A 72,089-nucleotide genomic window follows, 5' to 3' on the forward strand; every position below is an offset into this window, starting at 1 on the left:
GTTCATTTCCCCGTGTCGGGCTGTTGTGCCCCTGATGGTGATCCCTGAGTGACCTCTCCCTGCCCTTGTCCCGACCCACGAGGACTTGGATTTGTTTCAGTTCAGTGGAATTCGTGGTGATTTGGGGGGAGCTGGAGCAAAGCATCTGGAAAGCACAGTGGGCTTGAGAGGGACTGAGCCAGGGCAGGAGTTGGGGCTGCCTCGAGTGAGCTCTCACAGTGTGAACCTTCATGGGGTCTTTAAGGGAATTTTGTTGAAGTTTGACATTCTTTATTAAAAAGCAGAGTCACAAGTGGAGCTCTGCTTTCAGTTTGAAATGAGGGGATGGAACGTGGGCACTGGGACTTCCATAACCTCAAGATGTTCCTTGATACTGGACACTTTAGCTTTGGCAATCTGAAGCCCTTCAGCAGCAATGTCTCTGCCACCCCCTGGTTTCTGGCTCAGACCCAGCTCGCAGCTTGGACAAGGTCTGGGCTTTGTCCTCTTGAGCTTCGGGAGCCTCCCGGGAAGCATCAGCCCTCCCCAGCCCACCCTTGGTAGCACTTTTTCTTTTCTCTCTCCTGACAATTTTATCCCCAAAACTGCCATGGGAACGTTGTATCCAAGCACATCCTCCAGCGCTGCACTTTCCTCCTGTGAATTCCCTGTGCAGGGAATGTGTCTGTGCTTTTCCCTGCTCTGTTCACTGACAAACAAACCTGAGCCCGTGGGACTGTCAGAGCTCCTTCATGCCATGAAATCAGGTTGTGTTTCTCATGGCATGTTCTGGAGGAGCTTTTCTTGGTGTGTCTTGTGCTGCTGGAAATGACACAAGAGCCAGGAGGGAACAGAAGCTGCTGCTGCCCGTTGGCTCAGGGCCAGGGAACCAAGTTGTGCTCCCGGGCAGTTGGGCCCTGCTGGAAGCAGAGCCGCGTTTCCCTTGAGCAGCTCAAGCTTGTGACAGCTCCAAACAGGAAACCTCAGCAGAAAACTCTTCCTCCAAACTCAGCTGCTTTCCCTCCTGCAGCTGTTTGGGAAAGAGCCTCAAAGCACAGACTCTGCTGGGAGCCATTGGTGCATTTCCTCCCTCCCGGCAGCAGCAGCTCCTGAGCCCTTCACGGGCTCCTGGCCCTTCCCAAACCCTTCAGCTCCCTTGGAACTCTCAGCACTCACTAACATATGCATTTCTTTCATATTTAAACTGCATTTAAACTTCTCTTTTTCTCTCCTCTCTTATCTTTTTAATCTCCTCTTTATCTCCTTTAATCCTCTGACCACCAGTAGGATGGGGATGGAGTCTTGGGGTGGGTGTGCGATGAACTGAGGATCCAGCAGAGAAGGGCAAGGCAGAGGGGAGAGGACTCAGCCAACCCTTCTCCTGCTCTCTCCTCCCCCAGGCTCCAGCTAAAGCAAGTCAGACTGGAAAGGATCCCACAAATGCTGTGTTCTCCTCCCTCTGAGCTTGGCTGGGGATCCTCAGCTTCAGCCTGGTGCAGTGATGGCTTACATTCGCTAATTTGATTTTTTGGCTAATGCACTAAATTGAAAAAGTTTATTATTACTTAATCACCTTTCACCTTTGCCAAGTTCTGCTGCACTGTGTCTGCTTTTCACCCAATACACTGCTAGCTCACCTACACACTTGTGCTTCTTAGGATAATATTTAGATTCATAACTTACTCTATAAAATCACACAATTACAGTTGAAATCTCTCCACCATCTCACTCATTGCAGTTTTTTATTTACTTATGGCATATTCTTACTTGCAGCTATAGGAACATAAGCTTATGAATTCTCGACTAAACGTCTGTGAACCTTTAGCATTGCATGAACCCAAGCTCCTTCCAAGGCTGGAAATCAAACCCTTCAGTATCTGTGGAAGTTTCTGTCTTTCCATTTCCCACAGCCCACCAAAGGATTTGTGACCCTTTGTGACCCTTTGTGACAGAGGAGAAGCTCCCAGGCAATTTTGTGTTTGCTGTAGGGAAGGTTGGGTTGCTCTGCATCAATTCCCAGAGCAGCGCAGAGCATTGGCTTTGTGATGTCAGGGCATGGATGCCACCTTGTCGTGGTGACATCCCAAGGTTGCCTTGGTGCACGGAAGGCCTCAGGCTCAGAGCAGCTCTTGGGCTTGCTCAGTGCAGGAGCATCCTCCTGCTTGAGGCGTTTGTCAGTGGGCAGCTGCACACTGACAGGAGCCTTGTTTGTTTTTGTGGTGGAGCAGAGTGTGCAAACTGGCACAGCAGTGCTACAATGATGGAGCAGCTCGCTGTTGCCGTTTGCACCATTTATGTCATCGGATATTCTGGCTATTACCTCACCAACCTGGCACGTAAGTAGAGGTTTTCCCTGGCTGGAACCTGAGCTGGCTTTTGTAGGTCTCCCTGCTCTTTCTTAGTGACCGGGCTGCTATTGAAACAGAAAGACCATGAGGATGCCCCTGGTTTGGTAAAGCTCCTGTCAACACCTTCAGCAAAACACGGGGTGTCAGTAGCCAGGGGGCTGCGGGCAGCATTTGCAGGGCTTCTGTTCCCTCCACGGGAGAGCCTGTGGCAGCAGAGTCTGTCATTTCCTCACTTTGCTGGCTCAATCTCTTGGGGTGACTTTACTTTTAAGATAGCTCTGAGAGCTGGGGAAGTTGAAACTGCTGGAGGCTGATGGGAGTTTTTTCTCCTGACTAATTCCTGGCCATGGGTGAGAATTGGCAGCGGTTTTAACTATTGAGAAGTGAGATCAACCTGTGAACACCACCTGAAGATGTGAGGCCGGGAATTTCTTGCTCTCTTTGGTTTCTGGCTTCTGACGAGGTCACAGGGCTCTGTCTCGGCCTCCTCCCCCCTCCAGGCCGGACAAGGCTGCAGAGGGCGGGGTGGGGGGAGAAACGGAGCCGGCCAGCCTGACTTGGTTTGCAGTTTCTGCCACTGAACTGAAACCTGACACCATCAACATCTGCAGCTTTAGCAAGATTTTAACTCTTTTACTGCCTGCATGAGACTTGCAGATTAATCCTTTTTTTTCCCAGAGAGAGAGAGAGGGAGTGATCAACCATCAACCCATCAAAGAGAGTGAAGGAACAAATTAAATTGAGAGGGGGAAGAGAAATAAGGAGATGCTTTAATAAGCTGAAATATTTTTCTGTTAAAGCTATGGAGATGGACAGTAGTGTTCTGAAAAAACCTCCTTTAATTCATGACAGAGTATATTGGGAGGAATGGAGTGTTTCACAGTGTGGATTTTGAGCAAATGATGAAGTAGTTGTGACACTGTGAGATGCTGGAACAGAGGGGGAGAAGTAAGAGTTGAAGATTTGTGTCTTTTAAGAAGCAAAAAAGAAAACTTCTGTTTCCAGGAGGGCTCAGAAAAACAGATAAAGAGAACTTTTGCCTTTGAATAACTCATTCATAAAAATGACATCCCTAGACTCATGACCCATAACACACCTCAGAGTGATGGGAAATGGGAGGAGACAACTGATGGCAGATTTCCCGGCAGCTGGCATCAGAGAAATAGAAAGCTATGAAGAAAAATAGTTTTCTTGTGAGAAACTCCATAGATAGCAGAAGAAGACTTCTGTTTCTCTACAAAGACTGATGAAAAGACTCTAGCAGGAATTGGGACTGTTGTAAAGACCAAAGTTCCAAAGTATTTTTGTCTCTATGTTGTCATGTGAACAAGAGAATGGTTGGGTAGTGGGGGAGAAAAGGGTTGTTCTGGAAGTTTTATTCTGGTTTCTTATTCTTGTAGTTTTTGTCAATAAACTTTCTTTATTCCATTTAAGTTTTAAGCCTGTTTTGCTCTTGTTCTAATCCATATCTCACAGCAAGAAATAAGTAAGTTTCCTAGTGATTTTTTAGTTGCTGCTTTAAACCACACCAGTCAAGCAGGACACCTTTGAAAATGCAGACTGGGAGATCTTCTCAGATGCTGCTCTAAATAGGCCACGGTTCTCTCCAGTTTTCTCAAAGAATTTGGTTCCTTTTCCTTGCCCACTGCAGGTCATCTGAGCCGTGTGTTCAGAGGTGCCGATCCTGAGGTGAGTCAGAAAGGAACATTTGATGCTCCTGGTGTTTCAGAACTGTGTAGGGAACTGTGAGCTTGGCCTGTGGCAGTAGAGTGCAGAGGGCCAGCTGAGTGGGCTGAAAGAAGATCCATTTCCATGTTTACAACAGCAATAGCAAAGGCATTGTTGGCTATTTCCTAATTTTCCATTGCAGAGCTTTAAAAGAACTCAAAGCTCAGATTTGCAGAGAGAACGTTGCTTGCTGATAGTAGCCAGGGTGAACTCTCTAATTCAGAACTATTTGCAGCCTGGCTGAATTAACCCATTTTGATTTAGTTGGAGAGACTTAGAATCCCATTGCTATCAAAGCTGATGATTTGTGCTTGGTAGAGCTGGTTGTAGAAATCGAGCTGAAGAGAAATAAGGTTCTAAATGATAGGGAGCTGCCTGTCCCTAACTCCACCATCTGTCCACAGAGCCCAGAAGCAAGAGCAGACTCTGCTGGGGCTCCCTCTGCTCCTGGAGAAGAGGCCAAAGAGGAGCAAAATGAGCAAAAGGAGCACGAGCCTCCAGCTGTGGTCACAGCCCAGCCTGACCATGCCCAGACAGTAAGTGCCAGTGCTGGGTGCTGCTGTCTTTAGTGCAAGGCAGAGCTGCAAGTTTCTGAGCAGCCAGCACTTGCTGTTGCTGGCTGAGGATGCTGAGTGCTGGAGTCCTGCCAGCACCCAGCCATTCCCCCATCCCGTGGCAGCTGGAAATTGGGCTTTGAGCTGTCGTGCTGAGGCCCCAAAGCGCTGCTGCCTGCGGGTGAGCAGCTGGCTGCTTGGCTCAGGGAAGCTCTGTCTCTTGGCTTCTGCCAAGCCATGGCCAAGGGCTCATACGGCATTTCTGGGGCTCACAGGGCTTGCTTTGTTTGCTGTCCCTTTTTGGAAACCTCTGCATGAACTGGAGAAGTGTTCTGCAGTTTTCTGGAGTAATTCTTCACTTCTGCAGAGTCTTTTAGGCCACCTGTCTTTTGGCTTTTGATAAGCTGCAAGGAGATGATTGTGTTGTCCATGAAGCTGTGGCCGGCCATTCTTGTCCTGTGTGGCCAAAGAAACAAACTGTGTAGTTCTGAACCCTTCTTCTGAGGCAAAATCCACAAGTGGCAAGTTTCTCTTGATACGTTTTGTGGTGAAGTCTGCAGCTTTGGAAACTGCATTGGAGCCTAGTGTGGGGGCAAAGCTGCAAGTCCTTGAGTGCTGTCTTGTGTTGCTAAGAACCCCTTTAGAGATGGTTGTTTTTTCTCCTCAGAGCTGTTTTCCTCCTCCTGCCTCTTCTGTCCTGACACTCCCTGTTTAACCTCTAAATTTCTGCCTGTCCTAGTGAGGTGGGACAATTCCATGGTTTAGGTGGTTTTTGCTGACTTTGGTCATACATGCATTACATGACCCATGGCTTCCTTCATTGGCATCCCTAGGGGTGTGTCAATTAATTTGTTGGTGGGGCCTTTTGAGGATCTCTGTCAGTGCCACTCAGAATTCTCAGCTGACAAAAGAGGGAGGAGAAACACCTTGGTCCTCTTCCATATCCTGAGGTGGCCATAGAGGCTCTCTGACCTGCAGCAGAGGATCCAATTGCACACATCCTTGTCCCCTGAATGAGCAGGATTTCTAACAAGAGTGTAGATGTCGGAAGGGCAGGAGTGGCAGTGCAGGCCTGAAAAGGGCAGCTCCCAGGCACTTGCTCTCCATTTGTGTGTACAGAACATCGAGGCAGAGCCCCAGGCAGAGCTGCCCGAAGCTCCGAGGGCCATCATGGCAGTGAAGAGGAGGCCTGAGGAAGACAAAAGCATCGAAGAGGAGATGAATCTCCCCTGGCAGAGAGGAAATCAAGAAAACCAGGTGAGTGAAAGTGTGGCAGACACTCCACTCATGGACATTCCTCTCTCTGGTTCTTCACAGGCCTCTGAGGAGGAGCTTCTGGCAGAGCTGCAGGAAACTGAGGCTAGGATCAGGGCAAGGGAGGAGAGGCTGGAGGAAGAAAGAAGAACAATCGAAGAGAAATTCCATCTCCTCGTTCAGCAGCAAGAGGCTCTAGAAAATCGAGTGAGTGAAAGAGCGATAGGCACAGCAGTCACTGCAGTCTGGTGCTTTCTGCCCTTCTTGCCTTTCCTCTGCAGAGCAGCAGGGGGCTGGGCTGATGCCTCTCAGTGCCATCCTGCTGTAGTGTCTATCCCAGCTGCTTGGAAGGACATTTCCTGCTGTGCTCAATCTCAGCTGCTGCCCTGGACAGTGGCACCAGTCATTTGCCCCTTTTGCCAGCACTCATCTCAAGGGATTCCTGCTGGCCTGCTCCTGCTCTCCTTGTTTCTTCAGGGCTTTTTGCAAGTGAACACAGTCCCCCAGACAGATTTGGAATACAAGCTGCAAGCTGTCTGTATCCCTTGGTGAATCTGCTGCTGTCCTGCTCTTTCCCTTTGCTCACAGTCAATGAGCCTTGGCACACAGGGACAAGCTGTGGTCTCTGACTGCTTTGTTCTCTTTGACTTGAGGTGGACGTGTTGATATCTCACCTGGCAGCCTGCGAAGGCTTCCAGCAAATGCCGGCTGATGAAGAGCCCCAAGGTCGGCGGCAGGCACAGGTACTGTCCCAAGCACAAGTGCTGCAGGCTGAGCACCTTCTGAAGATGGTGCAGGAAAAGAGGACTGAGGGGGAGGAGCTCCAACATTAGAACAAGGAGCTGCAAATGTGTCTGCAGCCCTTGGAGGGGGAAAGGGATCCTTGGGAGGAAGTGCAATGGTCGTTGTTGCAGTCATCCTTCAGAAAATCCAGGAAAATGGAATATGAAACTGGCCATCGACTTGATTAAAACCAACCTTGGGTTTTGACCATTTGGTTCCAGAAGTGGGCATCCAAAAAATCCAGCTGATGAGCTTTGCATGTGGCTAACAGCAACTTCCTAAGGGCTTGCATTTGAAAAGGGAACTCGGGGTAATCTCTGCCAGCCAGCTTCCTGACACAAACTCCTTTCTTCTCGCAGATCTACACAGGCTCTTCCATTCAATCTGCTGCAGCAGCAGCAGCAGCAGCAGCATCTAAAGGAGCCTTTGTTCCCCAAGCTGAGCAGTGGAGCCGGGGCAGTTTGTCCATTTCCAGCAGTGACACATCTGCTGCTCAGCTCCAGGAGAGCCTGGGAGACTTCGTGGAGCAACTGAGTACGTCTGGTGTATTTCTTGTCTGAGGGACAGTGTATTGTGTGCACGTGCCAGCAGAGCTGTAGCAAATGATCCTCCTCACTTTGGTGTCCCAGAGACATTTAGGACTCCCCACAGGAACTGCTGTGCTCTGAGGCAGCGAGAGAGCGCTCTGGCTGTTCCTGCTGCCTCTGAGGGCAGCTTGGACTGGCTCGGCTTTGCCTGGCATTCCCTTGCCACTAAAGGCAGAAGCAGGAATTGTTCTTGGATCAGCAGAAGGCTGTGGCCTAGCAAATGATCTATGCAAGTTCTGTGTGCTAGTGGCCAAACTGAACAGAATATTTGATTCCTAAAATCTCCTGATTCTCCAGACTTCCCACCAGTCGTCAGAACCAAAAGACTTCACAGAAACTGATTTGGGATTTTGTCTTTTTGTTGTGGTTGTGTTTTCTGTGTGGTGTTTTTTATAGATTTTTGTTTTGGGTTTGGTGGTTTTTTGGTAGAGTTTTTTTTTTTTCCATCCTGAAAGAGCTGTTCTGCCCCGTGTGTCTTACTGGTGTCATTTTTAGGACTGTTTTTATTGCCTCTACTACATCTACAAGGTTTTTATGAGAATGCTGTATTTTTGTCAGTGAGGACTCCTTTGAAAGAACATCAGGTGACAGCAGAAACAGAGAGCAAGAGATGTTTTCATTGGGCCCACAATGAAGAAACAGATACTTGTATAACAACCTGTAATTAATATCCTAGTTTTATTTTTCTAAAGATGTGTCCAAGAGACACATTCACGTGGTGTGATCAGATAAAACAGCACTGCAGGCATTTCTCAGGAGCGAGCCTGCAGCCCCTGTGCTGTGTATTCCTCAGATCCATGGCACTTTTTCATACCTGATTCCCAGCCATTCCCATGACTCTTAGAATCCTACCTATTGGCCCAAGCCCTGCTCAGATCAGTCTCTGGGAAAACACATCAAGCCCTTTGTGATTCTGCAGCACAACCCATTTAATCTGCTTCTTGCCCATGACAGCTGCCAGTGCTGTGCTCTCAGAAAAGACCTGGTGGGGCTGAGAAAAGATCCCAGCTGATTTGGTGTCTACCTTCACCTGCTGGGACACAAAAGGGCCTTGACCTGCACCTGGCTGTGTCTGATCTCCAAGGCAATGCTGGTGTGTCCTGAACGGGGGCCACAGCTTGTCAGGGGCTCAGGCTGGCTGTGTCTTCTTGCCATTGCTTGTCAGTGCTCATGCTTGGCCTTTGCCAGCCTTGTGCTGTGCCCTGCTGTGCTCTCTGCGCTTCATTTCCTTCCAAGGACTGGACAAAATCAGTCTCTCTGCTGCCCATTTGTACTGCACAACTGCCTGTCTTGTTGCTGCTGTGCTTGCTGCCCAGCTGACCACAGAGGGTTCAGAGCCCCAGACAGCGGGGCTGCCTTTGGCATCTCCTGCAAGTTCGGATCTCTGCCTGAAAGTGAGCATCTTGCATTTTGTTTCCCTCAGGGAGAATGGTGAACACGGAAAATCCCATCACAAAATACATTGAACTGGAAAGTCTTGGCAGCGGGTGAGTCCAACCACAGTCACTTCTACACAGCCATGGGCCAGGTGTTTCACTGGGGGAATATCCATCAAGTGGGAAGTCAGACAAGTTGTCCACATGTTTAGACAGCGGGCTTAGTCTGCCCCATCTCTCAGTACTGGCCAGAATTTGTCAAGTGTGCTCAGAAGGCATTGTCAAAGACATCTCCATGCTGCCAAGGTCTTGCCTGCAGCAAGGAACAGAACCTGGGAAATCTGCTTGTCTCTCAAGTGTGGGACAGCTCAGGATTCATTTCCTTCGCATTTTTGGATGTCTCCAAATCATCTGCCCACACTAATGAAAGGAGAAGAATCTTGCTTGCCTGAAAGCACAACCTACCCCCAATGAGAGCTGTCAGATAACAGTTCTCAGGAACATTTCTCTCCAAGAGTTTGCTAAAGGAAATACTCCGTGCTCAGGATTAGAATTGCACAGTTTAGAAGCTGATAGCCGAGATGAAGGAATAAGCTGCCTTTTGGAGCTGAGGCAGTAAATCCCAAGGCTTCAGGAACAGGCCCAGTGCCCAGGCACTTGAGGGGAAAATGCATCATCTGCCTTCTGGCAGACCCCTCCTGCAACCTGCAGCTTTTAGGCATTTACAGCAGAGCTCTCCAGTCTGGACTGGCTTCCACTGCAAGATCTAAATGGCTTCTCCTTTCTTTGCTGCTGTTTTGTTTCTAGGGGTTTTGGAGAGGTTTCCAGAGCACTTGACATTGCAACAGGAGGAGAGGTAAATGTCAACAGCCCCTGCAGCCTCTGCTGCTCTCCAGGCCTTTCCCCACTGCTGACAGCTGTGGCTGGAGCTTTGAGGAGAGCTGTGCTGAAAAGGTACAAGAAGCACAGACTGGAGCCAGCCTGCAAATTGCACTTGGAACAGGCTTTGTGGACAAGGCAAATTGCCAGTGGCCACATGTCCTGTAACTGACCCCCAAGGGAGCAGAGAAATGGGCTGTTGGAATGTCACTTCCTAATTACTCCAGTGATGAGGTCTAATCACAAGGCACTTTGGCACAGCTTGGCTGTGCCATTCCAAAATCACTTGCTCCATGTGTGTTGTGGTCTCATGCTACCAATTTTCTCAAATTACTCCTTTTCAATGTCATTTGAGGTGGCCATCAAGAAAATAAATGTGCAAGGAGTGAGTAGGAAGATACTAACCATGAATGAAATCAGGATCATGGAGAGTAATAGGAGTCCCAGGATCGTGAATTACTTAGCCAGGTGAGTGTTCACGGTCCTATCCCTTGAATGTTTACATACTACAAGCATGAGAGCTTAAAAACCCACTTTGGTCAGTGGCAGGAAATAGAGCTGTTAATGATTATTTCTCTACTTATCTCCAATGGATGGGAAGAGACTGCATTTTGTCTGCATGGCATGTCACCCTGGCAAATGCAGACTGGACATTGTTCAAAAACCTGCATCAGCCCTATCTTAAGAATTCAATACCTTCTAAGTTCATTGCCTCCACAGTTCTTTGGGCTTGAGTTTTTCAAGTTTCTTAAATGCTGATGAACCATCCAAGAGAGGATTGCCCTTGCATTGTTGCCCCTCTTTTCCATTGCTGTGCATGCCAGGAAGACTAGGTGCTTATTTCCAGAAATGCCATGCGTGACAGGTTTTTTATCCGGGCTCTTCCTAAACTGCCTTTCTCCTTGAGACAGCACAGACTGCAAACACTGCACAGCCTAGAGGCAATGTCTATGCCTTTACTTCTGCCCTTGTCTCACAGGGACCCAGAAACAAGACTCAAGCAAAAAACCAACCTAGCCGTGCATGTTCACCTGCATGGCCTTGTTTCCTTTTTTCAGCTACCTTGTGCATGAGGAACTCTGGCTGGTGATGGAGTACATGGATGGAGGCACTCTGAGAGATCTCATTGATGAGATTCAAATGTCTGAAGGAGAGATTGCAGCTGTCAGTCGGGAGGTCAGGGATCCCATCTGTGCTTCCAAGGCCTTGAGCTGCATTGTCTGGGAAACAGGGGCTCAGAACGGGAGGGATTTCATGGGCCAGGCTTGGTTTCTGTGCTGCTGCTTGGCTATGGGCAAGCAAGAGCATCTCAAGTGAACTGTCTGCCAGTGCCCCTACACTCACTGGACTCACTTCCTGTACTCTTATCCCCTGCTCTTGTATTCTAGCTCTGTCTCTCGCATTGCCATTTGCAGTTCTCCACCTTGCCTAGCTAAATTTTTGCCTGTCTGCACTACATTCCTTGTCTCTAAAGCAAAGGTGTACTGGCAGGATTTGAAACAAACAGGAAAGAGAAAAAAGAGAGACATATTTGTTTTAGTTCTCAGCTGAAAAGGATAGTAGTGCAGCCCAAATGCTGTTTGCTTCTGAGCACATGCACTGCAGCTGCAGTCACCCTGGCTGCTTTGCAGGGGACAGTCTACAACAGCAGTTGCTGGTGCTCTTTCAAAAGCTGACATGCCTTTCCTGGGAAAGGTGCTGCTCTGCTCCTGTTGGAGCAGCAGGCTCTTGCTCTCAATGGCGCTGTGTTCTGCCATTCCTCCCCATTCCCCTGCAAAGGGAACCTTCCACAGCTGTTTCCTTGCTTGTGCGATGAACTCACAGCACTACTTTTTGCCCCCCTGGTTCTGTTTTCTCTCTCAGTGCCTGCAAGGACTGGATTTTCTTCACTCCAACCACGTGATCCATCGAGATGTCAAGAGCAACAACATCCTTCTTAGAACCGACGGCTCTGTCAAGCTGGGTCAGTGTATTCTTGCTCAGCTTCAGCCTTCCAGGAATGGGGGGTGTGGGGCTGCTTTCAGTGACTGCCAGCTCCCCAAAAATGCTGCTGCTGGCAGTGCAGGGGTCCCCCCTGCTGTGGGCTGAAGGCACAGTTGCAGGGTGCACACAGCTATGACAAGGAACCACAAGCAGCCAAGAGTGCTATTGCTCTGTGTGTGTCTGTGTGTGTTCCTTCCAGAGGGAGGGAGCTGCAATCTAAACCTTCAGGGGAACAAAAGGCACTGCTGGAGGAAGTGTAAAAAATGGGGGGATGTTTGAAGTAGCCAATTCATATTGCCTTGGCTAAAGCCCCAAGGAAACAGAGCAGGGATTGTTGTCCAGGAAATTCAACTGCACATTCTCAAACTTCCACTGGGGAATTCTCTGGCTTGGTTTCCTAATTGAGAGTATTAAAATTAAAAGAGTATTTTGCTTTCTCCTCAGCTGATTTTGGCCTTTCTGCTCAGCTCACCCCTAAGCAAAATCAGCGGTGCTCGGTGACCGGGACTCCTTGGTGGATGGCACCTGAAGTGGTGAAGTGTCAACCATATGGCCCCAAAGTGGACGTGTGGTCTTTTGGAATTGTGGCAATTGAAATGGCCGAACAAAAAACTCCTTATGACAGTTTCACTGCTCAATCGGTAAGGAGCAAATACTCTCTGATCCCGCTGTCTTTCTCACCTGTCCCGTGTTCTCTGCTCACTGCACAAAATCCCATGGCCATCTGCTGGAAGTACTTCCACCAAGGCCCCTTCTACAAATGGCCCTGCAGCACATCAGCATCTGCTGGAGCTTTGGTTGCAGCACTGGGGGAACTCAAGCCTTACCTCGCTCAAACCATCTCCATTCTCAGGCAGCATTTTGCTTTGCCTTAGAAGTCGTTCCAGCTCTTTTGGCTGTGTAGATGGCCCCAAGAATAGGAAACAAGCATCTCAGAGCTGCTGTTATCTTTCCAGAAATGAAGCAAAGAAACTCAAACCAAACCAAGTTTCAAAAACAGTGCTTTTGAGAGAAGAGGTGCAGCCCCATTCTTCTCACAGGGAAACTTGCCTGAAACCTGGAGATGAGGCTGTAAAGCCAGAGTCTCTTCTGCTTCTTGTGCAGTGCTGCTGAGACACTCAGTGACCACCTTCTTTCCTAACCCAAGCCACTTTCTCCATATCACCAAGCTGGAGCCTGGTGACGGGGAGAGCCTGCCAAAACCTCCTGTTTGTTTCCTGGCACTTTCTGGGATGGGCACAGCGTTAATGCATTGACTTGAGAATCCAACGAGCACAGGGTTACCACAGGGATGACACTTCTGATTTCACCATGAATATTTTCCTTTTGCCACCTAAGGGAACCTGAAATTTTCAGAGTGCTGAGAGACAGAGCTGCAGGTGGCTCCTGTGTGCCCAAACAGGCATTTTCAACCCAATACATTTGTGGAGGCATCTTAATGTGTCTGTGTTGAAAATGAGATTCCAAAGGTTTGTTTCCTTCCCTGAGGAACACCTGCTGCATTTCCTTTCTTTTCTTCCAATTACCATCATTTTCAAGAACAGGACAAAAAGCCTGATGAGTTTTGTTTTATGGCAGCTGTGCTTAAGGGACCAACAAGCACTGCAGAGATTCTTTTCATGTAAGAATCCTTGGAAATAGTAGAGTTAGTTAGAATAGCAAAATCCCTCTTCCAAAAAGGCTGCCAAGCTGCTGGGAATCCTTTGAGAAGGAAACACGTATTTGCTGATGTAGTTGCCACTAACTAGATCAGGCAATGAAATCAGCTGCCAAGGCAAGATCTGCTGGATGTTGGCAAAGCTGTGGCTTTGGGGCTTGGGTTTTTTCATGATACAGGAAAGTCGTCATCCAAATGCTACAGGAAAGTCATGTCTGCCTCTCTGCCAGGGCAAAAACTGCCACTGCAGAGTGGAGCTGGAACAATGGGCTCTGGGAGAGCAGTTCCAGATGGGAAAGAAGCAGGTGGAGCCTTGTGTTTCCTTTTTCTCCAGGCTAAATTCCACATAGCCACAGAAGGGAGCCCACAGCTGCGGCAGCCCGAGCAATTCTCGCCTTTGCTGCGTGACTTCCTGAGCTGCTGCCTGCAGAAAGGCGAGGCGCAGCGCTGGTCTGCCAAGGAGCTGCTGCAGGTAAAATGCCAAAAGGGCTGCAGGTGAAACAGTGTCCCAGGGATGGGCTCCTCCTCCACTGAAATCCAAGGCATCAGATGAGCCCCCATCCTCCTCCCTTCCAACCTTGGTGCTGTTCAGCTGACAGTGGGGAGCAATCCTAGACTGGGCTGGGCTGGCAGGGAGTGCTGGGTTTTAGTGCTGGCTAAAATCATCAGGGCACTTACTCATTTCTTGCTGGGAGCTATGGATTAGGAGAAGGGCAAAAGAGGCTTCAAATTTCAAAGGAATAACAAATGTTATTATCAGGCCCACAAGAATAAGAAAGGTCTCATCTGTGCAGTGAAAGGGTTCAATCTCACCCAGGTCATGGCAGTCACGGTGTTGGATTTCAGGCTGTGCTGGGCCCCTCTCTCTGCCCGGGAGCCGCTGGGAGGGGAGGCTCGGCCTGGAGCCGTCGCTGCACGCCGGGGAGAGGGTTTAGTGTGGGCAAGATGTCAGCAGCCGTGGCCTGGCCCAGCCTGGGGCCGGGGTCCCGCAGCCTCCATCCCCCGCCCGGGAGCCGCTGGGCTCTGGCCCGGCCTCCCCCAGGAGCACAGGCCGTGGGCGAGCAGGGCCGGCCTCACCAGAGCTCCGTTACCTTCGGGCTCCGGAAGCAAAGAGGGCCAGTGCCCGGGCTGGTGGTTTTCAAAATGTGCATCATCACAGAGGCGCATCTCATTTCTAAATGGTGCAAAATGTTGTCAGTTCTCAGAACTAGCCAGCCATTGGCCTGTCTCAGGCACAGGGGAAGCTCCCAGCAGCTTCTCTCAAAGAAATCACTTCCGTGCGGGGTTTCTTACTTCTTTCCCTAAATGTCAATTCATCTCAAACTAACACACAGGGACATGGAAAGGTCATCTAGTCTGTGTCCTGCAATGAGCAGGGACATCTTTCAAGAGATCAGGATACTCACACCTCAGATATTTCCAGGGATGGGCCTCCTACCAGCTCTTGGGGCAACCTGTGCCACTCTTGCCCCATGCTCCTGACCTACTCTGACTCAATCCCCTTTCCATTTAAAAAGTATTCCCCTGCCTTTGAAGCTCTTAGCTTGGAAAATCATGCTTTCTTGTTGCTTTCTTTTCCTTTCTGCAGCATCAATTTATAACATCGGCCATGCCTGGGTCCAGCCTGGCACCTCTTATCCTTGCAGTAAAGAAGTGGAAGGAGGAGGCAGGAATGCAACAATCAATTTATAAACTGTCTTCTCCATGAAAAACTTAGAGTAGGATTATAGAGTAGGACTGCAGAGTAGGATTGTAGAATAGGATTATAGAGTAGGATTGTAGTGCAGGATGGTAGTGTAGGTATGTAGTGTAGGATTGTAGAGTAGGATTTTAAATAAAATTTCTAAAATCTCAACTCCTTTGGAACATTTCTCTCCTTCTGACCCTGTGAGAAAGCTCAACATTTCCTCCTGAATTGTCAGTTTTTTCTTAGAGGTGGAAAGTGACATTGATGGCTTCTTTGGTACAGTTTGTAAGGGGGGAAGGCTCCTCTTCATTCATCCTCTCCAGACCACACTGCCTTTGGAATATGGCCAACTGGACAAGTTTTGCCCAGCTCTGGCATTTCTATTTGAGGCAGAAACAGCAATGGCATTTGCAGGAAAAACCAAAGGAGGAGCGGTGCAACGGAAACATCCTGTGCAGATGCAGGTTGTGCAGATGTGACTCGAGAGTATTTGGGTTCCTGCCACTTGGATTTGTATCCCTAAGAGAAATCTCTTTGGCTGGAGGAGAGTCTGGCTGAAGAGAGAAAGCAGAAAGAGCAGTGAGGGTGCTGTGCAAGGTCTCGTGTGGTGCAGAGCTGTCAGCGACTGTGAGGTGAGAGCAGGCCCGGCCTTGGCCAGGCTGGAGCCCCAGCAGAGCCCTGGCAGAGCCCGGAGAAGCCTGAGCCTCGGCACAGGCAGGCTGGAAGGAGGCCCTTGGAGCTGCAAGAGGCAGCAGCCTGGCCCTGGCTGCCTCTTGCTGGCACCAGGCAAATCCTCCGCTCTCAGAGCCAAGCTGGCAGCTGGCTGCTCCTGAGGGGAAGCGGCGCCGTGCTGGGCACAGCACACACTGGTGCCATGGGCTGTCTGGAGTCTGCACAGGACGAGAGAAAGGCAAAGAGCAGCCCAGGGCTGCTGCCCTGCCTGACCATTGCTGCTCTTCTGCCGCCTGCCCTGGAACTGCTGGCAATGGTCAGCAGTGTGTGCAGCACTCTGGGCACAGGGGGAGGGAGCCGGGCTGCTCCGCAGGCTCCAGCACAGGGCAGTGTCCTTCAGGCACGGCATTTCTGCCAGGGGAACCGAGGCCAGCGTGAGGCACTGACAGCAAGTCAGGGCACATCTGCACGAGCCAGTGCCTCACACAGCTCTGGGACCAAGCGCCTGCAATCCTGGAGCTCTGCACTGAGCCACAGCAAAGGTGTGAAATGCAGAGGGTTTGGCAGAAATATTCAGGGGCACCAGGCCAGCCTGCTTGGTGCTCTCTGGGGCACAGCAAGCACTGTGCAATGCAGCTCGGAGCTGCTGGCAGAGAGGGACTATGGGCATGTGCCTGAGGCTTGTTCTTGAGTAGTGATTTGGGAGGGAGCAGAAGGGTCTCAGTAGGCAATTTGTGTTTTCTTCATGAATTGCTGAATGAAAGACACAATGTGGCTTTACGCAGCAAGAGCACTTGCAGAACTTACTAAGTTTGTGTTGAATTCCCAGAAAAGGAAGCAGAGGTGTTGAAGTGTAACAAATAGGGCTCCTGAATTCCATTAGCTTTAACAAACAGTGCTGAACCCTGTATTCCCCCACTTTAGTGATTCATGTCTGCAAGTGGCTATCTTAGCCTTGAGAATAAAGAGAGTGGTCCTGGTAAGAAGGTAGCTGGAATGCATTCACAGGAAGAAAGTGGTTTTAGGAATCTCTTGACATCCAGAGGAGAAGATGAGGAACGGGTGTTTCCAAAAGATTGTGTCAGGGACTGCAGTCGTGTTTGAGGCCCTGCCACATTTGATCCATGTTTGAGCAGGTTGACAAGACAATGAAGAAAACTGTATCGTTTAAGGGGTGGGAACTTGACCCTTGCAAGAGAAGCAATGTATTGGTCAGTCAGTGGGCAGTTAACTTTTGAAAGAGGAACAATGCATAATGGAGGCCTTGTTGGCTTGGAGTCGCTATTCTGAGCCATTGTGGCCTCATCTCATGCTGGCCCTGTGGGAGCTGATGCTGGAACTGGGAAAATGCCACTCCTGAGCAGGAGATATAAGGCCTGTGTCTGGGGTGGAGAGGTGAGAAGGACGAGGTGCACACTGTTTTGGTGCAGGGGATGTCCTGAAAAGGCACTGCCTACCTGCCCTCCCGCTGAGGACGATGCTTCAGCTCCTTCTCCCGCTCAGCGGGTTTTTGGGAATGCTGGGGTTGGTATGCAGTATTTGCTACTGCAACTAACAGAATAAATTTGCTTTGCAACCCCATCTGAGTCTTGCGTTCTTTTGTGCATGGGTCTCCTCCTGAACCTATGACAATGAGACCAGAGACCCTCAGGACAGCCCTACTCTCATGTTGATAAATTCTGAGATGAGATTTAAATATGTCAAATAATTTAAGGTAATGTTTAGCCTGTGAGCTTCAGCAAAGTATTGAGTATGTCTTAGTTCCATGGATACAAACGAGTAGGTGAGATTGCTGGGTGTGCACAAGTTAGGGAAGGGATTTCCCACACAACCAGTGCAGAAATACAGTATTGCCTTCTTTCTAACTGTTTCTAAGCTGGATGTGGGGATCACACCCTGCTTGGTAACTTTCATTTTGGCCATTTCTGTTGAGCAGGTAAGAAAGGTTGAAATGAAACCTTTTCCAGCTGTTTCCCTCTGGTTTACCTTTTTGGGGGCCAAAGCTCTGTGCCGTAGGTGGCCTGAGTGTGTGAGGAGCAGTGCAGCCCCCACAAAGCTCTTGTTTTTCCCACAAGTCATCATGACTTGTTCCCAGGTGTGCCCAGCAGGAGGAAGAGCCCGCAGTGCATGGGCACCGTGCCCTGCCCAGCCGGGGCTCTCTGGCACAGAGCAGCACCAGCACCAGCACCAGCAGCAGCACCAGCACCAGCAGCGCTTTTCAACCCTGCCCTGCCTTGGCTTCACCTGGGGGACAGAAGCCTCTGGAAATCAGCACCGCCAGTCACGTTCCCAGCTTGGAGCAGCTGCTGCTGGTGGGCAGATCTGTGGACATGATTTTCTGAACCTGAGAGAGTTTCAAGCTCTCAGGGGCTGATCTGTTCCCAAGGGAAAGTCTTTTGAGAACTTTCTTCTCTCTCAAGGACTGTAGTGAAAACAAGGTTTTAGTTTCTCAAAATAATCATACAGATGTTCTGAGAGTGTTTCTCTCTTGTCCCACCAATGGGATGAGGGAGCTGTTGTTTCTTCTACCAGTCAGCCTAACCTGTATTGGAACACCTTATAAAAAGGGGTGAAAAACCCCAAAATAAGGGCTTTAAGGGCTTTTGCCTCATGAAATAAACCTCTGGCTGTTTTGTGATTCAAACCCTCGTGCTCCACTTTGTGTCCTCTAGCGACACAGATCCGGCCAGTTCCACCGCTTCCAAAGGGGAATTAAGGCAGAGGTAGAGACGGACACACAGAGCAGCCCTGGGCTTGTCCAATAAATGGACAAATGTATGGGGGAATGGGTTTGGAATTATTACAGCTCTTTTGTCAATGGTGCCTTTTCTCCTGCCCTTTTCTCCATTCACATTTCCTGTGCTTTCTCTCTCACATTTTCACCCCTTCCCAACCAAGACTGTGACACTTCTCCTGATCATTTTTACTCATGATTCCCAGCCTTTTCACCTCATGTTCCTCACACTTTTCCTCTCACATTTCCCACCTTTTTCTCCCCTCTTGGTTCTCTCCTTATCCCAGTTTTCCTTTTCAAAATTTCTCCTTATGTTTCTCACTTTTCTCCTCATCGTTCTCACTTCTTTCTTCTCATGTTTCTCACACCTTTTTCTTCACATTTATCATTCTTTTCTCTTCATGTTCCTTACACTTTTCCTCTCATATTTTGTGCCCTTTTTTCACTCATATCTTCTGCCTTTTTCCACCCTCAGGTTTCTCTTTTATTTTTTTCCCCTCAGGTTTCCACAATGTTTCCCTCACATTTCCTGACTGTTTTACTGTTTTTAATAGTTAAGTTTCTCATGCTCTTCCCCTCACATTCTCTCCCTTCTCTCCCCTCATGTTTCTCACCCTTTTGCACTCATGTTTCTTAGAATTTTCCCATCATCTTTCCTGCCCTTTTCTCCTGTCACCTTCTTCTCCTATTTTCACTCACATTTCTCACTGCAGCACCATGGACCAGCCCCTGGGAACCCCAAGGAATTCATATCAGGAGCCAGAGAACCCATTCATCATTTCAATGCCATAATTAGATTACAAACTGTCAGTGAAATACCTGAGAGGAATGACAGATTTGTCTTTATAAACAAGCTGTGGGTCTGCTGATACATGAAACCAGCACTGAGAGATAAAAGAAACAATGAGAAAGTTTCCACTGATGGATGAATGGAAAATACATATTTGTCTTTACAGACTGTAGGATTGCTGATAAATGAGATTAAATAATGAAAAATGAAAGAAATAATGCAAGAAAACCATAAATTCCATAAGAGTTAAAAATTAAGAGGGAGGGTTACACATTAGAGGGGAATCTTAGGTATCAGGCATTCCGGGAAGTCTGTACCTCTCCAATACCTCAGGCAGTGGGGAAAGAGAGGGACACAGAGACGGGAAATTGGGATGAAAACAAGGTTGTGTCTTCCAAAAATTTGAGAGACCCCAGGGGAATGCCCCATGGCCTCTCCCTTTATTCAAATAAAGTCAAAGGACTCCCCTGTATCCTTTTTAGACATAAACCTCTGGGGTTTGTGGATTAATTTTCCTGACATACTCAATCAGACAGCTCCCAACCTTCTTCCCGACCAATCCACTCAGATGAGGAACACAACATTTCACCATGGGATGGGATCAGATTACCTTTTAGCAGAAAATCGAGGCAGAGTTTGTGGAAAGGTAAATGACTCAAACTGCTCTTGGCAAATAGATCACAAAGGAAAAGTGGAGGAACAGATAAAAAAGGAAATAAAAAAACAGCTCTTGTACTGGTCCAAACGTGGAAAGGATGGGAATGGGACACACTTTTGTGGTTCTCTCACAGACCATGGGTTAAACAAATGCTGTTTCTCCTCTCATGTGCTACAGCAACTCTCATCTTTTTACCATGCACCACACCTTGCTGAGTGCAGCTGATTCAGCAGCTGAGCAAGGGGATGCAGGTGGCAGCCAGGCCTCCTGAGCCACAAACGGCTACAAAAGGACAGAGAATGAGGGCACTGAGAGCAATCCCAAAAACAAAGAACACCCAGGGAGAAAAAACAGAGGCAGTGAGTGAATCTGCTTGGAGATGGGGACAGGGACTTGTACATAAGGAAGCAATGGGAGAAACCATCAGTTTCAGAAAATGTTACTAATTGATAAGGACTGCTGCTCAGACCAAGTCCCGCTACATTTCTGAACTTCCAGAAGAACAAACACTTCACAGAGCCACGAATATCGGATGTTATACAAAAAGGACATGCAGCAGGCGGATCGGGAAGGCTGAACCTTCCAAGCACCTCCGCCAGTGTTGGGCAAAGGGACAGGGACATGCGGCCGGGAAAATCAGGACAAAAACGAGGCCGCGTCCTCCAACACCTGGAGAGAGCGCACGGCAAATGCCCCATGGCCTCTCCCTTTGGGCAGCAATAAAGTCACTTGCACACCACTCCTCTGGCTCCTTGGGCCACACAAACCTCTGGCGCCGGGAATTTTCCCGCCCGGCCCCGGGCCCAGCGCAGCCACCTCCGGCCTCCCGACACGAAGCGGGACGAGCCAGCGCTGCTCCGCCACCGCCTCCTGCCGAGGCCCCAGCGGCAAGGAGACCGCGGGCAGCCGCTCCCGCAGCGCCCTCAGCCCAGGGCCAACACGGGCCGCCCACGGCACAAGCCACCCGCCACAGCCCCCTGCCGCCCCCTCCCGGGCCCGCAGCGAGCCCCGAGCCCCCGCAGAACCGAGCGCGGCTCCCACCTGCGATGGCCGGGGCCGCCTCCGAGCTCCGCCGCCGCCTCACCGGGCTCCGGCCGCTGCTGCCGCCGCTGCCGGGCCCGCACAGACGCTCCGGCAATGGCGGCTCTCCTGCCCCACGGCCGCCCTGGGGGCGCCAGCGGGGTTGGGCTTGTCCCCGCTCTGCCCAATCAGCGCGCGCCAGAGCCACGAGTGACGGCAGAAGCAGCCAATCGCAGCCAGCGGCGGGCTCTGCACACGGCACGGCCTCGCCTGCCTTGGGCTGAGCTCGGCCATTTCTCGGCCCCCTGGGCTGAGGAGCGGCCCCGGCGCTGGGCCCGGCCCGGGCAGGAGGCCAAGGAAGCACCGCTGCGCTGAAGCGCCGGGAGCTCGGGGTGCCCGGGAGCTGAGGGCGCTGCGAGCTGGGGGTGAGTCCGGGATGGAGCAGGGGATGCCAGAAAGAGGCCAAAACTCCGTGAGTTTCCTTCCTGTCCCGGGCGGGGAGCAGAACACTCAAGGAAAGGCTCGGGGGTCGGGATGGGGGTAGGGACAGTTCAATCCTTCGTCACGGGCACAGCACACCTGACTTGGGGAAATTAATTGAATTTATTATCCAACATGTCAGAACAAGAAAACGAGAAGCAAAGTAATTCCTACGGAAATGCATCTTCCCCCCAGCTGTCCCTCCTTCCCGGGCTTAACTTTGTGCCCCTCTCCGTCCCCCTCCCCGCCCAGAGGCACAGGGATGGGGGTCACAGTCAGCTCATGTCACTGCCTCCCCCTGAGGGCCAGGAATCCTTGTCCTGCTGCAGCCTGGGGTCCCTCGCAGGGGCCAGAGTCCCTCAGGACCAGGCTGCTCTAGCGGGGATGGCCAGGGGGATCCCCGAGTCCGGCCAGGAGCCACTTGCATGGCTGTGCAGGGGCTTCTGCCGGGCTCGGGGCCTCTCTCAGGCACCCCCTGCTCCGGCCCGGCCTCATTGCCCCCCTCACCCCCCATGCAGCGAGTGCCCGGGCAGGGAGATGCACGATTTTCCCGGGGCTGAATCTTGGTGTTTCTGAGCTTTATTGGGCTGAATGTTGGTGCTTTGTTTTTTTGTGGGGGCTGAATCTTTGTATTTTGGGAGGATATCAGCTTTTTGGTGTTTTGGAAGTTTTTGATCTCTTTTGATGTTTGGAGGATGTTGGTGCTGAATCTTGGTGTCCTGGAGGTTCTTTCAGACACAAGATGCCCAGTGACTTCCTGAGAGCACCTTGGGCAAGGAGGTACCCCCAGCCCAAAATGCTCTTCTCTTGTTTTTTCCCCCAAACCAGGATTTTTCATTCCTAAGCCGTGGCTGGATGGAGGAGGTGGAAAAGCCCTGGAGAAGCCGCATGAGAAGGGTCTGCAAACGCAGCCCAGGGAGCTGCGAGGAGGAAAGATCCCGCCTATGCCAGGAACATGGCCAGAGATCCAGCCAGAGCTCAGAGCTGGGGGAGAAGCCTCATGGTGGGGAGAAGCCCTGCAACTGCTTGGAATGTGGGAAGGGTTTCAGGTACAGGTGCGAGCTGATCCAGGACCAGGTGATTCACACTGGGGAAAAGCCCTACAAGTGTGGGGAATGTGGGATGAGCTTCAGCTACATCTCCTACCTGAGGGAACACCAGAGGATCCACACTGGGGAAAAGCCCTACGAGTGTGGAAAATGTGGGAAGTGCTTCAGCAAGAGGTCCAACCTGAGGGCACACCAGGTGATCCACACTGGGGAACGGCCCTACACCTGCTTGGAATGTGGGAAAAGCTTTGGGTGGAGCTCTGACCTGAGAAAACACCAGCTCATCCACACTGGGGAGAGGCCCTATGAGTGTCCCGAGTGTGGGAAGAGGTTTCAGCGCAGCTCCACTGTCATCAGACATGAGCGGATTCACACAGACGAGAGGCCCTTCCGCTGCCCCGACTGCGGGAAGAGCTTCAACCGCAACTCCACCCTCACTCTCCACCGGCGCATCCACAGTGGGGAGAGGCCCTACGAGTGTCCCCAGTGTGGGAAGAGCTTCTCACAGAGCTCTCACTTGACCCAACACCAACGGAGGCACCAGTAAGGGAAGCCCTGCGAGTGCCCCGAGTGCGGGAAGAGCTTCGTGCGCTGCTCCAGCTCCATCCCCCATGGGAGGATGGGCGTTGGATGATCCCCAGTGACCCCCGTTGGGCAGAGCCCTGGTGATCCGTGGTCCTGGTGATCCGTGTTGGGAAGACACGTGCCTGGGAGGTTCCACATCTTCCTGGCTCCCTGTGGGCACCTGGATGAAAGCAGGGGAATGAAAATCCATCAGGACACAGACCAACAATGGGAATTCCTTGAGGAGACTGGATTTGTTGACTTTCAATCCTAGAGAACCTTTTGTCGCTGCCTCAGGAGCTCTGTTGGCAGAGAAAAGGGGGTGACACCGGGCATGGGGGCCCTGAGGGAACACACATGCTTTGGGGGAGGGACCCCGTCTCACATTCTTGCTCAGGTAGATGCTGAGCCCCAGAACCAGGAAGACGAAACCCAACATGGAGACTCCAATCTCCGTCAGCATCTTACTGCAGGTGGCATTTCATGGCATCCCTGGGGCAACTGCAGAGGGCAGGACCCCCAAAACCTCTCACAGACCCCACAGGTACCTCAAAGGACCCTCTCAGTCTCCCCCAGCCTGCCCAGGACCCTCTGGAACCTCCTTTGGACTAACTAATTTTAAAAAATTAGGTATTTTAGAAAATTTGGAGATCTCAGCTAGAGACAGGCCTTGCTGGAGCTAGTTAGAGTTAATGATGAAGTGAGAAGCAGGATTTGAGATAATGAATCTCAGACTTAGGTAAAAAATTACTTGTCACTGTATGTTTGTTTAGAGGTGCTTATAATGAGAAAAGAGAAACTGATAAACGGGTTCAGGAAGATCACAGACCTTACATCTGGAAACCCATTTCAAAGTCACAAGGGAGGAAACTGGAGTTGTACCAAATGTCATTTGTAATGTCAACCATTGTAAAGGTAGAAAGGTGAGAGTGAGGAAGAGCGGTTTTCCTTCATCTCCTGATGACCCCTCCTCACCAAAACGACCCCCTCCTCAAATTGGGGAGCCAACCATGCAGGCATAATGACATTTTAAACTGATTACAGTGCATTTTAATCCAAAGTGGGGAATGGGAAGTGTTAGCATTATGCATATGTATTAGTATTAATATGTATTAGTATTTTGGATATTCAAGACTTTTGTAAATAAATAGACACTGGAATCTTTTGTCAGCTTGCAGTGCGTATTAAGGGGTGACTCCCGCCCTCGCCCAGTGCTGTGATTAAACATCCACTTTGTAACTTTAAACTGTTGGAGAGGTTTTTTGTCCATTAACAGATTGATATTGATACTGGATCAATATTGCTATTTTGGTAAATCACTGCCAGTCTCTTCCCAGCCTCCCCAGGACCCAGCAGAGCCCCTCCTGTTCCTCTCAGGATCCCACAGCCCCCTCCCAATTTCCCCCCACTGCCCCTGGACCCCCAGACCCTCTCCCAGTCCCTTCCCAGCCCCACCAGGACTCATCAAGACTCCTCCCAGTCTCTTCCAGCACAACCAACCTCATCCCAATCCCTGCTTTCCAATCCCCAATCTCCTTCCAGCTCCTCCAGGCTCACTCAAATCCCTCCCAGTGACACTCAGCCCCCCCAAACTCCCTCCCAGTGTCCACCAGCACCCCCAGAACCCCATCCCACCCTCCCCAACATCCTTTAATCCCCTTCCCAGCCATCCTAAGCACCTCAATCCCTTCTCCAGTTTAAACCAGTCTGTCTCAAACTCCCTCCCAGTTCCTCCCAGCACAGCCCAGTCCCCCTCTGGGCCCCCCCAGTGCCTCCCCCGCTGCCCCCGGCGCTGTGGGGGCCGGGCCGTGCCCCAGTGCCGGCTCAGGGGGTGCTCCAGGCTGCCGTGCTGCACCTGGCAGCTGGAGCTGAGCCCGCATTGCCGGGGGCGGTTTCCAGCAGCACCAGGAGCTGCTGGCTCCAGTCCCCGCTGGGGAGCACGGCAGTGGCCAGCACGTGGCCCGAGAGCTGCTGCTGGCCCTGGGAGCAGCTCAGCTGGATGTGGGCAGGGGAGAAATCCATCAGGGAGCAGAGCAGGCGGCCGGGGCCGGGCTGGGAGCTGGAGGGCACCAGCGAGATGGACACGCTGGGATGGGCACTGGGAGAGAGTGGAGAGGAGTGGTGTGGAAATGGGAGGGACTGGGAATGGACTGGCAGGGACTGGGATGGCACTGAAAGAGATGAGAGTGGATACTGGGACACTGGAAGAGGGCGTGGAGGTCTGGGAGTGAAGTGAGAATGAATTAGGAATAGACTGGGAATGGCTAAAAAGGAGTGGGCGGGACTGTGGTGGCACTGGGCGGGACTGTGGTGGCACTGGGCGGGACTGTGGTGGCACTGGGAGGGACTGTGGTGGCACTGGGCGGGACTGTGGTGGCACTGGGAGGGACTGTGGTGGCACTGGGAGGGACTGTGGTGGCACTGGGCGGGACTGTGGTGGCACTGGGCGGGACTGTGGTGGCACTGGGAGGGACTGTGGTGGCACTGGGAGGGACTGTGGTGGCACTGGGCGGGACTGTGGTGGCACTGGGAGGGACTGGGAATGAAGTGCGCGGCACTGGGCGGCCGAGTCCAGCGCGGGGCTCTCGGCTCTGTGGATCTGCCCGGCAACTGATGAGTCATCAGAGAGACGCGCTCTGATTGGCTGAGGGGCGGCAGATCCACGGAGGGGCGAGATGGACAGGCGGGGTCACTGGGAGAGGCTGGGATGGACTGGGAGAGGCTGGGATGGACTGGGAGAGGCTGGGATGGACTGGGAGAGCCACGGGAGCCACTGGGAGGGACAAGGGGCCCCGGGGATGGGCACAAGGAAGCCTGAGGGCTCTGGGGTGATTCCCAGGGAGGTCTGGAGGGACACGGCCGGGCCCCTCTCTGTGCCCCGCGAGCAGCGGCCCGGACAGAAAAGTTCAGGAGCGGGAGGAGGTGTTTCTCAAGATTGATTTTAATCCTCATTCTCCTGGTCTGATTTGCTCAGTCCTAAATTCAGTTCATTTCCCCATGTCGGGCTGTTGTGCCCCTGATGGTGATCCCTGAGTGACCTCTCCCTGCCCTTGTCCCGACCCACGAGGATTTGGATTTGTTTCAGTTCAGTGGAATTCGTGGTGATTTGGGGGGAGCTGGAGCAAAGCAGCTGGAAAGCACAGTGGGCGTGTGTCCTGGGTTGATTATGATGTTAAATTGTATCCCCATTCGTCCACCTAACCCCGACACAGGTTCTGTATTCTTAAAATTCCATCTGAGAGTAAAAGTGAGTGGAAAAGAAGCACCAAGTCTGTTATCAGACTGCACTTGCTCCCCCCGCATCGGGAGTTTTGACTACAGCACAGACAGACAACAAGACACAGATCGCCTTGGCTTTCCAGCTAGCCGGGGCAGAGAGGTCTTCCTGGACTGTTTTCTTTCCCTTTTTCTGAAACGAATCGAAGCTGCTCTGGACTGGGGACTCGGGGGAGCACCGGGAGCACCCCTGGACTACCGGGAGCCCGGCCTGGGCAGCGGCATTTTCCAGCGCCAGAGGGACTGATAACAGAGCCAACACCCCCAGGAAAGAGACCCTCTGAAGTTCCTCATCTCTGCTGAAGGGCGAGAGGTTTTGTAATTTGATATCGTTCATTTTTGTGCTGGGTAGTGCTGTGCCTGGGAAATAAACAGGTTTTTTCCACTCCTCTCAGAGAAATCTCTTCCCGAACTGGATGGGGGTGGGAGAAAGGGGCCACGTGGGTTTGCTTCCCGGGGGGAGCCCACTGGAGGTTTTCTCCCAAATTTACCCTAAACCAGGACAATCACCCAAATTACACAAACACATCACAAAATTTCAGAAACATCCCTCCAAATTCTAGAAAAATCCCAAAAAAAGGCAGAAAACACCCACAAAATTTCCTAAATCTTCTCTAAACCCTACCAAATTCCAGAAATATCCCAAAAAATCTCCACAAATTTCCGCATAATCTAAGAAAAACCCCTCAAAACTCTTCAAGACTCCTCAAAATCCCCAAAAATTCCAGAAAAACCTCACAAAATTCCAGTAAAAAATCCACAAAATTCCCAAAATCTTCTCATAAGCCTACCAAGTTCCAGAAATATCCCAAAAAATCTCCACAAATTTCCACACAATCTAAGAAAAATTCGACACAATTCTTCAAGGCTTCTCAAAATCCCACAAAATCCCACAAAATTACCACAACATTCCAAAAAAATCCCACAAAATTCCAAAAATCTTCTCAAAACCCTACCAAACTCTAGAAACATCCCTCATAATCTTTACAAATTTCCACAAAATCTAAGAAAAATGCCACACAATTATTCAAGTCTCCTCAATATCCCCCCAAATTCCAGAAAATTACCACAACATTCCCAATAAATGCCACAAAATTCCCTGAAACTTCAGAAAACCCTACCAAATTCCAGAAACACCCCACAAAATCCCCACTAATTTCGACAAAATCTAAGAGAAAGGCCATCAAAAATCTTCAAGTCTCCTCAAAATCACCCAAATTACACAAAAACATCAAAAAATTCCAGAAACATCCCTCAAAATTCCAGAAAAAAACCAGAAAATGGCAGAAAACACCCACAAAAGTTCCCGAATCTTTTCATAAGCCCACCAAATTCCAGAAATATCCCACAAAATCTCCACTAATTTCCACACAATCTAAGAAAAAGGCCCACAAAATTATTCAAGTCTCCTCAAAATCTCACAAAATCCCACAAAACTACCACAACATTCCAAAAAAACCCACAAAATTCCCCAAATCTTCTCAAAACCCTACCAAATTCCAGAAACATCCCTCATAATCTTTACAAATTTCCACTAACCCTAAGAAAAATCCCTCAAAATTCTTCAAGTCTCCTCAATATCCCACGAAATTCTACAGAAACCCCACAACATTCTGAAAAAATCCTAACAATTCTAGAAACACACCACAAAATCCTTCAAGTCTCCTCAAAATCCCACAAAATTCCAAACAATTCCACGACATTCCAAAAAAATCCCTCAAAATTCCAGAAACACCTCAAAAATTCCAGAAAAAAATCCCCAAAAATGGCAGAAAACACCCACAATAGTTCCCGAATCTTCTCAAACCCCTACCAAATTCCAGAAATATCCCACAAAATCTCCACTAATTTCCACACAATCTAAGAAAAACCCTTCAAAATTCTTCAAGTCTCCTCAAAATCTCACAAAATCCCACAAAACTACCACAACATTCCAAAAAACCCACAAAATTCCCCAAATCTTCTCAAAACCCTACCAAATTATAGAAACATCCCTCATAATCTTTACAAATTTCCACTAAACCTAAGAAAAATCCCTCAAAATTCTTCAAGGCTCCTCAGAATCCCACAAAATTCAAGAAAATTACTACAACTTTCCAAAAAAATTCCAGAAAATTCCCTAAAACTTCTGAAAACCACACAAAATTCCAGAAACATCCCACAATATCTCCACTAATTTCCACACAATCCAAGAAAAATCCCACAAGATCCTTCAAGTCTCCTCAACATCCCACAAAATTCCAGACAATTCCACAACATTCCAAAGAAATCCCTCAAAATTCCAGAAACATCTCACAAAATTCCAGAAAAAAACCACGAAATTCCATTAATCTTTTCATAAGCCTACCAAATTCCAGAAATATCCCACAAAAATCTCCACAAGTTTCCACAAAACCTAAGAAAAATCCCTCAAAATTCTTCAAGTCTCCTCAGAATCCCACAAAATTCCAGACCATTCCTCAACATTCCAAAGAAATTCCACCAAATTCCAGAAACATCCCACAAAATTCCTGAAGAAAACCCACAAAATTCCCCAACTCTTCTCATAAGCTTTCCAAATTCCAGAAATATCCCACAAAATCTCCACAGATTTCCACTAAATATAAGAAAAATCCCTCAAAATTCTTCACGTCACCTCAATATCCCACAAATTTCCACAGAAACCACACAACATTCAAAAAAAATCGTAATAATTCTAGAAACAACACACAAAATCTCTCAGGTCTCCTCAAAATACCACAAAATTCCAGACAATTCCTCAACATTCCAAGAAAATCCCACCTAAATCCAGAAACACCTCACAAAATTCCTGAAAAAAACCCCACAAAATTCCCAAAATCTTCTCATAAGCCTACCAAATTCCAGAAACATCCCACAAAATCTCCACTAATTTCCACACAATCTAAGTAAAATCTCACACAATTTTTCAAGGCTCCTCAAAATCCCACAGAATTCAAGAAAATTACAACTTTCCAAAAAAATCCCACAAAATTCCCTAAAACTTCTGAAAACCCAACCAAATTCCAGAAGCATCCCACAAAATCTCCACAAATTTCCACACAATCCAAGAAAAATATACTCAAAATTCTTCAAGTCTCCTCAAAATCCCACAGAATTTCAGACAATTCCACAACATTCCAAAGAAATACCTCAAAATTCCAGAAACACCTCACAAAATTCCTGAAAAAAATCCATAAAATTCCCTAAATCTTCTCAAACCCCCACCAAATTCCAGAAACATCCCACAAAATCTCCACTAATTTCCACACAATCTAAGAAAAATCCACAAAATTCTCCAAGTCTCCTCAATATCCCACCAAATTCCAGAAACACCTCACAAAATTACAGAAAAAAAATCCACAAAATTACATAAATCTTCTCATAGGCCTACCACATTCCAGAAATATCCAAAAAAATCTCCAGAAATTTCCACACAATCTAAGAAAAATCCCACACAATTCTTCAAGTCTTCTCAAAATCCCATAAAATTCCAGAAAATTACCACAACTTTCCAAAAAAATCCCACAAAATTCCCCGAATCTTCTCAAAACCCTACCAAATTCCAAAAACATCCCTCATAATCTTTACAAATTTCCACTAAACCTAAGAAAAATCCCTCAAAATTCTTCAAGTCTCCTCAAAATCCCACAAAATTCCAGAAACACCTCACAAAATTCCTGAAAAAACCCCACAAAATTCCCAAAATCTTCTCATAAGCCCAACAAATTCCAGAAACATCCCACAAAATCTCCACTAATTTCCACACAATCTAAGAAAAATATACTCAAAATTCTTCAAGTCTCCTCAAAATCCCACAAAATTTCAGACAATTTCACAACATTCCAAAGAAATCCCTCAAAATTCCAGAAACACCTCACAAAATTCCTGAAAAAAACCCCACAAAATTCCAAAAATCTTCTCATAAGCCTACCAAATTCCAGAAATATCCCCACAAAATCTCCACAAATTTCCACACAATCTAAGAAGAATCCCTCACAATTCTTCAAGTCTCCTCAAAATCCCACAAAATACCAGAAAATTACCACAACTTTCCAAAAAAAAATCCCAGAAAATTCCCTAAAACATCTGAAAACCCCACAAAATTCCAGAAACATCCCAGAAAATCTCCACTAATTTCCACAAAATCTAAGAAAAAGGCCATCAAAATCCTTCAAGTCTCCTCAAAATCCTGCGAAGATCCACAAAACCCCAAAACAATTAAAAAAAAATCCTAAAAATTCTAGAAACATCCCACAAAATTCTAGAAAAAAAGCAAGAAATTCCTTAAATCTTCTCACAGGCTCACGAAATTCCAGATATACCCCACAAAATTCTCCACAAATTTCCACACAATCTAAGAAAAATGCTTAAAAACTTTTCATGAGTCTTTGAAATCTTTCAAAATTCAAAAAAAATCTTACAAAATTCAAGAAACTTCCACAAAAATCTCTTCAATATCCCACAAAATTTAAAAAAAATCCCACAACATTAAAGAAAAAAATACCACAAAATTCACTAAATCTTCTCAAAACTTTACCGAATTCCAGAAACAGCCCAGAAAATCTCCACAATTTCCACAAAATTCTACAAAAATCCCTCAAAATTTGAGAAAATTCCACAAAATGTAAGAGAAGTTCCACAACATTTGAAAAAAATACCACAAAATTACCTAAATTTTCTCCCTTCACCAAATTTCAGAAACATCTCACAAAATCTGCACAAATTTCCAGAAAATATTAGAAATATCCCTCAAAATTCATCGTTTCCTCAATATACCACAAAATTCCAGAAAAATCCTACAAAATTGCAGCAAAATCCCAAAAAATTCTTAAATCTACTCATAACCCTACCAAATTTTTGAAACATCCCACAAAATCTCCACAAATTTCCACACAATCTAAGAAAAATCCCACAAAATTGTTCAAGTCTCCTCAAAATCCCAGAAAATTCTACAAAAATTCCACAAAAATGCCACAAAACTATTCAAAATGTCACCAAATTCCAGAAACATAAAAAAAGATCTCTTCCAATTTCAACAACATTCCAAAATATTCCCTCAAAATTCCAGAAACATCCACACAGATCTCCTCCACTTTCCACAAAATTCCAGAAATATCCCTCAAAATTCTTCAAGTCTCCTCATTATCCCACAACATTCCAGAAAAATCCCACAAAATTCAAAAAAAATCCCCCAAAATTTCATATAAATCCCAGAAAATTGCAGAAAAAAAAAAAAGTCCTTAAATCTTCTCAAAACCGAATCAAATTTTTGAAACATCCCACAAAATCTCCACAAATTTCCACAAAATCTAAGAAAAAGCCCACAAAATTTTTCAAGTCTTCCCAAATTCCATCAAAATTTCACAAAAACCTCAATAATTCCAGAATCATCCCACAAAATCTCCTCATAATTCCAGAATAACTCCAAAAAAATCCCACAACATTAAAAAAAAAATCCCACAGAATTCCATCAATTTTCTCAAAATCCCACCGAATTCCAGAAACATCCCACAAAATCTCCACAAATTCCCACAAAATCTAAGAAAGATGCCTGAAAATTCCTCATGTCTCCTCAGTATGCCTCAAAATTCCATAAAACCCCCACGAAATTCCAGAAGCATCACACAAAATTTAAGGAACAATCCCACAAGATTCCAAAAAAATCCCCAAAAACTTCTTCAAGTCTCCTCAAAATCCCACAAAATTTGACAACATTCAAAAAAAATCCCACAAAATTCCAAAAAAATCCCACAAAAATATTTAAATTTTATCAAAATCCCACTAAAGCTCTGAAAAATCTCATGAAATTCCAGAAAAATCCCACAAAAATCCCTGAAACGTCTGAAAACCCTACCAAATTCCAGAAACATCCCAAAAAATCTGCTCCAATTTCCACAAAGCCTAAGAAAAATCCCTCAAAATTCCTCAAGTCTCCTCAAAATCCCACAAAATTCCACAAAAACCCCACAACATTCCATAAAAATTTCAATAATTCTATAAACCTCCCACAAAATCCTTCAAGTCTCCTTAAAATCCCACAAAATGGCAGAAAACACCCACAAAATTTCCTAAAACTTCGCAAAACCCTACATTTCCAGAAACATCCCAAAATATCTCAACAAATTTCTACAAAATTCCAGAAAAATCCCACAAAATTGCAGAAAAATAAAAAAACCCCCTCAATCTTATCAAAACCCTACGATTTTCCAGAAACAACCGAAAATGTCTCCATAAATTTCTACAAAATTCCAGAAAAATCCCATAAAATTGCAGAAAAATTAAAAAAACCCTCAATCTTATCAAAAATCTACCAATTTCCAGAAACATCCCACAGAATCTCCTCCTATTTACACAGAATTCCAGAAAAAAAAAAATCACAAAATTCTTGAAAAGCCCCACAAAATTCCAGAAAAATCCCACCAAATTCCAGAAAAATCCCACAAAATTCCCTAAATCTTCACAAAACCCTACCAAATTCCAGAAATATCCACAAAATCTCCAGTGTTCCACAAAATTCCAGAAAAATACCAAAAAACTCTTCAAGTCTTCTCAGAATCCCACAAAATTCTAGAAAAATTCTCAAAATTCCAGAAAATTTCCCACAAAATTCCCTAAATCTTCTCAATATCTCACAAAATTTTACAATATATCCCACAAAATTCCACAAATTTCTCACAAAATTCCAGTAAAATCTGATGAAATTGTTAGCGTTCAGGAGCACAGACAATCACAAATGATTATATGCAGGTGCTTTATTAAGAGATCTGGGTGTCAGGGGTACACATACCCAAATCTGACCCAACTTGGTTTTGAGTTGAACATGTTTTTCTACTCTATCCTTATTTGACTTACATATTAATTATTAAACTTACATCATTCTATTGTATACATTGATGTTACCCAAGCATGGATTTCTCATGATCCCCCTCAGACCCCTAACATTGTTCCTCATGTTCTTTAAACAATAATAATATCTAATCACATCTAACAATTGTATCATTTATTATATACTGCTAACACAGGTGCAGTTTCACCTGATCTTTAGCAAGGACAAGGCCTAACATTTCCCAGAGCCTACTTTTCCCAGGTTTGCCACACCTAACTTTATTTCTAAGTCCCTGAATTTTCTAAGATTTTAAGACCTTTTACTATCATTCCCCCCTTTGAAAGCATTTTTACTTCACTAGAAGTGCAAATGTTTTCACTTGATACAGTCCTTTGTTTCTGAGTTTATACTTGATGTTCTTCGAATCCTTGATTGATGTAAGCGTTGTCCGGGATGTTGTCACGAACTGGAGAACCAGAAGATGGTGGGTGAGGATCTCACATCAGTGCCTTTATTATTTTCTGGTTCCAGGACATTTTCTTCTGTATTTCTCCCTTGAAGATGCTGTCAACTAACCAAATTGCTAAGAATACAGTTAGTAAGATGATCACACTCTCAATGATAGATTTAATCCATGAACTCACATTCCACCTTAACCCTTTGAAGATTTTGCCTAACCAACTTGTAGACAAATCCTTTTGCTCTTCCTGTGCTTCGTGCTCTATTTGTTGCAATTGATTGATGTCATATTCTACATGTGCAGTCACATTTGGGGTGTGGACACAGCAATGATCAATCCATCCCTTTAAAAAACTCACACACTCCATGCTCTTTCAGGAGTAGTAAATTGTAATTGTACGTTTAGTTCTTTAAATCTTTCTCAGGTCACTCTTGCTAATTTATCTACCCGACCTGTAAGTTTGTACAACATTTCTTTATTCTGATAGTTTGCTATAGGACTAAGCAAAGACTCCAGGGCCCACCCAAATTTCACTCTACTAGAGGCTTCTTGCCAAGTGTCATCCTGATTCTGTTCCTATCCTAATCTTCCCTAGCTATGCCTGTGTCTAGTCACTGAGTTGTTTTTTAAGCAGATTTCACATTTTGACATTACTGATTTTGCCATTGTTAGCATCCGTACCGAGATTAATTTTTGTTTCATCAATTTCACCAATGCCTCTGCACCCCAATGACATTTGTTATGTTTAATTTGTAGAACTTTATTGGAGGACCGCCAGCGATTCACCGCTCTTCACAGAAGTAAACGTGAACACCGTTTATTTCTATCTTTAGCACACCTTTTATAGGGTTCTACAGGGCCCGAGGGCAGAGCAAGTTACTATTGGCTAACACACACAGGTTTACATTTTGTCTCCTGTACACAAGGATATTGTTTTGCTTTACTCTCTCTTCTGCAGGAGGGTTTCAAGGACTTTAGCCTTTAATATCACGAGTTATTTCAAAGACTGGTTTATGCAGACAGGCCTTTACTAATATATAAAATATAGCAACAATTCCCCCTTTCTCTTTTTGCACAAACCAGGCTTTGGATGTGACTCATTCTATAGTTTCATGAAGCCAAGATAACACACAACTTAGACTTTCATCCCCATTAACATTATAAGTAAAGTCCGTCCCCCCTCCAGCACAAGAGACCTCAACCATCCAGTGATGCCCCAGCTGGAGAACCAACCTCCAGTGGGGTCACTATCTTCTTTCAGGGCATGTAACCCATCCTGTAGCTGCTGCAGTTGCCCATGGATGGAAACTGAATGATCAGTAAGATTCAAGCAGCACATGCCTTCAAACTCCCCACAACCATGTTCTTGTGCTAAGAGCAAAAAGTCAATTGCAGCTCGATTTTATAATACTGCATGACGTACACTACTCACATCAGCTGAAAGTTCACTTAACATTATGGATACTAAATTCAATTTTTTATTAGTCTAACAAGCGAGCCTTTTTAGAGTTGCTAAGCTTTAATTCATTCAGGCTTCACTTTGACTGACTGATGTTTTTTATTTTATCAACTACATTCAGCAATTGGTGTAAGCTTGGATGGAAACAAAGTAAGTTTCCCAAAATAACAGGGTTTTCTATGTGGATTAGCAGGAATCTAATTCCATGCTCTATCTCCACAGATGGAACTAGGTAATCACTTTGGTAATTGTTCTGTGAGATTGCACCACTAATAAAGGCTTTACTCTCAGTGTGAGTAACGAGATCAGCTATAGGGTTGTCTGCAGCCCAGTGCTGCATTACTTTGTTGGAATGACTTTTTGTTGGGGGTTCAAACATTATCCAGCCACCTGAGGTATTGGTGGAACCTAACAAATCTAATTCTTCTGAGGGCTGCATGGTAACATTGAGAACTTTGATAATTTTTGCTTGCCAGCAGGCTTCAAGTTGTCTTAATGTGAAGCCAACAGTGCAATTGCACTCTTGCAACATTGCCAATTGATTCAGTCGAGTCTCATTTCTAACTAAACCTTTAAATGCTGGAGGATCCCATTCAGGGTCTCCTATGAGACAGGTGTGAAAAGGATCTCCAGGTGTGGCTAGGCTCAAACACATTGACCTTTGGCCAGTTCAGTGTGCCAGAGTGACCCATATGTTCTGTCACTTTTGGATGTTAGTTAGCAGACAGTTGGTCGGGACTATACACAACACAATTACCATAAGCAGTTTGTTCCATGTAAATGACACCATACTTGCAAACTCACAGCTAAACTTTAATGTTAAATGGACTTTCAAAGATGCTTACACTACCTCTTGAAGGGGGAAATGCTTATACTTTATACTAACATAACAATTACTACACAGGCTAAACTCTTAAACTATTATCTAACTACTTTTAACACACGTGCTCTGGTATATATGTAGTCTAAGTGTGGAAGCAATTTGCTGAAAGGGTAAACACACAACTACAATTTGCTTTATATACAGTTAGATGGAGTCTCTACACTTTTCTTAGATCTTCTACAGAATTTCCTTCACAAACAGACTATGATTTAACACGATTCAGTCTTGGAACGTTCACTGCTCCCGTCATGTCAGGTGGCAGCTGATCGGTGACTGAGGGCTTTGATGTTCAGGTTGTTCTTCACATCCTTCTAAATCTTAAAACAAAGGATAACTGAAAAATTGGTAGAGACACAACATCATAATAACAACATAAAATTTCTGTTGGCAACTGTCTGTGTAGTGTTTAGACACAACTGTGTCCTGACAGCTCCACTTCTGATCCATGTCTGGAGTACCAAGGCTGTGTGATGACATCTCTGTTCACTGGATCTCGTGTGTTCAGAGGCACACAGTCTGGTCAGATGGACAAGTGACCTTCTTGAACCTGTCAACAAAACACAGACACTTCTCCCCTTGAAGTTAATGAATTACACTAATCAAATGCTTTTAGGGCATCAATTTCCCCCATTTTTTTTTTAAAAAATAAAAACGAGATGTACTTCTGTTATACACATCAACATTAACACAAAACCATATACAATTAGTAAGAACCTATAGCAGTTAAAAAATGAATTAAATCATAAACATTATTAATAATATATGTAATATAAAACTAATATTAATTACTAAAACACTGCACCAGCATCCCATAGTTAGCAAACAAACAGAAACAAAAAATCATCAGTGAAGGATTGGATCACCACCTCCAGAAATGATTCTCCAAGCCCACTTCAAAATTGATCCAGCTGCCATATTAATAGGGTCAAATTGCTGAGTCAAAAAGTGACTCAAATACTGATTTGGTACAGAAAACATCTGGATCTGCTGGCAAACATTCTGTCCAGGTAAAGTTAAGGCTTGGCCAGGGCCTGGCTTTAAACTGGAAAGATGCCTCTTAACTCATTTCTAAAACAAGGTTCTCAATAGCAGCAGCTAGGAGATGCTCACAGCACAGCAAACTGTTAAAATGCATTTGTACAAATCAAATGATCAGAAGCCTCAAGTACCAGACCAATTAAACCATGCAGCAGTTGGTTTAATCTGAAGCCTCCCCCATGGCAGCTGATCCTCAGCAATGGTACATCTTCTTAAAATTCTGGAAACACTGAAAAATAAGAAAACTATGGCAAACAAAAACTGCAGAGATTGCAACAACCAATAGAACCCCTGATGAAGTCAAGGGTGTCACAGACTGCATTCCCTTCTATCCACAAGCAGGTTTCATCAGCGTTCTGTCACAGCTGTTTCAGTTGTGGCTATCTTCATCTCTCTAGGAAAATAACTATACTTTGCAGTTTAGACAAGTGTCTCCAATAAAACATAAATAATTTAAATTAAACAATATTTAAACCTAACAATAATTATTTATGACAAAAGGAAGTAACAAACTTAACCTTAAAGGAATATCTAAGTTATAAAACTTAACTTAAAAACATTCAAGCCTAAACATTATAAATCCTGACTTTTCTTAATTCTATTAACATTTAATCTATACTAAATAAAAACATAACTTGATATATACCTTTTAAACACAATATAACAATAACATGGATTCACTATAAAGATTATAAAAATGTAACAAATACATCACAATTCTATGTCATCTAGCTTTGAGAATAACTTACAATAACTGCAAATGGTACTAAAAATACTCATTCATAATAGGAATTTGCCTTGCTTAAATTGGTTAGGATTTTAAAGTGCAGTTTTTCTAGAGAAAAACCACAACAACACAGGATTTGGCAAATTGCCATTCAGCTTTTGTAGCACTTTTCAGAAACATTAAGTCTAATTCTTAAACTAAAATCTAAAATCCAAATTGGTATATATGCAGTTATATGTGTTTTATATAACAAAAGGACTCACATTGAAATTACCTTATTAAAATTGTGGAAAAAACAAGCAAATGGGTAATATATACTTAACTAATTAATTTTTTTAAATCATAAATATCTTTTGTAGATAACATCAATTGGAAGGTTTTCTTAGTAGCTGTAAATTATACCATATTTTAACCTTAGGTTTTAAGGCTAATTATTGCAAGGTAACTTCTGTTAATATTCACCTTAAACACCTTTTTTCTTGAAAATGGGCCTTTTTAAACTTTCAAAGAAACACAATAATTTCTCCAGGAAAACTCTAAAAAACTGCAACTGCATAAATTCATTATTACTTAAAACACAAAATTAACTCTAAAAGGGTTAATAAAAATATTTTAAAAACCCATGAATCATGACTTTTTAACAAACTGGGTACTATCCCAGTGCTTTTTCTTAGAGAGGGAGCCGGGGGGGTGGACTGCCCGCCCTGCTGCTGCTCTCTGCTGCTGTTATCTTTCTTCACATTCTCCACATGCTCTTGCAGAACAAAAACCCAAAAAACCTCACAAAGTTAACATTAACACATACAGTTACTTCTCTCAATCTCTCTTGTTCACTGATAGAGGAAAAAAGGGGCACAATTTTTACAAAAGCAAGCGATGTTACACGAAAATCTCTCAAGGCCAGGTGCTAACAATGGTGACCATTGCAGCTTATCAGCTTCTAATTACAGTGATGAATTTCGAACTAGGTACCATATAGTTTGTGACTTTTTGGCTATTTTGTCACTTTTTGAAGCTGTCTGAGCCACCTGTTTCTGCTCAGTTGTTTCTGTAATTGTTCAGTGTGGCCTTGGAACTTTTTCTGCACTGCTTCTGCCCCAGGGGTGCCCCCGCTCTCTGCGCACACCTCAGTGCTCCCCCATGTCCCCCTGGTTCGGGTGGAAACCAATCTAAATTTGGATTCTTTTCCTCCAGGGTAGCAAAGTTGGAACTTAAATAAGATTGTAGTGTTAAGAGTGACTCCAAAAGTGAAGCAAATAGTTCAGGATATATCACATCCTGCCGTAACTGAACAGATTCTGTTCGTTGTTTCAGCGTTGCTGTGGAATTTCTTTCTTATTATTTCCTTCTCTCTGACTCTCCCTCCCTCTTTCCATGGGCAGCATAGATAGGAGTGTTTGCCCAGCAGTGGGAGGCAAAGGCGTGAGCATACCCATAAGCAAGAAGTCCAGGAAGCTCCTTGCGCAAATCAAAACCCTTAAGCTGTGGCTTTTCTAAAAAGCAGGTAAATAAATCATGTGCTGCTTGCCTTTCCATCTTACCGTCAGCGCTGTTGCAGCCCTACAAGGTTTGGCAGCACGTTACGGCCAGGACTCTCCTCTGAGGTCGCCTGGGGCGCGGCACCGTTGCTTTTCGCCGTCCTTGCTGCGGAGGACCTGTCCCCTGTCGCCGACTCCCGTGGCCTTCGCTTTTTAATGTCCCAAAGGTCCCAAAGGTCCCAAGGGTCTCATTTGTTCGGGCGCCATTTGATGAGTTCGGCGGGAGACAAGCAGCACTCAATATGAATGATCAGCAAGTCTCCTTTATTGGCAACTCCAAACTCCCTATATAACATCAATAATTAGGCTCACACATAGTACAAAAGCAAGCTCATTATTGGATATTTCATTTAAGGACAACTCCACCTAGTTCCACCTTCTTGTGGTCATTCATCTGTGCTGAATCCACATTCTTCTGATCACAGTGTCCTGTTCTCAGTTCACAGTTATCACTAAGGTCTTTCTGACATTGCAACATCTCATACCAACTACACTCTACTGTTGTTTAATTCTTTCTCAGCTAATTGCTGCATGGGAACACGACCTTTGTTAGCTAGCCACCCTTCCACACTTTTGAGCTTCGGGAGCCTCCCGGGAAGCACCAGCCACGAAGATTCCAGTGGGCTTAGCTGCTACCTGCAGGGGTACTGGGTGTGACCCGTTGTGACTCAGCGGTGCTAAGAGACCCCTGTGACATCAGAGAGCCCCACCACGACTCAGGGTGTGTAAGCAGCGCAGAACCCTGAGGTGCCCAGTCCCGTGAGAGCCACTCTTGCAGAAGGAAGCAGCTCCCGAGATCCATTCGCGCTTCAGGATCTCAGAGATGGAGGAGAACAAGGCAAAACCCAAATGCTCCCAGCCACCCAGCCCCCTGCCCAGCTGGGGGCAAGACCAGGCCCTCAGCGGGCACTTGGTGGGGGCAGTGGGTGGCTCAGCCTGGCCACAGTCAGGCACTGAGGAGAAGGAGGGGCCCTTGGTCATCACGGAAGAGAAGAACCCTGACGTGGATGACGAGCCTTCCCAGTGGGGAGACCTTCGGGCCCAAGAGCCTCGCCTCTACGGAGCAGGGAGTCACCAAGAGTTGCACCAGGGGAAGGTGGCTGTGAGAGTGCCCTGGGGAGATGTGGCACAGCAACACCTCTACCAGTGGCAACAAAGGGTGACAGTCAAGGAGCTGCCCCAAGGGGAGAAGGAGGTGAGTGACCTAAAGCTGTCCCAGCAAGGGGAAGGAAGTGCAAACAGCCAGGAGAACCAGACACGTTCTCCTGCCCCCAGTGAGGAGATGCCATCAGCAGGGGTACAGAGCTCAGGCCCTGCCCCTCACAGCACCTGCTGCTCCCCCAGCCTGCCGGGAGCCCAGAGCCCCAGTGAGCACCAGGCTGTCGCTGAGGGGAGGTCACTCCTAGCAGAGGAAGGGAGTGAGGAGGGGACCCCAGCTGAGTATGATGAAGACTGGGAACAATACACCCAGAGTGAGTCCTCCCAGGAGTGCCAAGCAGAGCCAGAGCTGTCCCAGGAAGAGGTCAGCAGCTGCCAGGACTGGTACGACTCGGAAGAGTGCAGCGAACTGGGCCATGGAGACTTCCTGGACGGGGACTCCAGCAGCCTAGACGATTCCACCGAGGAAGACAACAGCAGCACACAGGACAGCTATGAATATGTGAGCATCCTCAGCTTTGGGATCACCCCCCTGCCACAGGAGGAGGACAGCTTGGACAAAGTCAGCGTCCTCGAGCTGTGTGAAGCAGAAAGCAGGGCCCAAAGCCTGGCAGCTCTTGCGGCAGACGGGCTGCCAGTGCCTGTCCCTCGGGAGGCCTGGCTTGAGGTCCAGGCACCGGAGTCACTCCGTGCCTCACTTTCCTCCCTGCACGGCCAAGCCTCCATGGCCCAGCAGGGGCCTGAGGCAGGGCCTCAGAGCCTGGGGCCTGCCCTGCACAGCCTCGAGGTCCCCGAGGCCCTCAGGCAGCAGCCGTCTCCCTCCAGCAAACGGCCCGGCTTCCTCAGGCGGGCACGGCGGGCGCTGCGGGCGCTGTTCCGCTGGCCCTGCTGGGCACCACAGCCACAGGAGTAGCGCCGGTGCCAGGCTTACAGATGGCAGCTGGCCCAGGGCCCCAGGGAGCCACACCTTGCCCTGGACATGGCCCTGCAGCCTCAGCTGCCATGGCTACTGTGGACTGTGCCAGGGGCATCTCCCCAACACCCAGAGTCACCGCTGTGGCCAACCCCAAACAGCAGCCATGGGGCACATTGGTGCCAGGGCGCTCAGCAGTGAATCCCAGAGTCATCAAGGTGGGAAGAGACCCCGACAGTCACCCAGCGCCACTGGCCTCCTGGCAGCACTGCCATCACCGCAAAACCACATCCCCAAGGGCCACAGCTCTTCGACACTCCAGAGACAGCCACTCCACCACCTCCCCGGGCAACTTCTTCTAATGCCTCACGCCTCTGTCAGAGAAAAACTGCTTCTGATATTGAGTCTGAACTTCCCCTCGTGGCATCACGGGACATTTCCTCTCATGAAAGGATCCCACGCCAGTCCTTTGGGATTATATCCATGAAGAATGGGCACAGACCAGAGGTGCTGCTCCACTGACGTGACTGCAGAACTTTGGCTCGTACCATTCTTCCAAAAAAATCAACGTTGAGTTTAGGAAATAGTAGTAGTTAGGAATAAGAATAGGAATAGGAATAAGAAGATGAATAGGAATAAGAAGATGAAGATAGTCATTAATATAAGAAGAATAGGAATTACAGTAAGCATAACAAGTGAATAAGATTAATTAGAATAAGAAGAATAGGATGAAGAAGAAATAGTAGTAGTAAATAGGAATAAAAATTAGGAATAAGAAGAATAAGAGTAAGACGAAGAAGAAAAAATAGTAGTAGCAATTAAGAAGGGAAAGAAGAAGAAGAAGAAGAAGGGAAAGAAGAAGACGATTTAGATGAAGAAATAGTAAATAGGAAGAAGAAGAAGAAGAAGATCATCAAATTAAAATACACATCTGGGATCCCAGAATGCAGGGAAGGACTTTAAAAAGCACCTACTTCCACCTGATCGTCTTCTGAGCACTCTCTGCCTCTGAGACCTCCTCCCTATTTCTATGTCCCTGGCACCCATTTCTTTCTCAATAAAACCCACGTTCAATAAAATCTGCTTGTTGTCCTCCTATGGTCTCATTTGCACCTTCACTGGGGCAGAAGCACCTCTCCTGCATGGCATCCTAACCCTGGGTGGAACCATGGGCAGGGTCCCTTCCAGTCATGAACACTCCAGGATTCTGTCAGGACTCCCTTCCCTTCTTCCCTCCGCTGCCAGCTGGAGAATGTGCAGCAAAGCAACCTTTGCTGTCTGCTCTGGGAGCCCACCCAGCTGCTGGACCCTGCCCAGCTCCCTTGGGAGGCACAGCAGGAGCAGCACCCTGGCAGCCTCGGGAATTGCCCTCTGGGGTCCATGGCACACACTGCAATGGGCTGGCATTCCAGCTTCCAGCAAGGAAAAGATGTTCCTGCCCTTCAAGGCAAAGTTCTCAAAGGGCAGAGACCCAAGTGGAGCAAGATCTTACAATGACATTCCACTGCCAGCCTCCATAACTTCATCCAGGGCTGCTTTACCTCCTGGATTGGGGAAAAACAAAAATCAGGAGAGGGTCTTTGGCTGGGAACTGCCACAGGAAAAGAGGGACACTGGGAGGGAAAAAGAGCAGACAAAGGAAGGCAGGAGAGAAAGGAGGACACAAATGGCAACCAGCTGAGAAGGTGGCACTCTGAAAACCAAACCGGAACTTACGGAAAAAGAATGGGGCAGAAATGAAGGATTCTGAAGCTTTATTTACTATGCTTCTCTGGGCAACCTGTGCCAGGACCTCACCACCCTCACAGGGAAGATTTTCTACATTAAACATGAATTTCCTCTCTTTCACTCTGAGCCACACAAACTCGTTTGTGGTAATTCTCATAAACTGCTCAGCTCTTTGTTCCAGTGCACCCAGCAAGCAACAGGCAGGACAGTTCCACCAGCATGGAAACCCAACTCACAGCTGAGGGACTCAGAAAATCTAAACACCAGCAGAACACCAAAAGGGCACATTTAGCATTTTTGCTACAATACACAGCACTGAAAGTGATAGCTAATGACAGCCTCCTAGTCACCCCAATCCTTTCTCCATTTTAAACTTTCTCTGAAATAACCAAAATAACTCTTCAAATTCCTTCATCTTTATCAATCACAGAGCTTTTCAGAGCAGACTCAGGAAGAGAGCACATTAGCATGTTGTTATTCAGACATGGCTTGTTGTCCGTCTTCCCCTGCTAAATGACAGCAGTAGATACTGGGAATAAGCAGGTATCCTGAGGAATTTTTCCTGCAGCAAGTTATTTTCCTATCATGGTCCATCTGTAATTTTATGACTTATTAAAAGACCAATATAAATACAGTACAGTGCCTTGCAATTACTCCCCCATATATTTATAAACCTCAAAGTCTTCCAGGTCCTAAAAACAGGAAAAACCCTGTGTCACTCTTTCAGGAGATTAACGTAGTTAGGGACTGGACACATCCTCTGTAGGACTAACTAGAGAAACAGCTGAAGCTCCAGCAGATCCTTAATAAACTTTTCAGGAATAAAATTGTGTTATTTCAGTGTGCTGATTTTTTATTAATCTAGTTATTATCTTTTTATTTCTTTTCTCTTTCTGACTTTTCAAAAGCTGATGTTGCACAAAAAAGTGAGCTGTGGAAACCTGAAGCAAGCTGGGCAATTAGGGCTGAACTGCTCCATCTGCTTCACAGAGAATTTTTATTTGACCCCAGGAATGCTGGTTACTCAAGCAGACTAAACAATTTTGATTCATTTCAGCATGTGGGGACTGGGGTGTGCAGCTTCAGGCCAGGCTGGCAGGGTTGAACAGGAATTCCCAAACAGCACTGGAGTCATGGTCCCCTCAGCATACCCTGCTCCACCCAGCCCCAGCCTGCTGGGAATCAGGCTCAGACGTAAAAGCATGAATTCTGAATATCTCAGGATTGCTGTGTCGCTGCCCGCTCGGCCCTTCAGGCCCCGGCTAGCTTGTGCCAAGCGTCAGCGGCAGGAGTGGGGAACCAGGTGAGCACTGTGTGGCTCAACCTGGAACCTCTAGAGCTCCTTTGGGCTCGGGCTCTATAGTATGCAGGGCGACACGAGGTGCAGTAAAGGGAGAGAGAGTGCTCGGAGTCCTCCAATTTCCCAGGAACAAGTTTATTCCAGCAGGCGCAGGGAGAAGGCGATGAGGGACAGGGCTGGGATCTCAAGGAGAAATTCCGAGCCGAGACCCTGGGCACCTCTGTGTGCCAGGTTTTAAAGCCCGTGGGCAGCTCATACAACAACCAATAATATTGCAGCAGGGGAGGTGTTGTGGGAAGGGGTTACAATACTCAAATCCAATGGTAGGGACTTGGGGGAGGGAGGATAGCCATACAACCAATAGGGCATCGAGTAAGGGGTGATGAGCAGGGAAGGAACCAGAACAAAAGGTGTGGTGTACATAGACTGATAGGGCTTGGGGGTAGGACCAAAGTGATGGATGGGGAACAATCTGGAAAGAGGGGAGAGGTTTACAATGACAGGCAACTGGGAACAACTATATCGGGATAGTGGGGAATAACTGGGGCAAAACAACTCTAAACTCAACGAAGGTGAACAAACATACTTAATGAAAGTAAACTAACAGGCGGCAACAAGTCTCCTCCAATATCCACACAATTTCAGAAATATCCTTCCAAATTCTTCATGTCTCATCAATATCTCACAACATTCCGAAAAAATCACACAAAATTGCAGAAAAATGCCACAAAATGGCAGAAAACTCCCACAAAATTCCCTAAAACTTGTAAAAACTCTACCAAATTCCAGAAACATCCCACAAAAATCTCGTCAATATCCCACAAAATTAAAAGAAAACCCCATAAAATGGCAGAAAACTCCCACCAAATTCCCTACATCTTCTCAAAACCCTACCAGATTCCAGAAACATCCCACAAAATCTCCACAAATTTCCACACAATCTAAAAAAATTCCCCAAAATTCTTCGTCTCCTCAGAATCCAAAAAATTCCAAAAAAATTCCAAAAAATTCTTTAAAATGTCACCAAATTCCAGAAACATCCAAAAAAATCACCTCCAATTCCCACAAAATTCCACAAATATCCTTCAAAATTCTTCAAGTCTCATCAATATCCCTCAAAATTCCACAAAACCCCCATGTAATTCCAGAAATATCCCACAAAATTTAAGGAACAATCCAACAAAATGGCAATAAACTTCCACAAAATTCCCTAAATCGCCTCTATACACAAACAAATTCAAGAAACATCCCACAAAATCTCCACAAATTTCCACACAATGTAAGAAAATTCCACAAAATTCTTCGTCTCCTCAGAATCCCACAAAATTCCACAAAAATTCGACAAAATTCTTTAAAATGTCACCAAATTCCAGAAACATCCCACAAAATCTCCTCAATATCCCACAACATTAAAAGAAAACCCCATAAAATGGCAGAAAACTCCCACCAAATTCCCTACACCTTCTCAAAACCCTACCAGATTCCAGAAACATCCCACAAAATCTCCACAAATTTCCACACAATCTAAGAAAATTCCACAAAATTCTTCAAGTCTCCTCAGAATCCCAAAAAATTCCACAAAAATTCCACAAAATTCTTTAAAATGTTACCAAATTCCAGAAACATCCCAAAAAATCTCCTCCAATTCCCACAAAATTCCACAAATATCCTTCAAGATTCTTCAAGTCTCATCAATATCCCTCAAAATTCCACAAAACCGCCTTGTAATTCCAGAAATATCCCACAAAATTTAAGGAACAATCCAACAAAATGGCAATAAGCTTCCACAAAATTCCCTAAATCGTCTCTATACACGAACAAATTCAAGAAACATCCCACAAAACCTCCACAAATTTCCACACAATCTAAGAAAAATCCCACAAAATTCTTCAAGTCTCCTCAGAATCCCAAAAAATTCCACAAAAATTCCACAAAATTCTTTAAAATGTCACCAAATTCCTGAAATATCCCACAAAACCTCCTCCAATTTCCACACAATTCCAGAAATATCCTTCAAAATTCTTCAAGTCTCATCAATATCCCACAACATTCCAGAAAAATCCCACAACATTCAGAAAAAATCCCACAAAATTGTAGCCAAATCCCACAAAATTGTAGAAAAGTCACAAAAAAATCCTTAAATCTTCTCAAAACCATATCAAATATTTGAAATATCCCACAAAATCTTTACCAAGTTCCACAGAATCTAAAATAATTGACTCAAAATTCTTCTTGTCTCCTCAATATCCCTATAAATTCCACAAAACCCCCACGTAATTCCAGAAACAGCCCACAAAATTTAAGGAACAATCCCAAAAAATGGCAGAAAACTCCCACCAAATTCCCGACATCTTCTCAAAACCTTACCAGATTCCAGAAACATCCCACAAAATCTCCACAATTTCCACACAATCTAAGAAAATTCCACAAAATTCTTCGTCTCCTCAGAATCCCACAAAATTCCACAAAAATTCCAGAAAATTCTTAAAAATGTCACCAAATTCCAGAAACATCCCACAAAATCTCCACAAATTTCCACATAATTCCAGAAATATCCTTCAACATTTTTCAATTCTTATCAATATCCCACAACATTCCAGAAAAATCCCACAAAATGGCAGAAAACTCCCACAAAATTCCCTAAATCGCCTCTATACACGAACAAATTCAAGAAACATCCTACAAAATCTCCACAAATTCCCACACAATCTAAGAAAATTCCACAAAATTCTTCGTCTCCTCAGAATCCCACAAAATTCCACAAAAATTCCAGAAAATTCTTAAAAATGCCACCAAATTCCAGAAACATCCCACAAAATCTCCTCAATATCCCACAACATTAAAAGAAAACCCCATAAAATGGCAGAAAACTCCCACCAAATTCCCTACACCTTCTCAAAACCCTACCAGATTCCAGAAACATCCCACAAAATCTCCACAAATTTCCACACAATCTAAGAAAATTCCACAAAATTCTTCATGTCTCCTCAGAATCCCAAAAAATTCCACAAAAATTCCACAAAATTCTTAAACTTGTCACCAAATTCCAGAAACATCCCAGAAAACCTCCTCCAATTTCCACACAATTCCAGAAATATCCTTCAAAATTCTTCAAGTCTCATCAATATCCCACAACATTCCAGAAAAATCCCACAACATTCAGAAAAAATCCCACAAAATTGCAGCCAAATCCCACAAAATTGGAGAAAAGTCAAAATAAAATCCTTCAATCTTCTCAAAACCATATCAAATATTTGAAATATCCCACAAAATCTTTACCAAGTTCCAAACAATCTAAAATAATTGACTCAAAATTCTTCTTGTCTCCTCAATATCCCTCAAAATTCCACAAAACCCACACGTAATTCCAGAAACAGCCCACAAAATTTAAGGAACAATCCCACAAAATGGCAGAAAACTCCCACCAAATTCCCTACATCTTCTCAAAACCCTACCAGATTCCAGAAACATCCCACAAAATCTCCACAAATTTCCACACAATCTAAGAAAAATCCCCCAAAATTCTTCAACTCTCCTCAATACACCACAAAATTCCACAAAAATTCCAGAAAATTCTTAAACTTGTCACCAAATTCCAGAAACATCCCACAAAATCTCCTGCAATTTCCACACAATTCCAGAAATATCCTTCAACATTTTTCAATTCTTATCAATATCCCACAACATTCCAGAAAAATCCCACAAAATGGCAGAAAACTCCCACAAAATTCCCTAAATCGCCTCTATACACGAACAAATTCAAGAAACATCCTACAAAATCTCCACAAATTCCCACACAATCTAAGAAAATTCCACAAAATTCTTCGTCTCCTCAGAATCCCACAAAATTCCACAAAAATTCCAGAAAATTCTTAAAAATGCCACCAAATTCCAGAAACTTCCCACAAAATCTCCTCAATATCCCACAACATTAAAAGAAAACCCCATAAAATGGCAGAAAACTCCCACCAAATTCCCTACACCTTCTCAAAACCCTACCAGATTCCAGAAACATCCCACAAAATCTCCACAAATTTCCACACAATCTAAGAAAATTCCACAAAATTCTTCATGTCTCCTCAGAATCCCAAAAAATTCCACAAAAATTCCACAAAATTCTTAAACTTGTCACCAAATTCCAGAAACATCCCAGAAAACCTCCTCCAATTTCCACACAATTCCAGAAATATCCTTCAAAATTCTTCAAGTCTCATCAATATCCTACAACATTCCAGAAAAATCCCACAACATTCAGAAAAAATCCCACAAAATTGCAGCCAAATCCCACAAAATTGGAGAAAAGTCACAATAAAATCCTTCAATCTTCTCAAAACCATATCAAATATTTGAAATATCCCACAAAATCTTTACCAAGTTCCAAACAATCTAAAATAATTGACTCAAAATTCTTCTTGTCTCCTCAATATCCCTCAAAATTCCACAAAACCCACACGTAATTCCAGAAACAGCCCACAAAATTTAAGGAACAATCCCACAAAATGGCAGAAAACTCCCACCAAATTCCCTACATCTTCTCAAAACCCTACAAGATTCCAGAAACATCCCACAAAATCTCCACAAATTTCCACACAATCTAAGAAAAATCCCACAAAATTCTTCAACTCTCCTCAATACCCCACAAAATTCCACAAAAATTCCAGAAAATTCTTAAACTTGTCACCAAATTCCAGAAACATCCCACAAAATCTCCTGCAATTTCCACACAATTCCAGAAATATCCTTCAACATTTTTCAATTCTTATCAATATCCCACAACATTCCAGAAAAATCCCATAAAATGACAGAAAACTCCCACAAAATTCCCTACACCTTCTCAAAACCCTACCAGATTCCAGAAACATCCCACAAAATCTCCACAAATTTCCACACAATCTAAGAAAATTCCACAAAATTCTTCGTCTCCTCAGAATCCCACAAAATTCCAAAAAAATTCCACAAAATTCTTTAAAATGTCACCAAATTCCAGAAACATCCCAAAAAATCACCTCCAATTCCCACAAAATTCCACAAATATCCTTCAAAATTCTTCTTGTCTCCTCAATATCTCTCAAAATTCCACAAAACCCCCACGTAATTCCAGAAACAGCCCACAAAATTTAAGGAACAATCCCACAAAATGGCAATAAACTTCCACAAAATTCCCTAAATCGCCTCTATAAACGAACAAATTCAAGAAACATCCCACAAAATCTCCACAAATTTCCACACAATCTAAGAAAATTCCACAAAATTCTTCGTCTCCTCAGAATCCCACAAAATTCCACAAAAATTCCAGAAAATTCTTAAAAATGCCACCAAATTCCAGAAACATCCCACAAAATCTCCTCAATATCCCACAACATTAAAAGAAAACCCCATAAAATGGCAGAAAACTCCCACCAAATTCCCTACACCTTCTCAAAACCCTACCAGATTCCAGAAACATCCCACAAAATCTCCACAAATTTCCACACAATCTAAGAAAATTCCACAAAATTCTTCAAGTCTCCTCAGAATCCCACAAAATTCCACAAAAATTCCACAAAATTCTTAAACTTGTGACCAAATTCCAGAAACATCCCACAAAATCTCCACAAATTTCCACACAATCTAAGAAAAATCCCACAAAATTCTTCAACTCTCCTCAATACCCCACAAAATTCCACAAAAATTCCAGAAAATTGTTAAACTTGTCACCAAATTCCAGAAACATCCCACAAAATCTCCTGCAATTTCCACACAATTCCAGAAATATCCTTCAACATTTTTCAATTCTTATCAATATCCCACAACATTCCAGAAAAATCCCATAAAATGACAGAAAACTCCCACAAAATTCCATACACCTTCTCAAAACCCTACCAGATTCCAGAAACATCCCACAAAATCTCCACAAATTTCCACACAATCTAAGAAAATTCCACAAAATTCTTCGTCTCCTCAGAATCCCACAAAATTCCACAAAAATTCCACAAAATTCTTAAAAATGTCAACAAATTCCAGAAACATCCCAAAAAATCACCTCCAATTCCCACAAAATTCCACAAATATCCTTCAAAATTCTTCTTGTCTCCTCAATATCTCTCAAAATTCCACAAAACCCCCACGTAATTCCAGAAACAGCCCACAAAATTTAAGGAACAATCCCACAAAATGGCAATAAACTTCCACAAAATTCCCTAAATCGCCTCTATACACGAACAAATTCAAGAAACATCCCACAAAATCTCCACAAATTTCCACACAATCTAAGAAAATTCCACAAAATTCTTCGTCTCCTCAGAATCCCACAAAATTCCACAAAAATTCGACAAAATTCTTTAAAATGTCACCAAATTCCAGAAACATCCCACAAAATCTCCTCAATATCCCACAACATTAAAAGAAAACCCCATAAAATGGCAGAAAACTCCCACCAAATTCCCTACACCTTCTCAAAACCCTACCAGATTCCAGAAACATCCCACAAAATCTCTACAAATTTCCACACAATCTAAGAAAATTCCACAAAATTCTTCAAGTCTCCTCAGAATCCCAAAAAATTCCACAAAAATTCCACAAAATTCTTTAAAATGTTACCAAATTCCAGAAACATCCCAAAAAATCTCCTCCAATTCCCACAAAATTCCACAAATATCCTTCAAGATTCTTCAAGTCTCATCAATATCCCTCAAAATTCCACAAAACCGCCTTGTAATTCCAGAAATATCCCACAAAATTTAAGGAACAATCCAACAAAATGGCAATAAACTTCCACAAAATTCCCTAAATCGTCTCTATACACGAACAAATTCAAGAAACATCCCACAAAACCTCCACAAATTTCCACACAATCTAAGAAAAATCCCACAAAATTCTCCAAGTCTCCTCAGAATCCCAAAAAATTCCACAAAAATTCCACAAAATTCTTTAAAATGTCACCAAATTCCTGAAACATCTCACAAAACCTCCTCCAATTTCCACACAATTCCAGAAATATCCTTCAAAATTCTTCAAGTCTCATCAATATCCCACAACATTCCAGAAAAATCCCACAACATTCAGAAAAAATCCCACAAAATTGCAGCCAAATCCCACAAAATTGTAGAAAAGTCACAAAAAAATCCTTAAATCTTCTCAAAACCATATCAAATATTTGAAATATCCCACAAAATCTTTACCAAGTTCCACAGAATCTAAAATAATTGACTCAAAATTCTTCTTGTCTCCTCAATATTTCTCAAAATTCCACAAAACCCCCACGTAATTCCAGAAATATCCCACAAAATTTAAGGAACAATCCCAAAAAATGGCAGAAAACTCCCACCAAATTCCCTATATCTTCTCAAAACCTTACCAGATTCCAGAAACATCCCACAAAATCTCCACAAATTTCCACACAATCTAAGAAAATTCCACAAAATTCTTCGTCTCCTCAGAATCCCACAAAATTCCACAAAAATTCCAGAAAATTCTTAAAAATGTCACCAAATTCCAGAAACATCCCAAAAAATCACCTCCAATTCCCACAAAATTCCACAAATATCCTTCAAAATTCTTCTTGTCTCCTCAATATCTCTCAAAATTCCACAGAACCCCCACGTAATTCCAGAAACAGCCTACAAAATTTAAGGAACAATCCCACAAAATGGCAATAAACTTCCACAAAATTCCCTAAATCGCCTCTATACACGAACAAATTCAAGAAACATCCTACAAAATCTCCACAAATTCCCACACAATCTAAGAAAATTCCACAAAATTCTTCGTCTCCTCAGAATCCCACAAAATTCCACAAAAATTCCAGAAAATTCTTAAAAATGCCACCAAATTCCAGAAACATCCCACAAAATCTCCTCAATATCCCACAACATTAAAAGAAAAACCCCATAAAATGGCAGAAAACTCCCACCAAATTCCCTACACCTTCTCAAAACCCTACCAGATTCCAGAAATATCCCACAAAATCTCCACAAATTTCCACACAATCTAAGAAAATTCCACAAAATTCTTCATGTCTCCTCAGAATCCCAAAAAATTCCACAAAAATTCCACAAAATTCTTAAACTTGTCACCAAATTCCAGAAACATCCCACAAAACCTCCTCCAATTTCCACACAATTCCAGAAATATCCTTCAAAATTCTTCAAGTCTCATCAATATCCCACAAAATTCCAGAAAAATCCCACAACATTCAGAAAAAATCCCACAAAATTGCAGCCAAATCCCACAAAATTGCAGAAAAGTCACAAAAAAATCCTTACATCTTCTCAAAACCATATCAAATATTTGAAATATCCCACAAAATCTCTACCAAGTTCCACAGAATCTAATATAATTGACTCAAAATTCTTCTTGTCTCCTCAATATCCCTCAAAATTCCACAAAACCCCCACGTAATTCCAGAAATATCCCACAAAATTTAAGGAACAATCCCACAAAATGGCAGAAAACTCCCACCAAATTCCCGACATCTTCTCAAAACCCTACCAGATTCCAGAAACATCCCACAAAATCTCCTCAAATTTCCACACAATCTAAGAAAAATCCCACAAAATTCTTCATGTCTCCTCAGAATCCCACAAAATTCCAGAAAAATTCCAGAAAATTCTTAAACTTGTCACCAAATTCCAGAAACATCCCACAAAATCTCCTGCAATTTCCACACAATTCCAGAAATATCCTTCAACATTTTTCAATTCTTATCAATATCCCACAACATTCCAGAAAAATTCCATAAAATGACAGAAAACTCCCACCAAATTCCCTACACCTTCTCAAAACCCTACCAGATTCCAGAAACATCCCACAAAGTCTCCACAAAATTCCACACAATCTAAGAAAATTCCACAAAATTCTTCAAGTCTCCTCAGAATCCCACAAAATTCCAAAAAAATTCCACAAAATTCTTAAAAATGTCACCAAATTCCAGAAACATCCCAAAAAATCACCTCCAATTCCCACAAAATTCCACAAATATCCTTCAAAATTCTTCAAGTCTCATCAATATCCCTCAAATTTCCACAAAACCCCCATGTAATTCCAGAAATATCCCACAAAATTTAAGGAACAATCCAACAAAAGGGCAATAAACTTCCACAAAATTCCCTAAATCGTCTCTATACACGAACAAATTCAAGGAACAATCCCACAAAATCTCCTCAAATTTCCACACAATCTAAGAAAAATCCAAAAAAATTCTTCAAGTCTCCTCATAATCCCACAAAATTCCAAAAAAATTCCACAAAATTCTTAAAAATGTCACCAAATTCCAGAAACATCCCAAAAAATCACCTCCAATTCCCACAAAATTCCACAAATATCCTTCAAAATTCTTCAAGTCTCATCAATATCCCTCAAATTTCCACAAAACCCCCATGTAATTCCAGAAATATCCCACAAAATTTAAGGAACAATCCAACAAAAGGGCAATAAACTTCCACAAAATTCCCTAAATCGTCTCTATACACGAACAAATTCAAGGAACAATCCCACAAAATCTCCACAAATTTCCACACAATCTAAGAAAAATCCAAAAAAATTCTTCAAGTCTCCTCATAATTCCACAAAATTCCACAAAAATTCCACAAAATTCTTAAAAATGTCACCAAATTCCAGAAACATCCCACAAAATCTCCACCAATTTCCACACAATTCCAGAAATATCCTTCAACATTTTTCAATTCTTATCAATATCCCACAACATTCCAGAAAAATTCCATAAAATGAAAGAAAACTCCCACCAAATTCCCTACACCTTCTCAAAACCCTACCAGATTCCAGAAACATCCCACAAAGTCTCCACAAAATTCCACACAATCTAAGAAAATTCCACAAAATTCTTCAAGTCTCCTCAGAATCCCACAAAATTCCAAAAAAATTCCACAAAATTCTTAAAAATGTCACCAAATTCCAGAAACATCCCAAAAAATCACCTCCAATTCCCACAAAATTCCACAAATATCCTTCAAAATTCTTCAAGTCTCATCAATATCCCTCAAATTTCCACAAAACCCCCATGTAATTCCAGAAATATCCCACAAAATTTAAGGAACAATCCAACAAAAGGGCAATAAACTTCCACAAAATTCCCTAAATCGTCTCTATACACGAACAAATTCAAGGAACAATCCCACAAAATCTCCTCAAATTTCCACACAATCTAAGAAAAATCCAAAAAAATTCTTCAAGTCTCCTCATAATCCCACAAAATTCCAAAAAAATTCCACAAAATTCTTAAAAATGTCACCAAATTCCAGAAACATCCAAAAAAATCACCTCCAATTCCCACAAAATTCCACAAATATCCTTCAAAATTCTTCAAGTCTCATCAATATCCCTCAAATTTCCACAAAACCCCCATGTAATTCCAGAAATATCCCACAAAATTTAAGGAACAATCCAACAAAAGGGCAATAAACTTCCACAAAATTCCCTAAATCGTCTCTATACACGAACAAATTCAAGGAACAATCCCACAAAATCTCCACAAATTTCCACACAATCTAAGAAAAATCCAAAAAAATTCTTCAAGTCTCCTCATAATTCCACAAAATTCCACAAAAATTCCACAAAATTCTTAAAAATGTCACCAAATTCCAGAAACATCCCACAAAATCTCCACCAATTTCCACACAATTCCAGAAATATCCTTCAAAATTCTTCAAGTCTCATCAATATCCCACAACATTCCAGAAAAATCCCACAACATTCAGAAAAAATCCCACAAAATTGCAGCCAAATCCCACAAAATTGGAGAAAAGTCAAAAAAAAATCCTTAAATCTTCTCAAAACCATATCAAATATTTGAAATATCCCACAAAATCTTTACCAAGTTCCACACAATCTAAGATAATTGACTCAAAATTCTTCTTGTCTCCTCAATATCCCTCAAAATTCCACAAACCCACACGTAATTCCAGAAACAGCCCACAAAATTTAAGGAACAATCCCACAAAATGGCAGAAAACTCCCACCAAATTCCCTAAAACTTCTCAAAACCCTACCAGATTCCAGAAACATCCCACAAAATCTCCACAAATATCCACACAATCTAAGAAAAATCCCACAAAATTCTTCAACTCTCCTCAATACCCCACAAAATTCCACAAAAATTCCAGAAAATTCTTAAAAATGTCACGAAATTCCAGAAACATCCCAAAAAATCACCTCCAATTTCCACACAATTCCAGAAATATCCTTCAACATTTTTCAATTCTTATCAATATCCCACAACATTCCAGAAAAATCCCATAAAATGACAGAAAACTCCCACAAAATTCCCTACACCTTCTCAAAACCCTACCAGATTCCAGAAACATCCCACAAAATCTCCACAAATTTCCACACAATCTAAGAAAAATCCACAAAATTCTTCAAGTCTCCTCAGAATCCCACAAAATTCCAAAAAAATTCCACAAAATTCTTAAAAATGTCACCAAATTCCAGAAACATCCCAAAAAATCACCTCCAATTCCCACAAAATTCCACAAATATCCTTCAAAATTCTTCAAGTCTCATCAATATCCCTCAAAATTCCACAAAACCCCCATGTAATTCCAGAAATATCCCACAAAATTTAAGGAGCAATCCAACAAAATGGCAATAAACTTCCACAAAATTCCCTAAATCGTCTCTCTACACGAACAAATTCAAGAAACATCCCACAAAATCTCCACAAATTTCCACACAATCTAAGAAAAATCCCACAAAATTCTTCAACTCTCCTCAATACCCCACAAAATTCCACAAATATCCTTCAAAATTCTTCAAGTCTCATCAATATCCCTCAAATTTTTACAAAACCCCCATGTAATTCCAGAAATATCCCACAAAATTTAAGGAACAATCCAACAAAAGGGCAATAAACTTCCACAAAATTCCCTAAATCGTCTCTATACACGAACAAATTCAAGGAACAATCCGACAGAATCTCCTCAAATTTCCACACAATCTAAGAAAAATCCAAAAAAATTCTTCAAGTCTCCTCATAATTCCACAAAATTCCACAAAAATTCCACAAAATTCTTAAAAATGTCACCAAATTCCAGAAACATCCCACAAAATCTCCACCAATTTCCACACAATTCCAGAAATATCCTTCAAAATTCTTCAAGTCTCATCAATATCCCACAACATTCCATAAAAATCCCACAACATTCAGAAAAAATCCCACAAAATTGCTGCCAAATCCCACAAAATTGCAGAAAAGTCACAAAAAAATCCTTAAATCTTCTCAAAACCATATCAAATATTTGAAATATCCCACAAAATCTTTACCAAGTTCCACACAATCTAAGATAATTGACTCAAAATTCTTCTTGTCTCCTCAATATCCCTCAAAATTCCACAAAACCCACACGTAATTCCAGAAACAGCCCACAAAATTTAAGGAACAATCCCACAAAATGGCAGAAAACTCCCACCAAATTCCCTAAAACTTCTCAAAACTCTACCAAATTCCTGAAACATCCCACAAAATCTCCACAAATTTCCACACAATCTGAGAAGATCCCACAAAATTCTTCAAGTCTCCTCAGAATCTTACAAAATTCCACAAAAATTCCACAAAATTCTTAAAAATGTCACCAAATTCCTGAAACATCCCACAAAATCTCCTCAATATCCCACAAAATTAAAGGAAAACCCCATAAAATCGCAGAAAACTCCCACCAAATTCCCTACACCTTCTCAAAACCCTACCAGATTCCAGAAACATCCCACAAAATCTCCACAAATTTCCACACAATCTAAGAAAAATCCACAAAATTCTTCAAGTCTCCTCAGAATCCCACAAAATTCCAAAAAAATTCCACAAAATTCTTAAAAATGTCACCAAATTCCAGAAACATCCCAAAAAATCACCTCCAATTCCCACAAAATTCCACAAATATCCTTCAAAATTCTTCAAGTCTCATTAATATCCCTCAAAATTCCACAAAACCCCCATGTAATTCCAGAAATATCCCACAAAATTTCAGGAACAATCCAACAAAATGGCAATAAACTTCCACAAAATTCCCTAAATTGGCTCTATACACGAACAAATTCAAGGAACAATCCCACAAAATCTCCACAAATTTCCACACAATCTAAGAAAAATCCAAAAAAATTCTTCAAGTCTCCTCAGAATCCCACAAAATTCCACAAAAATTCCACAAAATTCTTAAAAATGTCACCAAATTCCAGAAACATCCCACAAAATCTCCAATTTCCACAAAATTCCAGAAATATCCTTCAAAATTCTTCAAGTCTCATCAATATCCCACAACATTCCATAAAAATCCCACAACATTCAGAAAAAATCCCACAAAATTGCAGCCAAATCCCACAAAATTGCAGAAAAGTCACAAAAAATTCCTTAAATCTTCTCAAAACCATATCAAATATTTGAAATATCCCACAAAATCTTTACCAAGTTCCAAACAATCTAAGATAATTGACTCAAAATTCTTCTTGTCTCCTCAATATCTCTCAAAATTCCACAAAACCCCCACGTAATTCCAGAAACAGCCCACAAAATTTAAGGAACAATCCCACAAAATGGCAGAAAACTCCCACCAAATTCCCTAAAACTTCTCAAAACTCTACCAAATTCCTAAAACATCCCACAAAATCTTCACAAATTTCCACACAATCTAAGAAAAATCCCACAAAATTCTTCAGGTCTCCTCAGAATCCCTCAAAATTCTAAAAAAAATTCCACCAAAATTCTACAAAATTCTTTAAAATGTTACCAAATTCCAGAAACATCCCAAAAAATTTCCTCCAATTCCCACAAAATTCCACAAATATCCTTCAAAATTCTTCTTGTCTCCTCAATATCCCTCAAAATTCCACAAAACCCCCACGTAATTCCAGAAACAGCCCACAAAATAGATGCAAAAATCCCATAAAATAGCAGAAAACTCCCACAAAATTCCCTACACCTTCTCAAAACTCTACCAAATTCCTGAAACATCCCACAAAATCTCCACAAATTTCCACACAATCTAAGAAAAATCCACAAAATTCTTCAAGTCTCCTCAGAATCCCACAAAATTCCAAAAAAATTCCACAAAATTCTTAAAAATGTCACCAAATTCCAGAAACATCCCAAAAAATCACCTCCAATTCCCACAAAATTCCACAAATATCCTTCAAAATTCTTCAAGTCTCATTAATATCCCTCAAAATTCCACAAAACCCCCATGTAATTCCAGAAATATCCCACAAAATTTAAGGAACAATCCAACAAAATGGCAATAAACTTCCACAAAATTCCCTAAATTGTCTCTATACACGAACAAATTCAAGGAACAATCCCACAAAATCTCCACAAATTTCCACACAATCTAAGAAAAATCCAAAAAAATTCTTCAAGTCTCCTCAGAATCCCACAAAATTCCACAAAAATTCCACAAAATTCTTAAAAATGTCACCAAATTCCAGAAACATCCCACAAAATCTCCTGCAATTTCCACAAAATTCCAGAAATATCCTTCAAAATTCTTCAAGTCTCATAAATATCCCACAACATTCCAGAAAAATCCCACAACATTCAGAAAAAATCCCACAAAATTGCAGCCAAATCCCACAAAATTGCAGAAAAGTCACAAAAAATTCCTTAAATCTTCTCAAAACCATATCAAATATTTGAAATATCCCACAAAATCTTTACCAAGTTCCAAACAATCTAAGATAATTGACTCAAAATTCTTCTTGTCTCCTCAATATCTCTCAAAATTCCACAAAACCCCCAGGTAATTCCAGAAACAGCCCACAAAATTTAAGGAACAATCCCACAAAATGGCAGAAAACTCCCACCAAATTCCCTAAAACTTCTCAAAACTCTACCAAATTCCTAAAACATCCCACAAAATCTCCACAAATTTCCACACAATCTAAGAAAAATCCCACAAAATTCTTCAGGTCTCCTCAGAATCCCTCAAAATTCTAAAAAAAATTCCACCAAAATTCTACAAAATTCTTTAAAATGTTACCAAATTCCAGAAACATCCCAAAAAATTTCCTCCAATTTCCTCAAAATTCCAGAAATATCCTTCAAAATTCTTCTTGTCTCCTCAATATCCCTCAAAATTCCACAAAACCCCCACGTAATTCCAGAAACAGCCCACAAAATAGATGCAAAAATCCCATAAAATAGCAGAAAACTCCCACAAAATTCCCTAAAACTTCTCAAAACTCTACCAAATTCCTGAAACATCCCACAAAATCTCCACAAATTTCCACACAATCTGAGAAGATCCCACAAAATTCTTCAAGTCTCCTCAGAATCTTACAAAATTCCACAAAAATTCCACTAAATTCTTATAAAATGTCACCAAATTCCTGAAACATCCCACAAAATCTCCTCAATATCCCACAAAATTAAAGGAAAACCCCATAAAATGGCAGAAAACTCCCACCAAATTCCCTACACCTTCTCAAATCCTACCAGATTCCAGAAACATCCCACAAAATCTCCACAAATTTCCACACAATCTAAGAAAAATCCCGCAAAATTCTTCAACTCTCCTCAATACCCCACAAAATTCCACAAAAATTCCACAAAATTCTTAAACTTGTCACCAAATTCCAGAAACATCCCATAAAATCTCCACCAATTTCCACACAATTCCAGAAATATCCTTCAAAATTATTCAAGTCTCATCAATATCCCACAACATTCCATAAAAATCCCACAACATTCAGAAAAAATCCCACAAAATTGCAGCCAAATCCCACAAAATTGCAGAAAAGTCACAAAAAAATCCTTCAATCTTCTCAAAACCATATCAAATATTTGAAATATCCCACAAAATCTTTACCAAGTTCCACAGAATCTAAGATAATTGACTCAAAATTCTTCTTGTCTCCTCAATATCCCTCAAAATTCCACAAAACCCACACGTAATTCCAGAAACAGCCCACAAAATTTAAGGAACAATCCCACAAAATGGCAGAAAACTCCCACCAAATTCCCTAAAACTTCTCAAAACTCTACCAAATTCCTGAAACATCCCACAAAATCTCCACAAATTTCCACACAATCTGAGAAGATCCCACAAAATTCTTCAAGTCTCCTCAGAATCTTACAAAATTCCACAAAAATTCCACTAAATTCTTAAAAATGTCACCAAATTCCTGAAACATCCCACAAAATCTCCTCAATATCCCACAAAATTAAAGGAAAACCCCATAAAATGGCAGAAAACTCCCACCAAATTCCCTAAATAGTCTCTAAACTCGACCAAATTCCAGAAACATCCCACAAAATCTCCACAAATTTCCACACAATCTGAGAAGATCCCACAAAATTCTTCAAGTCTCCTCAGAATCTTACAAAATTCCACAAAAATTCCACTAAATTCTTAAAAATGTCACCAAATTCCTGAAACATCCCACAAAATCTCCTCAATATCCCACAAAATTAAAGGAAAACCCCATAAAATGGCAGATAACTCCCACCAAATTCCCTAAATAGTCTCTAAACTCGACCAAATTCCAGAAACATCCCACAAAATCTCCACAAATTTCCACACAATCTAAGAAAATTCCACAAAATTCTTCAAGTCTCCTCAGAATCCCACAAAATTCCACAAAAATTCCACTAAATTCTTAAACTTGTCACCAAATTCCAGAAACATCCCAAAAAATCACCTCCAATTCCCACAAAATTCCACAAATATCCTTCAGTATTCTTCAAGTCTCATCAATATCCCTCAAAATTCCACAAAACCCCCATGTAATTCCAGAAATATCCCACAAATTTTAAGGAACAATCCAACAAAATGGCAATAAACTTCCACAAAATTCCCTAAATCGTCTCTCTACACGAACAAATTCAAGAAACATCCCACAAAATCTCCACAAATTTCCACACAATCTAAGAAAAATCCCACAAAATTCTTCAACTCTCCTCAATACCCCACAAAATACCACAAAAATTCCACAAAATTCTTAAACTTGTCACCAAATTCCAGAAACATCCCACAAAACCTCCTCCAATTTCCACACAATTCCAGAAATATCCTTCAAAATTCTTCAAGTCTCATCAATATCCCACAACATTCCATAAAAATCCCACAACATTCAGAAAAAATCCCACAAAATTGCTGCCAAATCCCACAAAATTGCAGAAAAGTCACAAAAAAATCCTTAAATCTTCTCAAAACCATATCAAATATTTGAAATATCCCACAAAATCTTTACCAAGTTCCACACAATCTAAGATAATTGACTCAAAATTCTTCTTGTCTCCTCAATATCCCTCAAAATTCCACAAAACCCACACGTAATTCCAGAAACAGCCCACAAAATTTAAGGAACAATCCCACAAAATGGCAGAAAACTCCCACCAAATTCCCTAAAACTTCTCAAAACTCTACCAAATTCCTGAAACATCCCACAAAATCTCCACAAATTTCCACACAATCTGAGAAGATCCCACAAAATTCTTCAAGTCTCCTCAGAATCTTACAAAATTCCACAAAAATTCCACAAAATTCTTAAAAATGTCACCAAATTCCTGAAACATCCCACAAAATCTCCTCAATATCCCACAAAATTAAAGGAAAACCCCATAAAATTGCAGAAAACTCCCACCAAATTCCCTACACCTTCTCAAAACCCTACCAGATTCCAGAAACATCCCACAAAATCTCCACAAATTTCCACACAATCTAAGAAAAATCCACAAAATTCTTCAAGTCTCCTCAGAATCCCACAAAATTCCAAAAAAATTCCACAAAATTCTTAAAAATGTCACCAAATTCCAGAAACATCCCAAAAAATCACCTCCAATTCCCACAAAATTCCACAAATATCCTTCAAAATTCTTCAAGTCTCATTAATATCCCTCAAAATTCCACAAAACCCCCATGTAATTCCAGAAATATCCCACAAAATTTCAGGAACAATCCAACAAAATGGCAATAAACTTCCACAAAATTCCCTAAATTGGCTCTATACACGAACAAATTCAAGGAACAATCCCACAAAATCTCCACAAATTTCCACACAATCTAAGAAAAATCAAAAAAAATTCTTCAAGTCTCCTCATAATTCCACAAAATTCCACAAAAATTCCACAAAATTCTTAAAAATGTCACCAAATTCCAGAAACATCCCACAAAATCTCCAATTTCCACAAAATTCCAGAAATATCCTTCAAAATTCTTCAAGTCTCATCAATATCCCACAACATTCCAGAAAAATCCCACAACATTCAGAAAAAATCCCACAAAATTGCAGCCAAATCCCACAAAATTGCAGAAAAGTCACAAAAAATTCCTTAAATCTTCTCAAAACCATATCAAATATTTGAAATATCCCACAAAATCTTTACCAAGTTCCAAACAATCTAAGATAATTGACTCAAAATGCTTCTTGTCTCCTCAATATCTCTCAAAATTCCACAAAACCCCCACGTAATTCCAGAAACAGCCCACAAAATTTAAGGAACAATCCCACAAAATGGCAGAAAACTCCCACCAAATTCCCTAAAACTTCTCAAAACTCTACCAAATTCCTAAAACATCCCACAAAATCTCCACAAATTTCCACACAATCTAAGAAAAATCCCACAAAATTCTTCAGGTCTCCTCAGAATCCCTCAAAATTCTAAAAAAAATTCCACCAAAATTCTACAAAATTCTTTAAAATGTTACCAAATTCCAGAAACATCCCAAAAAATTTCCTCCAATTTCCTCAAAATTCCAGAAATATCCTTCAAAATTCTTCTTGTCTCCTCAATATCCCTCAAAATTCCACAAAACCCCCACGTAATTCCAGAAACAGCCCACAAAATAGATGCAAAAATCCCATAAAATAGCAGAAAACTCCCACAAAATTCCCTAAAACTTCTCAAAACTCTACCAAATTCCTGAAACATCCCACAAAATCTCCACAAATTTCCACACAATCTGAGAAGATCCCACAAAATTCTTCAAGTCTCCTCAGAATCTTACAAAATTCCACAAAAATTCCACTAAATTCTTATAAAATGTCACCAAATTCCTGAAACATCCCACAAAATCTCCTCAATATCCCACAAAATTAAAGGAAAACCCCATAAAATGGCAGAAAACTCCCACCAAATTCCCTACACCTTCTCAAATCCTACCAGATTCCAGAAACATCCCACAAAATCTCCACAAATTTCCACACAATCTAAGAAAAATCCCGCAAAATTCTTCAACTCTCCTCAATACCCCACAAAATTCCACAAAAATTCCACAAAATTCTTAAACTTGTCACCAAATTCCAGAAACATCCCATAAAATCTCCACCAATTTCCACACAATTCCAGAAATATCCTTCAAAATTATTCAAGTCTCATCAATATCCCACAACATTCCATAAAAATCCCACAACATTCAGAAAAAATCCCACAAAATTGCAGCCAAATCCCACAAAATTGCAGAAAAGTCACAAAAAAATCCTTCAATCTTCTCAAAACCATATCAAATATTTGAAATATCCCACAAAATCTTTACCAAGTTCCACAGAATCTAAGATAATTGACTCAAAATTCTTCTTGTCTCCTCAATATCCCTCAAAATTCCACAAAACCCACACGTAATTCCAGAAACAGCCCACAAAATTTAAGGAACAATCCCACAAAATGGCAGAAAACTCCCACCAAATTCCCTAAAACTTCTCAAAACTCTACCAAATTCCTGAAACATCCCACAAAATCTCCACAAATTTCCACACAATCTGAGAAGATCCCACAAAATTCTTCAAGTCTCCTCAGAATCTTACAAAATTCCACAAAAATTCCACTAAATTCTTAAAAATGTCACCAAATTCCTGAAACATCCCACAAAATCTCCTCAATATCCCACAAAATTAAAGGAAAACCCCATAAAATGGCAGAAAACTCCCACCAAATTCCCTAAATAGTCTCTAAACTCGACCAAATTCCAGAAACATCCCACAAAATCTCCACAAATTTCCACACAATCTGAGAAGATCCCACAAAATTCTTCAAGTCTCCTCAGAATCTTACAAAATTCCACAAAAATTCCACTAAATTCTTAAAAATGTCACCAAATTCCTGAAACATCCCACAAAATCTCCTCAATATCCCACAAAATTAAAGGAAAACCCCATAAAATGGCAGATAACTCCCACCAAATTCCCTAAATAGTCTCTAAACTCGACCAAATTCCAGAAACATCCCACAAAATCTCCACAAATTTCCACACAATCTAAGAAAATTCCACAAAATTCTTCAAGTCTCCTCAGAATCCCACAAAATTCCACAAAAATTCCACTAAATTCTTAAACTTGTCACCAAATTCCAGAAACATCCCAAAAAATCACCTCCAATTCCCACAAAATTCCACAAATATCCTTCAGTATTCTTCAAGTCTCATCAATATCCCTCAAAATTCCACAAAACCCCCATGTAATTCCAGAAATATCCCACAAATTTTAAGGAAAAATCCAACAAAATGGCAATAAACTTCCACAAAATTCCCTAAATCGTCTCTCTACACGAACAAATTCAAGAAACATCCCACAAAATCTCCACAAATTTCCACACAATCTAAGAAAAATCCCACAAAATTCTTCAACTCTCCTCAATACCCCACAAAATACCACAAAAATTCCACAAAATTCTTAAACTTGTCACCAAATTCCAGAAACATCCCACAAAACCTCCTCCAATTTCCACACAATTCCAGAAATATCCTTCAAAATTCTTCAAGTCTCATCAATATCCCACAACATTCCATAAAAATCCCACAACATTCAGAAAAAATCCCACAAAATTGCTGCCAAATCCCACAAAATTGCAGAAAAGTCACAAAAAAATCCTTAAATCTTCTCAAAACCATATCAAATATTTGAAATATCCCACAAAATCTTTACCAAGTTCCACACAATCTAAGATAATTGACTCAAAATTCTTCTTGTCTCCTCAATATCCCTCAAAATTCCACAAAACCCACACGTAATTCCAGAAACAGCCCACAAAATTTAAGGAACAATCCCACAAAATGGCAGAAAACTCCCACCAAATTCCCTAAAACTTCTCAAAACTCTACCAAATTCCTGAAACATCCCACAAAATCTCCACAAATTTCCACACAATCTGAGAAGATCCCACAAAATTCTTCAAGTCTCCTCAGAATCTTACAAAATTCCACAAAAATTCCACAAAATTCTTAAAAATGTCACCAAATTCCTGAAACATCCCACAAAATCTCCTCAATATCCCACAAAATTAAAGGAAAACCCCATAAAATTGCAGAAAACTCCCACCAAATTCCCTACACCTTCTCAAAACCCTACCAGATTCCAGAAACATCCCACAAAATCTCCACAAATTTCCACACAATCTAAGAAAAATCCACAAAATTCTTCAAGTCTCCTCAGAATCCCACAAAATTCCAAAAAAATTCCACAAAATTCTTAAAAATGTCACCAAATTCCAGAAACATCCCAAAAAATCACCTCCAATTCCCACAAAATTCCACAAATATCCTTCAAAATTCTTCAAGTCTCATTAATATCCCTCAAAATTCCACAAAACCCCCATGTAATTCCAGAAATATCCCACAAAATTTCAGGAACAATCCAACAAAATGGCAATAAACTTCCACAAAATTCCCTAAATTGGCTCTATACACGAACAAATTCAAGGAACAATCCCACAAAATCTCCACAAATTTCCACACAATCTAAGAAAAATCAAAAAAAATTCTTCAAGTCTCCTCATAATTCCACAAAATTCCACAAAAATTCCACAAAATTCTTAAAAATGTCACCAAATTCCAGAAACATCCCACAAAATCTCCAATTTCCACAAAATTCCAGAAATATCCTTCAAAATTCTTCAAGTCTCATCAATATCCCACAACATTCCAGAAAAATCCCACAACATTCAGAAAAAATCCCACAAAATTGCAGCCAAATCCCACAAAATTGCAGAAAAGTCACAAAAAATTCCTTAAATCTTCTCAAAACCATATCAAATATTTGAAATATCCCACAAAATCTTTACCAAGTTCCAAACAATCTAAGATAATTGACTCAAAATTCTTCTTGTCTCCTCAATATCTCTCAAAATTCCACAAAACCCCCACGTAATTCCAGAAACAGCCCACAAAATTTAAGGAACAATCCCACAAAATGGCAGAAAACTCCCACCAAATTCCCTAAAACTTCTCAAAACTCTACCAAATTCCTAAAACATCCCACAAAATCTTCACAAATTTCCACACAATCTAAGAAAAATCCCACAAAATTCTTCAGGTCTCCTCAGAATCCCTCAAAATTCTAAAAAAAATTCCACCAAAATTCTACAAAATTCTTTAAAATGTTACCAAATTCCAGAAACATCCCAAAAAATTTCCTCCAATTCCCACAAAATTCCACAAATATCCTTCAAAATTCTTCTTGTCTCCTCAATATCCCTCAAAATTCCACAAAACCCCCACGTAATTCCAGAAACAGCCCACAAAATAGATGCAAAAATCCCATAAAATAGCAGAAAACTCCCACAAAATTCCCTACACCTTCTCAAAACTCTACCAAATTCCTGAAACATCCCACAAAATCTCCACAAATTTCCACACAATCTAAGAAAAATCCACAAAATTCTTCAAGTCTCCTCAGAATCCCACAAAATTCCAAAAAAATTCCACAAAATTCTTAAAAATGTCACCAAATTCCAGAAACATCCCAAAAAATCACCTCCAATTCCCACAAAATTCCACAAATATCCTTCAAAATTCTTCAAGTCTCATTAATATCCCTCAAAATTCCACAAAACCCCCATGTAATTCCAGAAATATCCCACAAAATTTAAGGAACAATCCAACAAAATGGCAATAAACTTCCACAAAATTCCCTAAATTGTCTCTATACACGAACAAATTCAAGGAACAATCCCACAAAATCTCCACAAATTTCCACACAATCTAAGAAAAATCCAAAAAAATTCTTCAAGTCTCCTCAGAATCCCACAAAATTCCACAAAAATTCCACAAAATTCTTAAAAATGTCACCAAATTCCAGAAACATCCCACAAAATCTCCTGCAATTTCCACAAAATTCCAGAAATATCCTTCAAAATTCTTCAAGTCTCATCAATATCCCACAACATTCCAGAAAAATCCCACAACATTCAGAAAAAATCCCACAAAATTGCAGCCAAATCCCACAAAATTGCAGAAAAGTCACAAAAAATTCCTTAAATCTTCTCAAAACCATATCAAATATTTGAAATATCCCACAAAATCTTTACCAAGTTCCAAACAATCTAAGATAATTGACTCAAAATTCTTCTTGTCTCCTCAATATCTCTCAAAATTCCACAAAACCCCCAGGTAATTCCAGAAACAGCCCACAAAATTTAAGGAACAATCCCACAAAATGGCAGAAAACTCCCACCAAATTCCCTAAAACTTCTCAAAACTCTACCAAATTCCTAAAACATCCCACAAAATCTCCACAAATTTCCACACAATCTAAGAAAAATCCCACAAAATTCTTCAGGTCTCCTCAGAATCCCTCAAAATTCTAAAAAAAATTCCACCAAAATTCTACAAAATTCTTTAAAATGTTACCAAATTCCAGAAACATCCCAAAAAATTTCCTCCAATTTCCTCAAAATTCCAGAAATATCCTTCAAAATTCTTCTTGTCTCCTCAATATCCCTCAAAATTCCACAAAACCCCCACGTAATTCCAGAAACAGCCCACAAAATAGATGCAAAAATCCCATAAAATAGCAGAAAACTCCCACAAAATTCCCTAAAACTTCTCAAAACTCTACCAAATTCCTGAAACATCCCACAAAATCTCCACAAATTTCCACACAATCTGAGAAGATCCCACAAAATTCTTCAAGTCTCCTCAGAATCTTACAAAATTCCACAAAAATTCCACTAAATTCTTATAAAATGTCACCAAATTCCTGAAACATCCCACAAAATCTCCTCAATATCCCACAAAATTAAAGGAAAACCCCATAAAATGGCAGAAAACTCCCACCAAATTCCCTACACCTTCTCAAATCCTACCAGATTCCAGAAACATCCCACAAAATCTCCACAAATTTCCACACAATCTAAGAAAAATCCCGCAAAATTCTTCAACTCTCCTCAATACCCCACAAAATTCCACAAAAATTCCACAAAATTCTTAAACTTGTCACCAAATTCCAGAAACATCCCATAAAATCTCCACCAATTTCCACACAATTCCAGAAATATCCTTCAAAATTATTCAAGTCTCATCAATATCCCACAACATTCCATAAAAATCCCACAACATTCAGAAAAAATCCCACAAAATTGCAGCCAAATCCCACAAAATTGCAGAAAAGTCACAAAAAAATCCTTCAATCTTCTCAAAACCATATCAAATATTTGAAATATCCCACAAAATCTTTACCAAGTTCCACAGAATCTAAGATAATTGACTCAAAATTCTTCTTGTCTCCTCAATATCCCTCAAAATTCCACAAAACCCACACGTAATTCCAGAAACAGCCCACAAAATTTAAGGAACAATCCCACAAAATGGCAGAAAACTCCCACCAAATTCCCTAAAACTTCTCAAAACTCTACCAAATTCCTGAAACATCCCACAAAATCTCCACAAATTTCCACACAATCTGAGAAGATCCCACAAAATTCTTCAAGTCTCCTCAGAATCTTACAAAATTCCACAAAAATTCCACTAAATTCTTAAAAATGTCACCAAATTCCTGAAACATCCCACAAAATCTCCTCAATATCCCACAAAATTAAAGGAAAACCCCATAAAATGGCAGAAAACTCCCACCAAATTCCCTAAATAGTCTCTAAACTCGACCAAATTCCAGAAACATCCCACAAAATCTCCACAAATTTCCACACAATCTGAGAAGATCCCACAAAATTCTTCAAGTCTCCTCAGAATCTTACAAAATTCCACAAAAATTCCACTAAATTCTTAAAAATGTCACCAAATTCCTGAAACATCCCACAAAATCTCCTCAATATCCCACAAAATTAAAGGAAAACCCCATAAAATGGCAGATAACTCCCACCAAATTCCCTAAATAGTCTCTAAACTCGACCAAATTCCAGAAACATCCCACAAAATCTCCACAAATTTCCACACAATCTAAGAAAATTCCACAAAATTCTTCAAGTCTCCTCAGAATCCCACAAAATTCCACAAAAATTCCACTAAATTCTTAAAAATGTCACCAAATTCCAGAAACATCCCAAAAAATCACCTCCAATTCCCACAAAATTCCACAAATATCCTTCAAAATTCTTCAAGTCTCATCAATATCCCTCAAATTTCCACAAAACCCCCATGTAATTCCAGAAATATCCCACAAATTTTAAGGAACAATCCAACAAAATGGCAATAAACTTCCACAAAATTCCCTAAATCGTCTCTCTACACGAACAAATTCAAGAAACATCCCACAAAATCTCCACAAATTTCCACACAATCTAAGAAAAATCCCACAAAATTCTTCAACTCTCCTCAATACCCCACAAAATACCACAAAAATTCCACAAAATTCTTAAACTTGTCACCAAATTCCAGAAACATCCCACAAAACCTCCTCCAATTTCCACACAATTCCAGAAATTTCCTTCAAAATTCTTCAAGTCTCATCAATATCCCACAAAATTCCAGAAAAATCCCACAACATTCAGAAAAAATCCCACAAAATTGCAGCCATATCCCACAAAATTGCAGAAAATCACAAAAAAATCCTTAAATCTTCTCAAAACCATATCAAATATTTGAAATATCCCACAAAATCTTTACCAAGTTCCACAGAATCTAATATAATTGACTCAAAATTCTTCTTGTCTCCTCAATATCCCTCAAAATTCCACAAAACCCCCACGTAATTCCAGAAATATCCCACAAAATTTAAGGAACAATCCCACAAAATGGCAGAAAACTCCCACCAAATTCCCTACACCTTCTCAAAACCCTACCAGATTCCAGAAACATCCCACAAAGTCTCCACAAAATTCCACACAATCTAAGAAAATTCCACAAAATTCTTCAAGTCTCCTCAGAATCCCACAAAATTCCAAAAAAATTCCACAAAATTCTTAAAAATGTCACCAAATTCCAGAAACATCCCAAAAAATCACCTCCAATTCCCACAAAATTCCACAAATATCCTTCAAAATTCTTCAAGTCTCATCAATATCCCTCAAATTTCCACAAAACCCCCATGTAATTCCAGAAATATCCCACAAAATTTAAGGAACAATCCAACAAAAGGGCAATAAACTTCCACAAAATTCCCTAAATCGTCTCTATACACGAACAAATTCAAGGAACAATCCCACAAAATCTCCTCAAATTTCCACACAATCTAAGAAAAATCCAAAAAAATTCTTCAAGTCTCCTCATAATCCCACAAAATTCCAAAAAAATTCCACAAAATTCTTAAAAATGTCACCAAATTCCAGAAACATCCCACAAAATCTCCTCCAATTTCCACAAAATTCCAGAAATATCCTTCAAAATTCTTCAAGTCTCATCAATATCCCTCAAATTTCCACAAAACCCCCATGTAATTCCAGAAATATCCCACAAAATTTAAGGAACAATCCAACAAAAGGGCAATAAACTTCCACAAAATTCCCTGAAACGTCTCTATACACGAACAAATTCAAGGAACAATCCCACAAAATCTCCACAAATTTCCACACAATCTAAGAAAAATCCAAAAAAATTCTTCAAGTCTCCTCATAATTCCACAAAATTCCACAAAAATTCCACAAAATTCTTAAAAATGTCACCAAATTCCAGAAACATCCCACAAAATCTCCACCAATTTCCACACAATTACAGAAATATCCTTCAAAATTCTTCAAGTCTCATCAATATCCCACAACATTCCAGAAAAATCCCACAACATTCAGAAAAAATCCCACAAAATTGCAGCCAAATCCCACAAAATTGGAGAAAAGTCAAAAAAAAATCCTTAAATCTTCTCAAAACCATATCAAATATTTGAAATATCCCACAAAATCTTTACCAAGTTCCACACAATCTAAGATAATTGACTCAAAATTCTTCTTGTCTCCTCAATATCCCTCAAAATTCCACAAACCCACACGTAATTCCAGAAACAGCCCACAAAATTTAAGGAACAATCCCACAAAATGGCAGAAAACTCCCACCAAATTCCCTAAAACTTCTCAAAACCCTACAAGATTCCAGAAACATCCCACAAAATCTCCACAAATATCCACACAATCTAAGAAAAATCCCACAAAATTCTTCAACTCTCCTCAATACCCCACAAAATTCCACAAAAATTCCAGAAAATTCTTAAAAATGTCACGAAATTCCAGAAACATCCCAAAAAATCACCTCCAATTTCCACACAATTCCAGAAATATCCTTCAACATTTTTCAATTCTTATCAATATCCCACAACATTCCAGAAAAATCCCATAAAATGACAGAAAACTCCCACAAAATTCCCTACACCTTCTCAAAACCCTACCAGATTCCAGAAACATCCCACAAAATCTCCACAAATTTCCACACAATCTAAGAAAAATCCACAAAATTCTTCAAGTCTCCTCAGAATCCCACAAAATTCCACAAAAATTCCACAAAATTCTTAAAAATGTCACCAAATTCCAGAAACATCCCAAAAAATCACCTCCAATTTCCACACAATTGCAGAAATATCCTTCAAAATTCTTCAAGTCTCATCAATATCCCTCAAAATTCCACAAAACCCCCATGTAATTCCAGAAATATCCCACAAAATTTAAGGAACAATCCAACAAAATGGCAATAAACTTCCACAAAATTCCCTAAATCGTCTCTCTACACGAACAAATTCAAGAAACATCCCACAAAATCTCCACAAATTTCCACACAATCTAAGAAAAATCCCACAAAATTCTTCAACTCTCCTCAATACCCCACAAAATTCCACAAATATCCTTCAAAATTCTTCAAGTCTCATCAATATCCCTCAAATTTTTACAAAACCCCCATGTAATTCCAGAAATATCCCACAAAATTTAAGGA

The 72,089-nt window shown here is 42.2% G+C and overlaps 2 protein-coding genes and 1 long non-coding RNA gene across 3 annotated transcripts; 2 read left to right on the forward strand and 1 right to left on the reverse strand.

Moving 5' to 3' along the window:
• The first annotated feature begins 2,104 nt into the window (after nt 1–2,104).
• LOC111942679 (serine/threonine-protein kinase PAK 3-like) lies at nt 2,105–14,983 on the forward strand. The gene is made up of 14 exons (XM_086873818.1): nt 2,105–2,315; nt 3,979–4,016; nt 4,460–4,591; nt 5,729–6,070; nt 6,517–6,606; nt 7,006–7,180; nt 8,657–8,720; nt 9,417–9,465; nt 9,844–9,956; nt 10,547–10,664; nt 11,352–11,451; nt 11,916–12,112; nt 13,463–13,600; nt 14,717–14,983. Exons 1-14 carry the CDS (start codon nt 2,237–2,239, stop codon nt 14,834–14,836), a joined length of 1,755 nt encoding a protein of 584 aa, XP_086729944.1. The 5' UTR covers nt 2,105–2,236; the 3' UTR covers nt 14,837–14,983.
• Nucleotides 14,984–20,944: 5,961 nt separating this feature from the next.
• Nucleotides 20,945–24,028, forward strand: LOC147646192 (uncharacterized). Its single transcript, XM_086873821.1, has 2 exons — nt 20,945–21,114; nt 21,998–24,028. The coding sequence occupies exon 2, from the start codon at nt 22,025–22,027 to the stop codon at nt 22,763–22,765; it is 741 nt and encodes a 246-aa protein (XP_086729947.1). The 5' UTR covers nt 20,945–21,114; nt 21,998–22,024; the 3' UTR covers nt 22,766–24,028.
• A 10,117-nt stretch (nt 24,029–34,145) lies between these two features.
• On the reverse strand, nt 34,146–39,627 carry LOC147646193 (uncharacterized). The gene is made up of 3 exons (XR_015281939.1): nt 39,356–39,627; nt 38,993–39,274; nt 34,146–36,953 (listed from the first exon to the last, which is right to left on the reverse strand). It is a non-coding gene; the product is annotated as an uncharacterized LOC147646193 (long non-coding RNA).
• Nucleotides 39,628–72,089: the final 32,462 nt, after the last annotated feature.

The sequence above is a fragment of the Cyanistes caeruleus genome, unplaced genomic scaffold (genome assembly GCF_971803275.1).
Source record: "Cyanistes caeruleus unplaced genomic scaffold, bCyaCae1.hap1.1 HAP1_SCAFFOLD_116, whole genome shotgun sequence".
Lineage (NCBI taxonomy): Eukaryota > Metazoa > Chordata > Aves > Passeriformes > Paridae > Cyanistes > Cyanistes caeruleus.

Coding starts and splice junctions, on each gene's coding strand:
- LOC147646192 (XM_086873821.1), top strand. CDS start 22,025: ATGGAGGAGGTGGAAAAGCCCTGGAGAAGCCGCATGAGAAGGGTCTGC.
- LOC111942679 (XM_086873818.1), top strand. CDS start 2,237: ATGATGGAGCAGCTCGCTGTTGCCGTTTGCACCATTTATGTCATCGGA. Junction 8,721..9,416: donor CTGGAAAGTCTTGGCAGCGG/GTGAGTCCAACC, acceptor TTTTGTTTCTAG/GGGTTTTGGAGAGGTTTCCA. Junction 13,601..14,716: donor CTGCCAAGGAGCTGCTGCAG/GTAAAATGCCAA, acceptor TCCTTTCTGCAG/CATCAATTTATAACATCGGC.